Below are 72,089 nucleotides of genomic sequence, written 5' to 3'. Positions count from 1 at the left end.
AAGGAAAAGGAAGAATAATGAAGATTAACTTCGGCCTCCATCGATTTGGCCTCCAAAATTCGGCATATTTGACCTAGGGCTGAGGAGAGATATTAATAGGAATCCATCACAGCGTTGCAATGCTCACTCGCACTCGCCTCTTGCTCTTCTGTCAAATGTCGTAGCGTTGCAACACTGAGCGCTCTATCCACAAGCGTTGGGCTGAAGCGTTGCACAACGTTGTAATGCTTGCATTAATGAAAATCCAAAGTGTTACGACGTTGTGAGGAGTGTTGCAAGACTACGCCCACTACCAGAAACTCGCTACTCGATGCTCGACGACTTGATACTCGATCCTCGTTCACTTGGTAGCATTTTCGTGATTACTCGATGGTACTCGACGGTGCTTGATGGCTGCCTCAAACTTGGTGGAACTCGATGGTTTTTTATCTTTTCAATTTCTTTAAAGCCCAGATGTTCAAATTGATTCCAAATTGCTTCAAATTAACCCCGTTCTACACCCAGTGATTAATTGTATCTCTTGATTACTCGAAACCTACAAAATAGGAAATAAACACATAAAATTCACTAACAAGCCCAAATTAAGCTAGGAATATTAGCTCTTTTTTAGAGCTAACAGACAACTTTAATGAGTTCTTTAACTCACATGGAATAATACACAAAAAGACTACACCTTACTCTTCTGAAACTAATGAAAAAGCTGAAAGGAAAAATGGAACTTTAGCTGGGCTAGTAGTTGCTATTTTACTTAGTTCAGGAGTCGCGTCTTACTGGTGGGGTGAAATCATTCTTGTCATGTGTTATGTCCTAAATAGAATACCAAAGTCTAAAAACACAACTTCATCCTACGAAATCCTCAAGAATAAAAAACCAAACTTTTCATATTTTAGAACATGGGGTTGTCTGGCCTATGTAAGGATTCCAGACCCTAAAAGAAGAAAGATGGCCAGTAGAGCCTATAGGTGCGTCTTTATAGGTTATGTCATAAATAGTAAAGCCTATAGGTTCTATGATCTAGTAAACCAAGTTATCATTGAGTCAAACGATATCAACTTCTTTGAGGATAGATTTCCTTTTAAATCTAGAAATGGTGGGAGCTCAAGATCCAGTAGTCTAACCTCAGTTAAAAATCCTACCTTGATAGAGGAAAACGACCCAAAACCTAGAAGAAGCGAAAAGAACTAGGACCACCAAGCATTTCGGGGTTGACTTCCAGATCTATAATGTAAAAGAAGATCCCAAAGATCTAAAAGCTGCTTTGTCCTCTGTAGATGCCAACTTATGGCAAGAATCAATAAATGATGAGATGAACTCTCTTGAGTCAAATAGGACTTGACACTTGGTAGATCTACCACCAGGTTACAAGGCAATAGGGTGCAAATGGATTTTAAGGAAGAAACTTAGACCTGATGGAATACTCGACAAATTTAAAGCCAGGTTAGTGGAAAAGGGCTTTAGACAAAGAGAAAACGTAGACTTTTTTGACACATTCTTCATTGTAACTAGAATTACCTGAATCTATGTCTTCTTCTATCTCGTTACCCTTTATAACCTCGTAGTACATCAGATGGATGTAAAGACTGCCTTCCTAAATAGTGAACTTGAAGAAGAGATTTACATGGAACAACCTGAGGGTTTTATAGTCCATGGTCAAGAAAATAAGGTTTGTAAACTAGACAAATCTCTTTATGGTCTGAAACAAGCTCCTAAGAAATGGCATTAAAAGTTTGATAACCTAATCCTATCTAAAGGTTTCAAGGTTAATGAAAGTGACAAATGCATCTACCATAAGGTTGAAAATAATATTTGCACTATCCTATGTCTATATGTAGATGATTTGTTAATCTTTGGGTCGTACTTGCACGTCATAAATGATGTAAAATCTATATTGAATGCAAACTTCGACATGAAAGACTTAGGAGAAACTAGTAATCTTAGGCATAAAAGTGACTAGGTCTGAAAAGGGAATTTCTTTGGATCCATCTCATTATGTAGAAAATATTCTAAATAAATATAATTACTTTGAATGTAAAACCAGTCTGTACTTCTTATAATCCTAGTGTTAAGTTGTTCAAGAACACTGGTGACAATGTTAATCAATCTGAATATGCGAGCATCATAGCCAGTCTTAGATACGCTGCTGACTGCACTAGGCCTGGCATAGCTTATGCTGTAAGATTACTTTGCAAGTTTACAAGTAGACCTAGTAAAGAGCATTAGAATATTATAGAAATTTTATGAGGTACTTGAAGAAAACCCAAAACCTAGGATTACATTATCAGAAGTTTCTTACTGTCCTGGAAGAATTCAACGATGCTGACTGAAACTCCCTTTCGAATGATTCAAAGGCTATAAGTGGTTATATCTTTAATATAGTAGGCGGAGTTGTCTCTTGGAAGTCTAAGAAACAAACTATTTTAACCCAATCTACGATGGAGTCAGAAATGATAGCACTAGCGACAACTAGTGAAGAAGCAGGCTAGCTTAGAAGTCTGCTTTCAGAGAATCCCTTTTGGGAAAAGCCAGTACCAATCATATTGATCCATTGCGATAATACTACAGCAATCGCAGAAGTTCAGAGTCGTTACTACAACAGGAAGAGATGACAAATACATCGTAAGCATACTATCATTAGAGAGTTTCTCACTACTGGTGCAGTTAGAGTGGATCATATATGGACTGATGAAAATTTGGCAGATCATTTAATGAAAGAACTGACTAGAGAGAAGGTTTTCAGAACCTCAGAAAGGATGGGACTCATGCCTATAGAAAGATGAATCATTGTGAGGAAAACCCAACCTGTAGACTGGAGATCCCAAGAAACAGGTTCAACGGGTAATAACCGATCACAAGTGATATATAGTGAATCATGCTAAAACAAACACAGAGTTCCATTCCTATGACTTAGAGTTTGAGCATGATATCCTAACGCATAAGAGAGGTTGAACTCGACTCTTAATGAGATCTATACTTGATGACAAGTGGGGTACCTAGCTATAGGAGTACTCTTGATAGACTCACCTATGTGAATGTGAAAGTGAGGGCCATTCCTATGGAGTTTTTTAGGCTAACTCTCTAGAGTGTTCATGAAACCGAGATACACAGGTTAGGACTTAAGCATGGGCTTTCGAACTACACCCTAATCACACTATGTGTGAGATGTTATTAGAGATAGAGTTCAAAACCAAGGGTTACTCTAGTCTATTTTGAATCATCTGCACTACATAAAGGTTTAAGTCGTAAGACACTCTTGCTTATGCACAGTGTTGTATAGACTGAAATTGCTTGATGAAATTTTGTTTTTTCTTATGTTTAAATTTTCAAGTGGGGGATTGTTGGGTAAAATTTTAATTTTGTTTTTTAAAAAGAAAAACTAAAGGGAACCAACCTTTGGTTGAGAATCCCACATTGATAATTTTTTAAAGGGGAGTTTTTTTTTTTGTATTTCAATCTTAGGCTATGAGTTTGGTGTTAGGGTTGATGCCCTAAATCTCATAGGATCTTGTAGCTTGTAAACACATGTATGAACAAACATTTTGTGATTTATAGTAAGAGACGTTTTATTCACTTTAGTCTATGAAATATGAGATATTTTAGTTGCATTAATCATAAACCAATAAACCAAGATCCCTGGTTATTGTTGTAATTTAAGCATGTATGTTGAGACATACAAGTGGACCGTGCTTTATGTGATAACCTAAATGGTTTGTAGTATATGAATAAAGAAAGGATACCTTATCCTGGTGACACTACGAATATGGCCCGCTTTGTAGGTGTTACGTAAAGTACTACAAATGGTCTGATGCTGATCATTCGTGTATTAGACATGTGAGCGAGGATGCTCTATATAAAGAAGTTTGTATAAGACCGGACCATGAAATGTTTAGTCTCGTTATCTAATATCGTTCATAATTGAGACTTTCATTTCACTAGGATGACCATAGGTAACATGACCTTAATCCTGAGTGAGTTGTGAACTCCTGTCTATGAAGGCAGTCCTTTGATTTGCATGGGTGCGAGTGGCCAGATTGTCGACTCAAACCTACCACTTTGGGGATTCGTCTGATTGGGGAGCTGGGAACTCAGCTACATAAGACGAAATGCACTCCTTCCTCGAAGTAGAGGTAAGTATATAAATTGCTTCCTTAAGGGCTAATTTTGGCGCAAGAATGGTTTAGTCATAAGGTGACTATGATGTATTATTCATTAGAAAAATCAGTGATACTTAAAGAGTTAGATGTAACTACAGGGCAAGACGGCAAATTTACTCAGTTGTACTTACGAGCGATTTATGAAGGGTCATCGTACTGTTGATTGGTAATATCTAATGGACACAGAAATATATCTATAGTGCGAAAAGTGCAGCTTTCGGTCTTTAGTGGAGTGCCCGAAAGTTAACAGTGATTAAAGAGTTTAGTCAGCTATTCACGTATTGTTGGAACTTCAAGCTACAGGTTCATAAGGTCCCCTTGGTAGCTCAATGGATTCATGTTGAGAATCAGTTTTTGGGTTAGTTTGAAATGTTCAAATTAACAAGAGGGAATTTGATTATATATGATATAATTAAATTAGTTCAATTATATATTATATAATTTATTTGATGTATTTGATACATTATCATTTTAATGGAGGAATTAATATAAATATGATTTATATTAAATGTCATAAAAGAGAAAAAGAACTATGATTTCTATGTTACATATAATGCAATATTAAGACTATAGGTTATAAATATAATATGATAAGTTAGTTATTGTATTTATTTATAATATATTAATTATGAGATAATTATATTCGTTTTCTCCAATAACCACCTTAGTGGGTGGTTTTACACAGTTTATGGCTAACTGTTGGATAAAAAGTTGAAAAAATAGTTTTTCTTTTAGAATTCCATCCCACACGAAGCAAGTGATCAGACTACTTATTGAGAGAGTAAACGATAAGTCATTGAGTTTTCTATACGATAGTTACTTGCTTATTACACAATTGAGTATCAAATCTATACGATAGACTTCTTCCTTCTATCGTCTACTTGATCGTCTAGTTCCTTCATCCCTCTATCCAAATCCATACAGAATCCACAACTTTTGGATTCTCACACCGAGAATACCAAGATAATCGAGTGGTGGTGTCCAGTTCTGTTCGAAGGTTGAGGATTGAGTTGCACTCGTTGGTGATTGAGGTTTTTCCAAAGGCTCGTTGCATTCGTGCTGTTGGACGCTTTAGTGATCGATCGAGGAAATACGTGAAGAAAGGGTTTTTCAAAGGTATTATAGTTGATCCTTTGTATTTACTTTGAAGTATGCTGTAATTTATTCCTTAATGAATAACTATTCCTGTTTGATTGTATATGTATGTGTTATTTTACAATGGAGTTTGGAACAATCTACTTTCACTTACTAGTTCTCTAAATGTAGAATTCTTTTATTTGGGCCCTAAGGGGTACCCATGTTTTAGAGGGAGTGAGGAGATAGATCAATGTGGGTTCAGCGGACATCCTATATGCGTACCGCTGCTGTCCGGACGAACGGGCGTGCATGTGTGATTATTTTTCAATAAAAATATCATTTTTTTCATTATTTATTTATTTATTTATTAAAAAGGTTGGGCTTCCGCACATATCAGTCTTCTGCCTGCACGTTTAAAGGCTAAACATATTTCCCTCCTGCAATAGTACAGTGCTGAAGGCCTATAAAAGGCGCAACTCTCAACAGTTTTTTACACATAATGCTCATTCTCTATCCCTCTCCTCCGTTTTCTTTTCCCGTTTTTTGAGCATTCAGTCAGAAAGGTGTTTGTTTTGGTCGGTAATGATTCATTTTTTATCGAGTTTTTTTGGGTTGTTTTATCCTGGGAACGACGTGGCGTTATTCCTGATTTGCTTGCACATTTAGGTTGAGCCGCAAAACGTCTTAAAGAGAGCGAGCTCCATGACTCAGCCTATATTGAGCTTTTGTTTTGTAGGTTCCATTCCTGACTATTTGTTGTTGTCCTGTTCATCGTCTGAGGTTGTTTCTGTTTACAACATTAGTCACCAGTATAATCCCACCTTGATCTAAAGCATAGTACAATTTTCCAAAGCATAGTATTTACCTTACTCGAGCACATATTTTCACCTTATACCACCGCGTAAAAAAAATAGTAAAAAGGTATTTTGGGACCATTGACATCTTTAGTGGAATACAGAAAAAGACATGTTAGAGAAGCATAGTGGGATGTGAAAAAGTAGAAGGCACTTGGAAATTTCTCATTGGGAGCATAATAGTATAAAAGGGGATATTCGAGCTAGAAGGGTTGGATCACCATCTCTTTTTCATTCCACTTTTCCCTTTTTATCTACTGACGACGGGCACTATACTCCAATTTTTTTCCAAGTTAATTTTCTTTTGAACAATGTATTAATTTAAGCTTCATTTCTTATACTATTTATTTTATGTTTTTCATCACCATCATGAGCTAAGTTCTATTAGCAAGACTTTGCTTGACAAACCTCTATTTTGTGTTTTAGCATGATATAGAAGCATTTTGATTTCTTAATGGAATGAATCGTTGTTTTGAGAATGGTTGTTTAAATTACCTTCCATTTGATCAATCGATATAAAATAATAGCATGGTTTAGGCACTAAGAGGGTCGAGGTGTGTGAAAATTCTCAAAACGAGCCAGAGTGAGTCTTAAGCTCTAGGTTGCATTAGATATAATTCATCCACTTGCAAACATAGGAGGGTTGTGGCTAAATTTCATCAACAAGAATCAAGTAAACATTCATTGATCCATGTTGTGCACCATAATGTATCAAAGAGCATTCTATGAGAATACCCTCGTTTAGATTCATGAAGTTAAGGAGTCAAGGTATATGTGTTGGAGCATAGTGACCAACACAACATAAGCGTGAGTCATGAGTTGAGTCTTGCTTCCCACCATCATCCATATCTTTTACATTTACTATTCTACTTTCATTTTAACACCTAGTCTACCACATTTTTTATTCATTGAATAATTTAACAATACTTGATTTCATTTATTAAACTCTTTTAATAAAGTCAATCATTTATTGCATGCTTATAAAATATTTGTCCAATTCTCCTTCCAGGTTGGTTTCCAGGTGGAGGTGTTTCGTTTCTGTCAACTTAAGTACCCTCTCCTAGACAAAACCTTCCTTAGACAAAGGTTTCTTATAGGTAATTATTTTATAAATTTAATCTTTTAATTAATTCATTTTAATCCTATTAAAAAAAAATTATAAAGATTAACCTATTCCTAATCCCATTAGAAATAACACAAGTCTAGTTTGATATATTTTAAACTATTTAAAATTAATTTGGACTTATGTTTGCATGCAACTCTCTATTATAGATTTTTAATCAATCTTATTAAAACTATAACTCTTATGTTTTAATGCTTTATTAAAACCTATAAATTTGCATTTAAAGACATCGATTGAATACAAAAATTATATTTATCTAAGTAATGTCATGCTCAATGTGAATTCAGTTTTCATTTGATAAATATAACAATTGTATAAATCATTCATGAAAAACAAACATTTACATTCATCATTTCACTATTTATTATAACAATTTTAGTATATAGTATGATGCACGGACATGCTTAAGTTAAACATACATCACTAACATAATACTTATATCATGATGCATGAGCATGCTATTTTGATCATGCATCTATAAAATATAACCCTTATATTTAATTATAATGCATGTACATGTTTATCCTAAAATGGGTATTTTTTAATCTATATGACATACAATATGTAATATGAATTTAAAATTAATTTAAACATACATCCAATGCATAATTAAATTAAACAAAAAAATTGGATCGATTTTGGTACCCTAATGTAAAAAATAATTGATTAAATTAATATAACTAGTATATTAATTTAATTAATTAAAAAATAATTAAAAGTACATTTTGCTCGTGCCAAAAGAGAGATTATGTAGCCAAAGAAAAGCTCAATGAGTGAGGAAGAAGACCTAGGGTTGCAATGAAATTCCTGTGGATTGATGGCAAAATCTTGAAGAAATTAAAGGGTGTTCTAATCTCTAGTCCATTCGGAGAAAGTTGTGAAGATTAGTGACTTGAGCTCATAATGAGGAATTAAAGACTCAATTTTTGAGGTAAGATAGTTTAAAGAATGTGTAAGAATTTCATAGAAGGAAGTTTTGAGTTTTGATGAATAGATTTTGAGTTATAAGTATTGGAAGTTGAAACAAGGTTTTCGATGAATAAGCAGGCAGAAGCTGCACGGGTTGAACAAGCAAGAAGGTGGACTAGGCGGGGGAGGCAGGAAATCACCCCAGGCGAGTGCCAACGTGTGCCTTTCGCACGCCTACGCCATTAGGCGAGCAATTGGCACATCGCTTGGCAAAACAGCAGCCCGATACACAGTGTCTGTGTGTGCCCTTGACGCCCAGCCGCATGTGTTGCTACCAAGCATACCTTCTACTCGAGCGCCTTTGCACGTGATTTTTCACCCACAAGGGGGCATCTAGCAGCCTATGTGCGTGCCTAAAGCCAGTGTTCATGACATAGTGCCCACTCACAGTGTCAGCGTGCACCATCCAGCCTATTGGTGTGCCTATGGTGTTGTGAGCCTAGTCTTGACACAGTTTTGGATTCTTGGTGTTCGTAAGCTATTGTTAAGACCCTTGGACAATATTATGAACATTAACTCACCAAGACACATTAATAAGGACCTTAAAAAAGAATATAGGATCACTTGATTAAGGAAGGGAAAATTGACCTGTAAAGCTAAGATAGCTAAGTCATTTAAGCTCAAGAGAAGAAAGCATTGTTGACCCAAGTTTTCCTATTTATATGACAGGCCAAATGAAGATTAGGAAGGCCTGTAGACCTCTGAGAAGCTAGCTTAAGACAGTGAGTGACAATGTTTCCAAAAAAAAGTTTCTTAAAATATTTTCTATGCATACTTATGAATGATTTACTCCAAGTACTTGAATTCATAGTTTATGATTGAATGAATGCCTTATTAAACATGAGTTTACTTGAAAACTATGAGTTCCAATGTTTTAGAGCATAAGTTCTTATAAAAAGGAAAACTATATGCTGGATTTTACTGTGATGATTTAAACATGCTAATGTCGATGCAAGCATTCCTAATGTTTATGAGTTTCTCTGATGATATATGCTTGAGTGCTATCTTTTATGTTGAATTATTTTAAATGCAAGTATGTTTAATGTAAAGCATGATTTTAGTACCCTAGTTAGAAAACTCGATATTGAAGGTAGTGAAGGTATCCGAAACCTTGATACTGAAAGAGATGAAGGCATTTAGGGTTTTCTTCCTACCCTGATGCTGAAGGAGATGATGGTATCTAGGGAAGGTCTTTGGGACCCACTTTAGTACACATGAAGGCTTTGGGTCGTTTGTTAGGGTGCTATTAGCCTTTGGGACATCTCTACATGCACATATGATTATTATTGATGTTGTTGTTGAAGTAGAAATTCCACCTCAACTAAGGTTATTGACATTGGGAATGTGAGCATGAGAAACTCCACCCAACTAAGGTTTAAAGGGTATAAACTTTTTATGATTGTTTTACGAGAAATGCAAATAGCATGACACGTTTTCAGGGTTTTCCAAAAAGTATTATGATAGACTGGATGGTTTATAGCTATGGATTTTAAGTTGAGCATGTTTTAATCCTGAAACTAAGGAAGCATTCCCTGTTGTTAATTATTTTATGTATTCTTCAACATGGTTATGTTTATGAATGTTTGTTTTAAAATAGTCACTCACTGGGAATCCCAGCTCACTTTTTCAAATGTTTTTCCTCCCCAGGTAGCGATCGAAGTCCTAGAGACTAGCTTATAGCTACCAGTATGCCACAAGATAGTAGATCCTTGATAGGCTTGTAGATTTCTTTAGTCTTGGTCATGTCTTTGATGTTTTTGAAGTTCATGTATATACTAGTTGGGAAAAGGTAGAGTAACCCTGAGTCTGTAATTATGTCTTGTAGTTTGGGTTGCGCACTCTGGTTGTAAACACGTGTAAATATGTGATGATGTGTTAAGCCCACTTTAGAATGAGAAAGTTATGTGGTTACTCCACAAGTTTTAGTTGGGTTGCATGAGGTATATCTATGTATATACTTGTCTATCAAGTGATCCAGAAGCGAAGAAATAGGTAACAGGTTTTAGTTAGGCAGTAGGTGTCATAAGAGGGTTGACATCTGCTGTCTTCATATCCCTTTCCAGGTTAAAAAGGTAGCCTGGTAGGGGGTGTGGCAAGTTGGTATCAGAGTAAGGATTTTGGGGAAACTTAGGATCATGCATATAGAATAGGAGCATGTAAACTCTACAATATGCCTAATGTTATGCTATATTATAGGGACCATGCCTTGTAGAAGTGGCAAACTACATAAATGAATGATAGAAGAGGATCTAGACCCTACTAGAGACCCAGTAGCACATGAGATAGAGCCTGGGGAGGGGGGGAGGGGTCTAATAATCCTCAAGAGAGGGCTGACCCTAACATGTAAGACAAAGTTTTTGACAGAATAGTGTTTGCTTTATAATAGGTGTCGTTAATTCTATCTTACCCAAAATAAATGAAATTTATAATACTCTAATTACAACTAGAACTAACACGTAGTAATAGTGGAGTAAGAGATCGGTCCTAAGAGAACCTCTATTAATTGGCCTAAAATAGACTACTTGAATCCCAAAATACAAAAGATTAAACAAGGGGTTGTTTGCTTTCAAGAAACTAGAAACTAACTAAGTGAACAAGCAAGAATTAATATAGGAAATTTATTAATGAAAGAAGTAAGAAAGACTACGAGATAAGATTCAAGTGAAAATGAAATCTTGGAGATTTTATGTAAACTAGGCAATTCTATCATTGACTTAACAAAGAATCATGCAATTAGTTTATTCAATAATTCATTAAGAATAAATTCCTAATGCTCTAATTAGCTAATTTGACAATTAATCCTAATTAATCAAAAGACAGAAAATTTAAGATTGATTGCATGAATGTTCTGAATTAATAGATTCTTTAAAGAAAAGAAGAAAAGAAGTCCACATTTTCTATCAAGACTACTAATTCTTGCAACCCTAATTACAATTTTGTTATAGAACTATGTAATTTTTGCATACAAATATTGATTAATCTCAAGTCGTCAATTCAATCTTAATCAATTTTATTCTAAATTATCGCAAGAACATTCAAAAGAAAGTAATTACATAAAAGAAAATTCAAGAAAAAGTCTCAAGAAAGTGTCAATCTACATAATTCCCCAAGAAAAATGATTACCTACTTATGGATGATGAAATTCTTTAAGCAATCCATTGATAGTTGCATATTTGGTACAAGGATTGAATATAAATTGGTTGAATCTCTAAAAAAATTACAAGAATAGCTCTATAAATTCGAAGTCTCTCTCTAAAAGTTTGAGTTTTTTCTTCTCTTCTCTCCTTCTGAAAAACTGAAACAACAAAATTTATACCAGCAGCCATGGCATCGTGCCACCAAGGCCAACTTTGCAACGCTAAATCGTAGAAAAGCTAAGAAGTGTTGGGCTAACGTTGCAATGCTACGCTGATGCTTGGTCGCGTCAAAATCCGAAGTGTTGTAACACTGCCCTCTTTTGCAGCAGAAGTGAGTGTTCTATCTTCAAGCATTGCTCGACGCTTCTCCCAGGGTCGTGACGCTGAAATTTGATGTTGAAACTTAATACTCAATGCACGATAGACTTTACAAGATACTCGATGCTCAATGGCCTTTACTTGATACTCGATGCACGATGGCCTTTACTTGATAGCATTTACTTGATGAAAAAAGAATAAGAAGAAACTCGATGGTGAAACTCAATGGTACTCGATTACTCGATAGTATTTATTGCATTTACTCAATGTATTACTCTATTATACTCGATTACTCGATGGCATTGTGGTAATTTTCTGATTCTCTTCAATTTGTTGATTATTTTGATCATTTTTTTTTAATCTTTTTTGGCCCAATTTTCTCTTAATGACTCCTAAATGCATCGGGGACCATTTTACCTACAAAATTAGCATTTAAAGCAAATAATCAACATACTTTTAGGGAAATTAACATAGTAAATATATATCCTTTAAAAACCTAACAAAATACCCCAACTTAGTTCTTGGTCATCCTGAACAAGTCTAAACTAGAAATATGCATATATTCAAGCAAAAATGGATTGTTTATTGTTTATTTAAAGTTTCATACTTTTATTCAAAATTGACCTACTCAAGTTGCCACATTTTCATCTTCACATCCAAATGGTCTATACATTCAAATGTCTTACATAATGAATTGATTCTCATCTCTTTTCCCAACAATCGAGGAAGTAAGGATATAAGCAAGCATTTAAGAATTCAAAGTTTTGGTAACAAAAGGTTGAAGCTTATTTTGAAAAGAAAAGGTCTTTTTCTTGCAAAATCATAAAAGAAATGACTACCTAGTTTTAGTTTACTTAAAGGCCTAAACTAATAAAAAAGAGACATCCAACTTTCAATTCCTCTTCACCCTACACTGGTCCGGTTATCGGTCTATGATATACCTAACTTGCATTGGATAGAGGCAATTCTAATACAAGGGTGCCCTTTTTTAAACTCACACACAAACCGTAATTGGCATTTCTTTTACTTAGAGGGATAACTTTCACACTCGTACCGTCGGGAACCTATCACTCTTTTCCCACAGGCCCTAACAAAACACGATGAAGGTAGCTCTTTTCACCTCTACCTATGCACACATACACACGTTAGTGAATGTTATGTTAATTTTGTAAATTTGCTTTATTATTTTTTTATATATTCTAGGCCCTTTTTATTTCTCTATGTCTAGACTTGCCTCTTAAACAAGATGGTTGTTCTTAGACCAAAGTTTGTCTTATCGGGGTAACAAAGAAAATTAAGTAGATATGACATTTCTAAGAGTTTAAAGGTTCTAAATAAATCTAAAGACTAAGTATTCGATTTTTTATGAAGTTAAAAGGAAAAGAAAGTTTCTTTTGAAAAATGAGTTTCAAATTTTTGTTTGAAAAACTTTGATGGACTAAAATTTTGTTTGTATCCTTACTAGAAAGAGTGCGCCATCAAAATTTCATCAATAAGAATCAAGAGATTGTGTAAAAACAAATGATGCATAGAATCAAAGTGAATGAGACTCTTGAATGTGAAACATGAATTTATTGCATTCAAGGCAAAAATGGTGTTTTGAAGAATAAAGAATTCAATAGACATGTTTTTTAAAGAATCAAAATTACACCATCGAGATGAATCAGAGCCTCAAATTTATTCAAATATATCATAACAGAATCGCAAAATCTATATAATCAATCTAAGTAATCATCAATCTATTAACCCAAGCTCAAATGCTCAAGGGTTCCAGTCATGCAAAATTTTTTAGTGAGGCTCATTTTTATAAAGCTAATCAAATAATACTCAAAAGAATACCAAAAATTTGCAATATTTACCCACCCCCAATTTAAAGATGGAATATTGTCCTCAATGTTTAGAATAAGCAAATGAATTCAAGAAACACAAAAGAATAGATGTAGAAAGAAACTTCATTGGTTTTGTTGTTGATCATTTATTTGCTTGAGAGAGAATTTCCTTACTTTTGTTTTTTTTTTAATGCTTGAGAATTCATTTTTCTTTTATTGAGTAAATCATCTACAAAGAAAAAGAAAAGAATCGATTCTTTTGTCTATTTGAAATGCTAAAAATAAGAAAGAAAGAAAAAATGAGAAAAGAAAAAAAATGAAAATGAAAAGAAAAAAAGAGAAAAATTTTGTCCTGTTGCAAATTTTAGCATTGTTTGCTCGACGTTGGTGAAGAGGGGTGTCAAGTATATGAGGAATTATCTAAACACAAGCCCAATTCGACTTTGTTTACATGCCCTTCATTGTAGATTTTGAGTCTGTGCCCATTCACCTTGAAGATTTTCCCTGTTTTTCAAGGAACATCAAAAAATTTTGTTTTTCTAGGTTTTCTGCTTCTTGGAGTTTTTGAAACAACTTCCCAAGTTCTTGCTCTTCTTTGGAGAAGGGAAAGCTTTGGGCTCAATCCCTTTTACCTGCATTTTAAAAATGGAGCAAAGATTAGAAGCTTTGGTTTTTTTTTTTTTTTTTTTTTTTACAAACAAATTTTGAATTAATTATCAGTTGAAGGTTTTTCATTTATACAAATTTTGGTTTGAAAATTTGAATCTTCTTTTGAAGTATTTAAATTTTGACAAAATTTATTGTTGAAAGAATTATCATTATCATCTTTTGGAGAAGATTCATTCTTTTTAGAAAATTGAAGTGAAGAATTAGAAACATGTTTTTTATTTGAACTATCATAGTTACAAGAGTGAAGAGATGCATGAGAAGAATTATGAATAATCAAATCAAAACCATAATAAATGGAAGGGGCTACCAAACAATGAGAAGTTTTGTATAACATGGAATCATTAATGTCATCAATTTCATCATATGTGTCTATGGAGCAAAGAGAATAATATTCCTCTGGAAATCTCATGGCATCATAAATGTTGAAGGATTTTTTCTCTCCATTAAATTCTACTGACAAAGACCCTTTATCTACATCAATTATAGTTTTGTTTTCATGAAGAATCTACCAAGTAGAATGTTAGAGGAAGAAGTAGAGTAATGTTCATCCATTTTTAAAATGTAAAAATCAATAGGAAAGATTCATTCTCCAACTCTCAATAAAATGTCTTCTACAATGCCTAAGGGTTGAATATATGACTTATCCGCTAGTTGTATACAAACATTCATTTTTTGTAGGCCATTCTGTTTAACATCTTCATAGACATGAAAAGGCATGACATTTATTGATGCACCTAGGTCTAGCAGGGCATGAGTGATAATTCTATCTCCTTTCTTACAAGGTAGAGTAAACATTCCAGGGTCTCTACATTTCTGAGGCATGTCTTTTTTTAACAAAGTAGACACATTTTTGCTAACAATTACTCTCTCATCTTCTTTCCTTTTTCTTTTCTTAGTACATAAGTTTTTTAAGAATTTAGCATATGTAGGTATTTGTTGAATGACATTAAGCAAAGGAATATTAATTTGTACCTTTTAAAACATTTCAATTAGCTCATGGTCAATATCTTCTACCTTAGGTTTTGCTAGTCTACTAGGGAAGGGGACCTTAGGTACATATGACTCTACATTAAGGGGAGAGTAGTTACATACCTCAGGAAAGATGGAAGGTTAACATATTAATTTATCTTATTATCATGATCAATTACCTTTTCAGGCTTCTTGGAAGTTGGTTGGACTAGGCTAGCTACTTCAGAAGAAGAAGGAATTTCCTTACCGTTTTTTAGAGTGATTGCGCGTACATTTGCATGCTCTGGTTGAGTGGGGAGCTTTCCTGATGACTTACTCTCAAGCTTGCTTACCACAGCTGCTAGTTGCGTGATTTGTGTGCCCAAGTTTGAAAAGCCTTGTCGGGTTTCTGTTGAAAAGATTTTGTGTCTTGTTGAAGTTGTACATTGTCCTTTTGCAAATTGTGTAGTTCCTGTTGAAAATTTAACGAATGATCAGAAAGAGATTTAACTACATCCTCGAGAGAAAAACTTGAGGAACTTGAAGAAAATTAGTTTCGGTTCTCAAATTGCCCTTGGGATCCCCACTTGAAATTTGGGTGATCTCGCCACCCTTGGTTATAAGTTTGCCCATGGGGGTCGTACTTCCTTTGGAAACCTCCTATTGCATTAACTTGAGGTTGATCTTAAGGGCAAGTTTTTGAAGCATGTCTAACCACTCCACATGCTCCACATGTTTTAATTTGGGGAAGTCTTCCTTGAGAAACCTGGATGAAAAGGGAAATTAGATTAGATACTTGAGTTCTCAACTCACTAACCTCTTTAGCTTGAACAACATCATATTCTAGAGTCCTTGATCCAAAGTTCTGTGAATTCTCCACCATGGTTGATATTAGTTGACTAGCTTCAGTGGTCGTTTTGTCAGCTAAAGCTCCATCGACGGTTGCATCAATGTTGCTTCTGTCAGATGGAAACAATGCTGAATAGAAATACTGAATAAGATTTTGGTAAAAAATTTGACGATGGGAAAAAGAAACACAAAGTTGCTTATACCTTTCCCAATACTCATATAAGGACTCTCCTACCAATTGCTTTATACCATATATTTCTTTTCTAACATTATTAGCTTTAGATGTAGAGAGATTTTTTTCTAAAATATTTTTTTTAAGACCATTCCATGTGGTGATCAATCCGGCCAGCAAGTAGTACAACCAATCCTTAGCCACATTCTTCAAAAAGAAGGGGAATGCCTTAAGATTAAGTTGTTCTTGTGTTACCTCATATGGGCACATACCGTCACATACCAAATAGAATTCTTTCATGTGTTTGTGTGGGTCCTCACCTGGATTACCTCAAAAAGTGGATAAAAGAAGAACTAAACGGGGTTTCAGTTCAAATGGTATCGTAGTCTCTGGGTACACTATACATAACGGTTGTTGAGTGAATCCGGTTTGGCAAGCTCTCTTAGCGTTTTCTCCCTTACTTCACCCATAGTGTTTGTTTGTATTGGTTCCTCTTCTTGACTTGATTCTTCAAATTCTCCTTCTTCTCTTCTTATTCTTTCCTTTCGTAGCCTCCTCTCCTCACGGTTGATATCTACAACAAAATCACAAAGTACCCTTGGGGAGGAGCGAGTCATGCACTAAAAGATAGTTAAATCAAACTCACTATTTTTTGTTGTTTTGTTTTATTTTTTTTTCTATTTCTTTTTCTAAAAGAAAGGAATTCAAGGATTTTTAAAGGCCAATTGCACGGTTTCCCGACAATGGCACCAATTTGTTTGGTCTAAAATAGGTGTCGTTAATTCTATCTTATCCAAAACAAATGAAATTATAATATTCTAACTACAACTTAAACTAACACGTAGTAATAGTGGAGTAAGAGGTCGATCCCAAGTGAACCTTTATTAATTGGCCTAAAATAAACTACTTGAATTTTAAAATGCAAAAGATTAAATGAGGGTTGTTTGTTTTAAAAAAACTAGAAACTAAGTGAAAAAGCAAGAATTGATATAGGAAATTTATTAATGAGAGAAGTAAGAGAGATTACGAGACAAGATTCAATTGAAAATGAAATATTTGGGATTTTATGTAAACTAGGAAATTCTATCATTGACTTAATAAAGAATCATGCAATTAGATTATTCAATAGTTTATTAAGAATAAATTTCTAATGCCCTAATTAGCTAATTTGACAATTAACCCTAATCTAGATCTTAATTACTTCCTAAAGACATTTCACAATTAATCCCTAAATTGCATTAAACTCATGAGTTTTCTTAACTATTCCAATCTTGAAATCAAAAGACTGAAAATTTAAGATTGATTGCATGAATGTTCTGAATTAATAGATTCTTTAAAGAAAAGAAGAAAACTAGTCCACATTTTCTATCAAGACTACTAATTCTTACAACCCTAATTACAATTTTGTTATAGAACTATGTAATTTTTGTACACAAAAATTGATTAATCTCAAGTCGTCAATTCAATCTTAATCAATTTTATTCTAAATTACAGCAAGAACATTCAAAAGAAAGTAATTACATAAAAGAAAATTCAAGAAAAAGTTTCAAGAAAGTGTCAATCTACATAATTCCCCAAGAAAAATGATTACCTACTTATGGATGATGAAACAACAAAATTTATACCAGCAGGCATAACATCGTGATGCCAAGGCCAGTGTTGCAATGCTAAATTGTAGAAAAGCCAAGAAGCTTTGGGCTAACGTTGTAATGCTCCGCTGACGCTTGGTTGCGCAAGGTGCGTGAAATGAATCGCGTCAAAATCCGAAGCGTTGCAACGCTGCCCTGTTTTGTAGTAGAAGTGAGCGTTATGTCTTCAAGCATTGCTCGACGCTTCTCCTAGGGTCGTGACGCTGAAATTTGATGGTAAAACTCGATACTCGATGCACGATAGCCTTTACTCGATACTCGATGCTCGATGGCCGTTACTTGATACTCGATGCATGATGACCTTTACTTGATAGCATTTACTCGATGAAAAAAAGAATAAGAAGAAACTCAATGGTACTCGATTGATCGATTAATCGTTAGTATTTATTGGCATTTACTTGATGCATTACTCGATTATACTTGATTACTCGACGGCATTTTGGTAATTTTCTGATTCTCTTCAATTTGTTGATTTTCTTGGTCATTTTTTTTAATCTTTTTGGCCTAATTTTCTCTTAATGATTCCTAAACGCCTTGGGGACCATTTTACCTACAAAATTAGCATTTAAAACAAATAATCAACACAATTTTGTGGAAATTAACATAGAAAATTATATCCTTTAAAAACCTAACAAATAGCATAGAGGTTAGTAGCTAATGCAGGTTCAATTCAGGCAGACCTTGAGAAGAAATATGATATTGAGAGAATGAAGGCATTAGGTTCTACTATGTTCAAAGATACGACAGACCCAACAGACGCCTAACTCCCTCCTCTCTCTCAAAACAGTCATGTCAGGATTACAAAATTTCCTCACCAGTCCAAGGAGAATACTGCTGAAACCAAAACCATTTTAGTGGTGTTCACTTGATTTGTAGTAGAGGAATCAAGATCGTAGATCCAAAAAGTTGGTGAAGCCCTCTAGAGTTGTCAACGAAAGTAAGAGATTCTAAATTTTATTTCCTTTGTTAATTTATTATTAAAATCTGAAAATGGTGTGAAATTTGTAGTGAAAGCAAGAATTTCCCTAAGTGTGTAAGCTCGCAAAAAGAAAGGATATTTGTATTACATAGTAGAATAAGAGAAAAAATCTAAAAATATATTACATCTTTAAAATATTTGCAAATATGGATGAGTTGACTAGTCAATATTTGATTTTTTTTTTAATTTCCAATTTCGCCCTCCCTTGTCTTATCTTGTTGTATACCTTTTTTTAGTCTTTTTATTTTATTTCTCTTCTTTGATTTTTGTTTCTTCCCTCCCTATTTTCATTTTTTCATTTTATTTTCTTTCTCAATTTTTCTTTCTTCTTTTTTCTTCTTTTTTTTTTAATTTTATTTTTTCTTTTATCTGATTTTTGCTTCTTTCCTTTATTTTTTATTTTCTTTCATTTGACCAGTTTTTGCTTCCTTGTTTTCTATTTAATTTTCTTTTTATTTTTTTTTTCAGTTTTTGCTTCTTCTCTTTCTCTTATTTTTATTTTTAAAATTTTTCTTTCCTTTATTTGAATTTTTTCTTCTTCACCAAGAATTATGAGGCTGAGTTCCATACGTAGGACTTGAAAGTACTCAATTCATAAGTGACTTAATACCAACAAGCCAATCATCAAGTTTGATTATTATAACAAATAATAAATATAAATAGCAAATGAAAGTCTATCAGTGATAGCCACTAATATTTTCTATCATTGATAGCTTAATCTTTGATTATATTTTCGTAGTTAATAACCACTTATAGAAATCTATCATTGATAGCCAACTTAGTAAATTTAATTAATAAAGTTGAATCTTGAACTAAAATGAAAGTGGAATGCCTAGAAGTTATCACTAATAGCATGTTTATCAGTGATATAAGCTATCATCGAAAAGAAAATAGACTTATAAATGTTTGGGAAGGATAAGAAAGAGACAAAAAGGTGTTCAGTGTCTATAATTGATAGAAGCTACTACTGATAGCATGTTACCAATGATAGAAGGTAATATTAATAGCATGTTATCGATGATAGAAATTATCCGATAGCACGTTATCGGTGATAGAAACTACCACTGCTAGCATGTTATCGATGATAGAGAACTATCACTGATAGCATGATATCAGTGAGATCATTGATAGCATCTTATTAGTGATGTTATCAGTGAAAGAAACTATCACTGATAACCACAATATGAGTGATGTTAGTGATATCGGTTATAAAACTTAGGTGATATGTATATATCGAGTTTCTTTCAAAGGTGATAACCAATTATAGAAGTCTATCATTAATAGCCTTAAAGTGTTAATATTTCAAGGTTGATTGTAATTAATGAAAGTCTATCAGTGATAACGACTGATAGTTGCTATCAGTGATAACCATGATAAAAGATTATTAGTGATAATTACTATGGTAATCAAAGTTGTTGATCTTCTTTAAAAGTTGATCACTATTTATAAATCTATCATTGATAGCCGTTGATAGCCTTAAGTAGTAATATTTCAACTTTGATTCCAATTGATGAAAGTAAATCAATGATAGCTACTAATAATCGATAGTAAATTAAAAGCTAATATTTCAAGATTGTATTAATTTTTCTCAAATTGAAAGCTATCGCTGATAGCAACTATTATTGATAGCAATTGATAGAAGCTATCAGCGATAGTAGCTGATGGCAGCTATCAGTGATATCTTTTAATTTGAAAAAGCTGGGAAGAAGCGAACAAAATGGTGGCTAGACATGGATTTTTTAGTCTTTTACTATTTTTTGATCTATATATGCAATTATTTTATCCTTGTACTACATATTCTATTATTTTGGGTTTGAGTTCTATTTATGCAACTAGCCCAAAAAGAAAGGATCAAGTAGTAGTCGAAAAATATTCTAAGTATTGGAAAAGGAAGCTATTGGGTCTAAAGGAGTATTCCTAACACTAAACCAAATTTTGAGAAGCTTTGTGATTAAAGAAGGTAGGCATGGAGGCTTGGTGTCGGCAAGCTTAGGCGATGAGCTTGGTGGGCGAGGTCGATGTGAGGCTTGCCAAGGTGTAGCATGCAAGATGAAGCCAACTATGCAAGGTATTTAGATTGGAGACCCCTTTTGAAGTTGCTATCTTTGCATTTATCAAACTGAGCATGTATGTTTTGAATTATGGGAGTTGTTTTTGTTTTTTTTTTTTTTTAATGATGTTTTCTTAAGGACAAGAAAAGACTTAAGGTTAGGGTTGTGATATATGCCATGAAATGTGTGCTTTTGGGCCTTCACACTTTTACTTGAAAAAAATGGATTTTTGCATGTGTTTCCCCTTAGTTAAAAAATGAGCTTATGATGGTTTGATTGAGCTTAAAAGATGTTATTTACTGATTTGGAAGTGATTTTGTAGATTTTAGCCGATGATTTTGGCCCTATTGCAGATTTTTGTCTGATGCGACTGAATTACCAGATTCACTATGGTCACATCAGTGAGTCCAAATTTTCTAGAATTCTACTTGGTCAAAAGTGGTTGCGACTCTCACGTCTTAAGCAGCTGTCCAACCCTGATTTCTCCTGGTAAACACTCAAAGCATGAACTTCGACCCTCCTCAACTGATTTGGGGCCTATAAATGGAGGAGAAGCTCTCCATTTCGCCATCCAACTTTCCACGCCAAGATCATCATGACTCTTCCACTATTTTATCACTAAATTAGTCCCCCTTAGACGTTTACTCATCTTCTCCAAGCCAGTAGCCTAAAGAACAAAAGTCTTCTTGAGGCATAACAGCTTTAGGATTATCTCATCCCGCGAAAGCGTGTGGTGAGGGACGTTTCTTCTTTAAAGAATTATATTGTTATCTAGATCTCAACAACCAAAAGTGAAAGTTATTCTCGAAATTATACACATAATATTTTGATGTCAAATTAAATATAGTTCAATTTATTAGGTTAATATTAGTCCAGAAGTTAGAGTTTCAAATCAAAATTAAAAAAAAATGCAATAGTTATATAGTTAGGGGATGCCTCAAAATAGTTATGTAATTTGACCTTTATTATTATTATTATTATTATTTAATATGCTATTGTAAATTTGTAATCAGCCATGAGAGAGGAAAATGTAAACCGAAATAAATATGGAAATTGCAGTTGGCGCGGTTCGCTCGGCACTTGTCTTCAACCTCTTGACACCCTCAGCACAAGAAAGGTGGAGAAGGAGAAGTTACATTTGCAGGAATGAACACAGGTACCTTCTGAATTCGAGCTCCACATTTCTTCACCTTAACAAGATGCCTTATATTGCACTTGGATTGAAGCAACTAGCGAGATAGGAAGTGTAGGAAACTTGTCTTGGTTAATCGAGAAAATGGATTTTCAGGCTGTTTACTTGTCCTTCCGTCTCGAGTAGCCCTAAAATGAATTTTCAGGCCACGCTCGTAAACTGTAATGTTTTTTTCATCAATTTTCTTTTTTCAATTGTCAGTGTTACAAAGATGTTTTTGTCGAATTTCCAAGCTCCCTTTCCCGTTTCCCAGTCTTTGCTAACACTGATTCTTGAACGTGATGGTTGGGGAAATAGGAAGCGTAGGGCGTAGTACAGTCTTTATTTGAGGTAGGTTCTGAATCATTTGTGGTAGAGAGAATGAAAGGATTTTTAGAAACATATTTGCGTGTTAACTGTGTTTCGACCATTGTGTTCAGTGAGGAGGTAAATTACTCTAGAAATTGATCAGCATGCTTCAAATGGCCATCCGTTTCTTGAAATGTTTCGGAAAATAAAGAAAACATCTAGGAAAATTATTTATCTCTCTCTCAGGCTTGCGTTACTTTAATCTTCATATGCTGTGAATTATGTTCCCTTTTTTCACGTAGCACTCTAACAGATAAAAGAAACATAGATTCTTGATAGTGGATGTGAAACGGTTTTCCTAATTGGTTGTCTGTAAGCGTAACCAGAGATTTCTGTAATTATTCCCTCTCCTTAGCTGCACCCAGCTGGAGAGTTCTTCTTTTGTAATCTCATTTGGCTATCAGGAGGAATAGGGCATGACATCCTCACCCCATTTTGACATAGTATCAATATGCTTTGTTTCTTATCCAAAAGGAAGAAAAAAAAATGTCATGAAGCTAAGGGTTCAAACAATGGTGACCACCTATTTAAAATCTTAATTAATCATTTGAATTTCATGTAATCTTGTAGGGTTATTTGTAGACTAATAGATTTAGCCATAAAATGTGTGAACAAATACATACACAGATAGTTATTTAAAATCAAAAAAAGAAAAAGAAAGGTTATGAGCTGTTTATTACTTGTGAGCCAGTGCAATTTTTGATATGCGGATTTTGACCACTCCGTTAGTATTATGAATGCAAGTGATGAACTAGTTGAAAGTTATGCTTCTAATTGTTTGTTTGTTTTTGTTTTCGTTTTGGCTTGAATTATGCATTATCTAGTTTTTCAATTTGCAAATTCTTTTCTACAGGTGCATGCTATTTTGCGAAATGATATGGCAAGAAAGCTACCTTTTCAAATTGGACAACTGGTAGAATCATGTTGCTTTCTCATTGGTTATCGTGGTGCTTGGTTCAGATGTAAGGTAAGTATCGTATTCTTATAAAGGCAAATTGTTGAAGCAGTGTATGTTGACAATTAAAGAGCATGTATCTGATTTACCCTTAAGATCACATTTCATCCATATTTTCAAATATTTTTACCTTTAAAATCTCAATTTTCTTTGTATAGTTTATATCAGCCCATAGTGATATGTATGGATAAATATTTGATTGTTTTCTGGAAGTTTTCGACACTCTATTGTAGGAACAAATAACTTGGGTCTGGAGGACCTAGAATGTTAAATAATATCTATGCAACATAACATCATGTGCATGGGGTGTTTATTTAGTAAATCAAACACTGAAAATAGGGTTGTTGTATGGGTAAAGTTGTATTTAGTTATACATATTGATAAGTTGTTGGATTTTGTTTCTGCACACTCTGTAAGCTTAGGTTGGATTTCTTTCCTAAGGGATTAATGCCTGACAACAAGAGTGAGCATACCTCTAACCTATGCATACGAAGATGGTTCTGCTTTCAGTAGTTAATTGGTTTATAGGACTTCATTGTTTCTCTTTCTAATTTTGCCAATCAATGGAGTATAGTGTTCAGAAACTGATGAGGATGAGATAGATAGGTCAAAAAGCTGAAACCTACTTTGTAATTCCATCAACTCCAGTATTATTATTATCATTTTGTAAATAAACAACCGAAAATTTTGTGCTTTACCGTAATAAAAAATGAAATCTTATCACCAGAGGCTTCGACATTTTCATTAAAAATGCTGATTGGCGAACCTCTAGGTCATTTGTTTAAACCTCCTTGGATAACCGACTTGAGACTAGATTAATTCTTCAAATGTGTGTGTTATGCAAGAGCAATGGAGAGTCTTCCTCTCATTTCCTCCTCTGTAACTTCAGTAGTACAGTTTGGGATTCTTTTAAAAATTTGTATGGCCTTCAGTGGTGTAAACCTTGTTGCTTAGACGATTGGCTGGTGGAGTCCCTCAATGGTTGGGGGCTTAGAGATAAAGCAAAGGTGTTATGGTTAAACGTGCGTTAATTTGGAAGGAAAAGGAATGACAGTGTCATTAAAGATAAATTCAATTCTTTTGTTTATATAAAACTCATGAAGTGATTTCTCATTTCTTATTAAAAAAAAAAAAGAAGAAAAGAAAAAAGAAAGGTTTTCAATACTATATATATATATATATACATATATTTTAAATAACTACTTTCATTAAGAATAAAATGAAAGAATACATGGGCATTAAAAAAAAAAAAAACCCACAAAAAAGAGAGGCACCCACTACAGGAAGGGGCTCCAACTATAAGAGATCATTCCTATAGAATAGTTACAAAGTTAGAATGAGAGGTTGAAGAATATGGCTTGACTCACGCTGCGGACGACAACACTTAGGCAAGGTAAACGATAGCGTCAAAAATAGACGATAGCGTTTGTGGAGGTAGACGATAACGTCTGCGGGAGGTAGACGACAGCTTCAAGAAATAGGTGGTAAACGACAGTGGTAAGCCAAGTTTTCCTTTATGATTTCTTGTATTTGAAATGTATATAGGTGATGTATTTATACAATATGGAATCCCTAATTTGGGAATGCAAAAATAACTCAACAAATACAAATGGTTAGAGATTTGGTGGTAACCAACCTATTCCTTTGGTAAGTCCTATTCTTTTGGTAGATAGGCAAAACTTTATGTGTTGGCATCCTTAATAAGACATCTTCCCTCAAACGAGAGGGTAGTTCTACTACACCGAGTTTAGATCGAAGGTAGAAGAACTGTGAGTGTGTTAAGGGCTTGGTGAGGCAGTCAGCGATTTGGTCGGAGGATGGGACATAATGAACATCAAGCTGACCACGGAGGACTTGATCACGAACGAAGTGAATGTCGATCTCAATGTGCTTGGTCCGCACATGAAACACCGGATTGACGGCTAGAGCACCGGCGCTGAAGTTGTCACACCACAGGACTGGAGCCGACTTATGTTTGACACCAATCTCAGACAGTAATTGTTGCACCCAGATGATTTCTGCAGAGGCATGAGCGAGCGCTCTATATTCAGACTCTGTACTGGACCGGGCGACAACGGATTGTTTCTTGGAGGACCAGGAGACAAGATTACCTCCAAGGAAGATGCAATAAGCAGCAACTGATTTTCGATCGTCTATGTTGGCTGCCCAATCGGCATCGGAGAAGGCCGAAACAGAGAGGTCGGGCCCATGTTGAATATAGAGGCCAAAGTGTCGAGTGCTACTGACATATCTTAAAACTTTCTTCACCGCTTGCCAGTGAATGTCCGTAGGTTGCTTTAAGTACTGGCTTAGATGATTAACCGCATATGTAATGTCAGGTCTCGTGGTGGTTAAGTACTGTAGGGCGCTAATTGTGCTCCGATAGATATAGGGATTGTCAAGAGGAGTGCCATCGGAGATAGAGAGTTGCTTGTTTAGAACACTTGGAGAGGGTGCCGGTTTTAGATCTCTAAGGTCAAGGCAGTGAAGTAAGTCCTCAACATACTTTTCCTGATTCAATAGAACTCCATTGGGGATATTGTGCAGTTGGACTCCAAGGAAGTAATGGAGGTGGCCAAGATCTTTTAGAGCAAACTTGGAGTCCAAGGCTGTTACAAGCTTGTTGATTGCCTGCTGATCGGTGCTGGTGATAGTTACATCATCATATATACTAGTAAGAGTATCAAGGCAGTAGTGCTCCGATATATGAAGAGAGATGTATCAGACTTAGCATTCTGAAAGCCCCAGCTACATATGCTGTTTTCAGTGTGTTGTTCCAGGCCCTTGGCGCTTGTTTGAGGCCATATATGGTCTTGTGTAAGCGACAAACATGATTTGGTAGTTGAGGATCAACAAATCCCTGCAGTTGGCGCATGTAAACTTCTTCATCGAGGATGCCATTAAGGAAGGCGTTATTGAAGTCTAACTGTCTCAGCTGCCACCCTTTGAATACCGCAAGGCTAATGACGATCCGGATGGTGGATGCCTTGACCACTGGACTAAACGTCTCAAAGAAATCGATGCCCGAGTTTTGATGGAAGCCTTTTGCTACGAGGCGTGCCTTGTAGCGTAGAATGGAGCCATTAGGACTCTGTTTGATTCTGAATACCCATTTATTGCCAACAACGTTCATTGACGGTGACGGAGGAACCAAAGTCCAGGTCTGATTGTTCATTAGTGCTTGAAATTCATCACTCATTGCTTTGTTCCACCGTGTGGTTTTGAGCGCATCACTGACTCGGTTAGGTTCGGTTAGGGACCAGTCTTTTTGGGTTTGGGAGGACAGTATTCTGGGTTTGAAGATGCCTACCTTTCCTCGGGTAATCATGGGATGAGTAGACACGGGCACAGGGTGTGGGACAGTATTGGGTGAAGACTGGGCAGGGGATGATGAAGGTGAACCATCGGTGGGTTGGGCGGTAGGCGATGGTGAGTCAGGTGATAAACAATCGGAGGGTAAACGATCGGTGGGTATACGATCGATGGGTAAATGGGTGGTGGGTAAACGATCGCTGGGTAAATTATCGATAGGTGAATGATCGTTGGGTGAGCGATTGCTGGGTAAGCAACTGGTGGGTAGACGATCAGTGGGCTGGTCACTAGACGATGAGGGTAAACGATCGTCGGGTACACAATCGGTAGGTAGACGATCAGAGGAAGGAGGTGGGAAGGCTGGGCTGTTTGTAGAGGTATTAGCTGGTAATTGGGTATGGGTTGTTCTGACAGTTGGTGAGAGTGAGGTTGTGGACGTAGAGGACATGGAGTCACTGTGTGGTGTGACCTGACTGAGGGGCAGCCAGGAAATCGAGTGGACGGCAACTGCTTGCTTGGCTGGTCTGCAAGCTGAAGGAGACACCTGACAAGGAAAGTTCGTTTCATCAAACACTACATGCCGAGAGATGAATATCCTGCCACTGGGGTTGAGGTATTTGTAGCCTTTGTGATTCACAGTCGGACCGAGGTAGATGCACTTCTCTGTGCGATAGCTCAACTTATGTGAATTGTACGGTCTCAAGCAGGGGAAACATGCACACCCAAATATTCGAAGCTCCTCGAACTTAAGCTTCTTTTTGAACATCACTTCCATTGGAGATTGTCCATTTAGGACAGGGGTAGGAAGGCCATTAATCAGCAGATTTGAGTATAAGAATGCATCCCACCAATGATGTAAGGGAAGATGTACTTGGGCTAGTAGGGTTAGCCCTGTCTCAACTATGTGTCTGTGCTTCCTCTCAGCTCTTCCATTTTGTGCTGACGTATATGGACAAGTGTATCTGGAAGCAATGCCGAGCTGATGACAGACTTTATGTATCTTGACAAATTCTCCGCCATTATCCGACTGTAGGGACTTGATCAGTATATAGAACTGAGTTTGTACCATGGTGAGAAAGTGTTGAAAAGCTGCCAGTGTGTCACTTTTTAACCTCAGAGGATAGATCCATGTGTACCTGTTGTGATCATCAACAAAGATAACATAATATTTGTACCCATCTGTTGACAAGAGAGGAGCTGGACCCCACAAATCAGTGTGTATAAGTTCAAAGGTTGCAGATGCACTTGAGTTAGAGTTAGGGAAGGCTAAAGAAAGCAATTTTCCATAGCTACAAGAATCACAAAAGTTAAGCTCTTCATTAGATAACATAGGGAGATTACAACTTTTGATAATAAACTCTAGTTTTTTTGACGAAGGATGGCCAAGCCTTCTATGCCATGTAATCTTAGACACCCTATGCTTCGAAGATATGCTAAGAGTAGACAAATCTTTATTCTTGTGCACTGGTTGCGATGGTACTCTGTTTCCTACTGACTTCGAGTTGATTTATGCACTCTCTAACTGATACAATCCATCTTTAAGCATTCCCTTCATTACCGTTTGTCCCGTACCCTTGTCCTTAACAAGACAGTAATCCGTGTGAAATTCAATAAACACGTTATTGTCTTTTGTTAGCTTAGATATACTGACCAAATTTTTTGCTATGGCAGGCACACATAACATATCATTTAGTTTCAAATTGCAGGCATCACTAGACAGACATACAGTTCCAACATGAGATATTTCTAGAGTATTACCATTAGCTATAGTGACTACTTCAATACCTGAGTATTTAGTCAGATTGCCAAGATTGTTGAAGTCTGAGGTAACATGATTGGAGGCACCACTGTCAGCATACCAATTTGCATCAGTCATGTTTTCTTGTCTTGTCAGAAAGGGGTTACTCCCATAAGTAGGGGCTAGGGTTGTTGGGTGAGGTTGTGTGTTTTTGGTCTGATTGTTGGGGAAAGGTTGTCCCTTGTTTTGAGGAGAATTGTGAACAAAATCTCTGTTATACTTGTTGAAGCAGTAGAACGCTATGTGTCCCACCTTCCCACAGACTTGACACACAGGTTTGTTGTTGTTTCTTCCCCTGCCTCGACCTCTGCCATGGCCACCACCACCTTGTTGTCCTCCCCCAGTAGACTGATTGCTGCTATTGGACTTGTTGTTTTGGTTGACATGTCTAATGTTTGTCATATTCACTGATGCATTACTGACTTGGTTGAAGCCTACTGTCGTCTTTTGATTTGACTAATGTTCTAATCTCCTTTCATACAGGAGAAGTTCTGACTGCATATCAAGCCACGACATGTCCGCTCTCCCTTGGATCGTGGCCACGATGGCATTGTATTCTTTATCAAGTCTTAGTAGTACCTGTGAAACAAGAGCTCTTGGTGGCACAAGACTACCAACTTGCTTGAGATTGTCAGCATTCATTTTCATAGTTCGAAGGCACTCCTCCATTTTCAAATTACCTTTTCTGGTTGTTTGAAATACATGTCTCAAATAATCTTCTTTAGCCCTGGGCTGAACACCAAAGAGTTGTTGAATGCTGGTCTATAGATCCTTTGCACATTCACATCCCATCACTTGAATGGCAACCTCTGGTGTCATGGAGTTATACAGCCAGCCGAGGAGAAGTTGATCTACAGCCATGCACGCTTCATATTGAGGATTTACCTCAAGTGCTGTCGACGAGTTGGAAGCACCACTGCTGGAACTTCCTTCTGTGCTGTGCGGAGCAACTCCTGCTCCAATCGATCCAGTCGGTATGCTCTCATCGACTGCAGGTTGTAGAAACATTGAGGGACAAGCTTTTTGTCCGGTCAGGTGTCTTTCGAGTCGATAACTCCGAAGGATTGGAAGCGGTAGGTTTTTCCATAGGAGGAAATTGCTACGATCAAGTTTAATGGCGGTTATCTGATTGAGGAGTTGGTTCAAGGGTGGGCTGTTGAAGTTGGCTGTGCCGAGGGTGGCTCCCAGGTTTCCTTGATTGACGTTGGTCATTATTTGCTCTAATACCAAGTTAGAAATGAGAGGTTGAAGGATATGGCTTGACTCACGCTGCGGACGACAACACTTAGGCAAGGTAAACCATAGCGTCAAAGATAGACGATAGCGTTTGTGGAAGTAGACAATAACGTCTGCGGGAGGTAGATGACAGCTTCAAGAGATAAGCGGTAAACGACAGTGGTAAGCCAAGTTTTCCTTTATGATTTCTTGTATTTGAAATGTATATAGGTGATGTATTTATACAACATGGAATCCCTAATTTGGGAATGCAAAAATAACTCAACAAATACAAATGGTTAGAGATTTGGTGGTAACCAACCTATTCCTTTGGTAAGTCCTATTCTTTTGGTAGATAGGCAAGACTTTATGTGTTGGCATCCTTAGTATCCTTAACATACAAAAGGTCTTTGAAATCGAAGCCCACAAAGAGACATGGGAGTGGACAAGCCCTATCTACCCCTCTAAACACCCTATTGTTCCACTCACCCTACAAGACCCATAAAGTTGCACACACCCCCTGCCACCCATAAAAAGTGACCCTTCTCCCCAAAAGGTGGATTGAAGAGGAACTCCTCAATCATAGTGTTAAAAATAAAAGAGTAGGGAAGAGAATGACAATATAGTTACGTGGAAACCCTAGTACAGGGAGAAAAACCACGATAGACACTGATTTTTATCATTAATTTTGATACACAAAGTACAAGAGAATAGGCCAAATAAATAGATAGTGGGAAGCCCTAGGGTACATACAATTACTGAAATACCCTTAGGGGTAGAAGCTGTTTTTTGACACTCCCCCTCAAGTTGGGGAGTAAATATCAATAAGGCCCAACTTGCTGACACAGTAATCAAAGCTTTGTCTCAGTAACCCTTTTGTGAGCACATCTGCAATTTGCTGATTTGAGAGAATATAAGGAATGCATATACTTTCGTTGTCAAGTCTTTCCTTGATGAAGTGCCAGTCGATCTCAACGTGTTTTGTTCTGTCATGCTGAACAGGATTATTTGCAATACTTATTGCTGCCTTATTGTCGCAAAACAGTTTCATTGGGAGCTCATTGTCTTGATGAAGATCTGACAACACTTTCATCAACCAGATTTCTTCACATATCCCTAAACTCATGGCCTGATACTCAGCTTCTGCACTACTTCTGGCCACAACTCCCTGTTTCTTGCTCCTACAGGTCACAAGATTACCCCAAACAAATGTGCAATATCCTGATGTTGATTTTCTATCAACAACCGACCCTGCCCAATCAGAATCAGTGTAGGCTTCAATGCAGCGTTTATCAGACTTCTTGAACATTAACCCCTTACCTGGTGTACCTTTCAGATATCGTAGGATGTGTTTAACTGTTGTCATGTGTTCTTCACAAGGAGCCTGCATAAACTGACTGACAACACTTACTGCATATGAAATATCAGGTCTCGTATGAGATAAGTATATCAATTTCCCAACTAACCGTTGATACCTCTCTTTATTGACCGGAACATTGTTACTAGTATTGCTGAGCTTTGAATTATATTCAACTGGGGTGTCAGCAGGTTTGCACTCAGTCATTCTTGTTTCCGTTAGAAGATCAATCGTGTATTTCCGTTGGGATACTGAGATTCCGTCCCTAGACCGAGCTACTTCCATTCCGAGAAAGTATCTTAACTTCCCAAGGTCTTTAATTTCAATCTCTTTGGCTATCTTTGCTTTGAGTTTCACAATTTCATCATCATCATTACCGGAGAGCACAATATCGTCAACGTACACAATGAGAACTGCTACCTTTCCTGAAGTTGACTTCTTTGTAAAATGTGTGTGATCTCAGTGCCCTTGGGTATACCCTTGTCCTTTGACAAAGGTGGCAAATCTGTCAAACCAGGCTCTCGGAGACTGTTTTAACCCATATAGTGACTTTCTCAACCGGCAGACTCGCTGTTTGAACTGATCTTCAAATCCGGGAGAAGGATTCATGTACACTTCCTCCTCAAGTTCTCCATTGAGAAAGACATTCTTTACATCCAGTTGATTCAGAGGCCAATCTCTATTAACTGCAACTGATAGCAATACTCGGATAGTATTGAGTTTAGCAACGGGAGAGAATGTCTCAGAGTAATCTACCCCAAAGGTTTGAGTAAATCCTTTGGCAACTAACCTGGCCTTGTACCGATCAACAGTCCCATCTGACTTGTACTTTATTGTGAAAACCCATTTGCACCCAACTGTCTTGTGCCCTTTAGGTAGGATCACCTGGTCCCACGTTCCATTTTTCTCCATAGCTCTCATCTCCTCCATAACAGCAGCCTTCTAAACTCCAGTTCCCGTTGCTTCCTGTATGTTACTCGGTATCACCCCTGCATCTAAACTAGTGGTAAAGGCCCTAAATTCAGATGACAGGTTACTGTATGTCATGTAACTATGCATAGGGTACCTTGTACATGACCGAATACCTTTCCTCAAGACTATTGGAAGATTAAGAGAAGCATCATACTCCTTCAGACTGTCAGTATTTTCACTGTGATCACTAGTCTTCTCTTCCTGTTTCTCATCTTCAGAAATCACCACCTTTTCACCATTATCTTTAGTATCACTCACATTTTCTAGAGCTGTGTTTGAATCGTCATTCACTGTCGTCTTCCCATCTGCTATAGTGGTTCTGTCATCACCTTTTCCTCCTTTTTCTCTCTGCACTCGTTAGTCTTAGTAGAAGTATCAATCTCATTAATTTCAGGAATACACGTACCTAATGTCGGGTTTGACTCATGGACCGGAGCCGGAGATGCAACAGGTGACGTTGCTTTCTTCCTGGGATTCTTCCTATAGTATGTTATCCATGGGACTTGATTGGTAGGGAGGATAGGACCGACATGTTCGGGAATAGGAGATGACTCCAAGGGAACTGTATATGTGGACCAGTTAGTCTCTTCACTAGAGGTCTCCCCCTGAAGATGGCTAACAGGGAAGAAGGGCTGGTCCACAAGGAAGGTGATATCCATGGAAACAAAATATTTGCGAGAGGATGGGTGGTAACATTTATACCCACGCTGATGGAGTGGATACCCAACAAAGATGCATTTTTAAACACGGGGGGTAAATTTCGTGTGGTTTGGACCATGGGAGTGAACAAAGGCAACACAGCCAAAAACTCGAAGTGGTATATCGGAGATTAAACGAGTCGTAGGGTAGGACTCTTTCAAACAGTCTAATGGGTTTTGAAAATTGAGGACTCGGGAAGGCATTCGGTTGATTAGGTGAGTAGCAGTAAAGATGGCATCACCCCATAGGTAAGACGGGAGTGATATGGATAGCATTAAGAACCTGGCAACTTCCACCAAATGACGATTTTTCCTCTCGGCTACCCCATTTTGTTGGGGAATATAGGCACACGAACTCTGGTGGATAATCCCTTTGGATGCAAGAAACTCCTGGAAGGAAGCGTTAAAGAATTCCCGCCCATTGTCACTTCTCAAAATACCAATCCTGGCATTAAACTGGGTTTCCACAGTGGCATAAAATTGTTGGAATATAGATAACACCTCGGACTTATCAGTGAGAAGAAAGACCCAAGTAAGCCAAGTGTGGTCGTCTATAAAAGTGACAAACCAGCGTTTCTCTGTGGAGGTTGTGATTGGTGAGGGATCCCAAACATCACTATGGACTAAGGTGAAGGGTTCGGATGGTTTATAGGGTTGGGAGTGGAAGGAGACACGACTCTGTTTGGCACGAATACACACTTCACACTTTAAAGAAGACACATTAATATTGTGAAATAAATGCGGAAATAAGTATTTCATGTACTGAAAGTTTGGATGTCCTAAGCGATAATGTCATAACAGAAAATCATTCTCAGAGTTTGAAAAATTTAAGGAGACAAAGCTAGTCCTATAATCATTCCTAGAGGAAGCATCATCAGTTAGGAAGTAGAGTCTCCCATCATGTCGGGCAGTGCCAATCGTCGTCCCCGAGCTTAAATCCTGAAATAAAACAGAGTCGGGTAAAAAAACTGCCTGACAATTCAGATCTCTTGCAATCTTACTAATGGATAACAAATTATATGAAATTTTAGGAACATGCAAAACGTCCCGCAAAACCAAACCCTCAAACGGAGATAAATTCCCTTTTCCTGCAACAGGAGTGAACGACCCATCTGTAATCCTAATTCGTTCGTTACCAACACTTGGATAATATGAGAGAAACTGATTAGAGGTACCAGTAAGATGATCCGTCGCCCCTGAGTCAACAATCCAAGGTTTTTTACCATTCACACTAATAAGATCAACAGACTGTATATTGCCTGACTGGGCGATGGTACTGATTCCAACCATACTCAGGCTGGTCGTACTGTCAGCTGAGGGAAACCCAGGCAGGATATTTATAGTGTGTAAAATAGGGAAAGAATTTACCGGGTTTTTATTTGGGTATTGGTCGAATCACACGCGGCTGGAAACGGGGCAGCTACTGTCGGCTGAAAAGACGTCGTCGGCTGGAGGACAGTCATCGGCATTTGTGAAGGACCCAGCCGACCGGATGGTTCGAGAAGGCAGTCGACTGGCGCGGAAAAACTGGTTCATGAAGGAGGTCATTGGTCGAACACATTTGGTGCGGAAAACCCAGTTGCATTTGCATTCGGCGTTGCCCTTTGTAGATCGATCTGACTTGATGTGGAATGGTAGACCGGCGCGATCCCGACTGGCACGGAAGACTTTGATGGTCCGAAGGGCTGCGATAGCGCGGAAACAACCAGATCTGTCTGTCCTTCGAGAGTTCGTCTGGGTTCAGCGAGGAAGAGCCCGACTGCGATCGGATCTGTCTGTCCTTCGAGGGCTCAGCTGGGTTCAGCGCGGAGGAGCCCGATCGGCACTTTTGTCTGGTGCGGCGGCTCCCACTGACGGCGGCTCTCCGTCGACTGTAGTTGGACGGCAGAAAGTAACTCCGGTAGGGCTGCTTGAAAACACTCCTTCTCGGCTGCTCGAATAGCAATCTTCATGTCAAAACTCGAATCAGCAGAAGATGACTGTGGTTGGTTCTCTTCCATAACGGCTAGGGTTTCGTCCCCGAGCTCTGATACCATGTTAAAAATAAAAGAGTAAGGAAGAGAATGACAACACAGTTACGTGGAAACCCTAGTACAAGGAGAAAAACCACGATAGACACTGATTTTTATAATTAATTCTGATACACAAAGTACAAGAGAATAGGCCAAATAAATAGACAGTAGGAAGCCCTAGGGTACACACAATTACTAAAATACCCCTAGGGTTACAAGCTGTTTTTCGACACATAGCACTAGTATCTTTGTGACGAACATACGATATACCAAACATATGAAGGAATAAATCCCAAATAGTACTTGCAAAATCACAACGTTAGAGAATATGGACCAGGTCTTCCTTCGCCTTCCGACAAGAAGTACAACAAAACAGCCCAAAAAGCGAAGGCAACTTCCTCGCTAACCTATCCAACGTGTTAGCACGAACATGAAGGACTTGCCAGGTAAAGAACCTTACCTTCCTAGGAATCTCAATCCTCCAGAGAACCAAAAAAACTGACCGATCTAAGAGAGAAGGATCAATTAGACACTGAAAAAAGACTTGCAAGAGAACCCATCCGAAGGATTGGGACTCCAAACACGAACATCCCTTCTCCTTAATCTAAAGGAGTGACCCTCAAGTAAAGAAAGAAGAGCGGCCACCTTTATCGCATCTCGATGGGAAAGATCGCGACGGATCCCAAAAAATAAAGAACAACAGCTCCCTGATCAAATGAGAAAATCACTAACAAAGTGATTTTTGAGGGATGAAACAAACGAGGGAATAGAGCATGGTTCCTTGTTTTGAATATCAAGCAAGCATATAAATGTTAATAGAAGATTTCTGATAGACCCTAAAACAATAAATACGACAACAATGCACATGCTGGCAGTGAATTATGCTAAAAAAGGGGATACAAGCCAGGAATTTTGAGGGCTTAGTCCCTCAGGCATTAGCACCATATATAAATTCACCTTGGCTCTGTTTGATAATGATTTTACTTTTGGTATTCCATTTTTGAAAATTATGCCCTGATTCCTCACCATTTCTGTTCTATGATCTTCACTCCCTTAAAGAAACATTTAAATTCTTAGTTAAATTCCAAAAACAAAAATAAGTTTTAAAATGTAGTTTATTATTTATTATTATTATTTTTATAAAACTTGGCTAGTTTTTTTAAAACATTTTTAGAAAATAAATTCTTGACCAAACAAAGAAACTCATAAGTGGAAGTTATTTGTAAGCATAATTTTAAAAAACTAAAAACCAAATAATTATCAAATGATCTCTCAAAATTATCAAATGATCTTTTAAAATTTACATCCTTCTTTCATACCCTTCCCCAAGTATTAATTCTCCATATAGCAACAGCAAACTCTCCAGCAACCCCTGATATTCTTGGCCAACAACTATCCAATACCCTCAATCCATCTAAATTTTGCCTTACAGAGTGCATCACAACCTGTATATTGTAGTTCTAGAAGATTTCAATCAAACCTGTTACTAAAGTTTCTGCTTGTGGCTATGAGATATAAATAAAAGAATGACATTACTTCATTGATGGATAAATTAATCTCATTTGTAAACTATTTTGTTGCCTAAGGGGTCATATAAGAAGCAGACTTGGGGTGTGACTCAAGGCGGAGTATGTACCAGTTGCATTATCTTGTACTGAATGGTCAATGTCCTTTAGAAACAAACCAAGTTTTAGTTGCTAGCCAAGTTATACTTCTGTTATAAGGTACTGAATGCGCTATTTTTATTAATTTTTTGTACATTTTAAACCAGATAAAGGACATTGGCTGGAGAATGGGGAGTCTATCTTATGAATTGGAATTTATTGACTTTCCTGATGAAGGTATAACTTATCTTTATTATTTGTCCTAGGTCTTCCCTTTCTTAATCAAGGTCCTCTAGAATTTTTATGGAGCATGACTATTATTATGCATTGATTTTACTGCTTTGAGATCAAGTGAATGATAATGCGATGAAAAATCCCTTTACTTTGACTATTGTTGCCAGAATAAAAGATACCGTATTGATTGATCACAAATGTATGATTAAAAGTCTAAAACTTTCATTTGTACCATAGCTATCCTTTGATCTCCAAAGGTGAGATCACTAATAGCCGATGAGACTACGTAATTTTGGAAATTAGAAGCATGAGATATATTCTTGGTGTATTGAGAACCATTATAAAGCATTATAAAGCTGTTTTAAGATGAGTCTGCGCTTTCTTAGACTAACAGTTTGAGTTAATTGGGAACTGCTTTGAGTATTCCATATGTATTTTATTCGTATGGTTTTACTGTGGTGGGTTTCTCTTTAGTACTAGGTAGTCGAACACTTGTGGAATATTTACCAGCGGTAGATCAAAATTGATTTTGATCCCACTTTCTTTTAGTCGAGTCTGAAGGCTTTTGTTAATCAGTGCTTGCAGAATTTTTTGTTACAATAAATATCGAGTCTGTAGTCATTTAATTTATTGGATTTCAGTTTTTAGGACATTACTATTCACTGTTAGACTTGGCTCTGATTTCAGAAGTAAAATGGACAAAGCCATTTCAAAAACCACCTGCAGCCTTTGGTATCTCATCAACTGGGCCAAAAGGGCAGTTGATGGTGCGTCCTCAGTTTCCACAAGTTTATCGTGAAAATCAATTATCTGATGTTAGCACCAATTCTGAGCTAGAGGTGACTGTTGTTGTGAATGATGTCTGGAAGGTTGGGGATTTAGTTGATTGGTGGAAGGATAACTGTTATTGGTCTGGCAAAATAATTGCCATATTGGGGGATGAGGAGGTCAAGGTACTTTTATTTACCTACTCCCTTAGACTTAGACTTTCAACTCTGTTCATTGCTGACTTATTTCTTATTAACTTAATCATGGTTGATATGGTGCAATTTCTAACCAAACGCTCAGCTTGATTGTGACTAAAGACGCCTTGTTTTCCCAAAAATATTTATTGCACAATAGTTGAAGATATATATGTTAGCTGCCTTTTCTATGTAGTTGGTTTTGAATTATATTTACAGTTTATTATTAAATGTTCAGAGATAACAAGTCAGACCGACTATTTGATTTGTTTCACCGTCTTACTATCTTGTCTCAATTTTTCATTAGTTTTAACACCATGTGGTACTTTTCAAGGATGACTGAATATTTTTCTTTTTGTGTTATCCTGTTCTATAGATTGAGCTGCTCCCCCCACCATTCGGTGAAGGATTGGCTTATCGTGCCTCCTCCAAGGATTTGCGGCCATCCTTAGACTGGTCTCCCGAATCTGGCTGGATGGTCCCTAATATGAAGGTGCCATTCTTTCAACTGTTCTATTCAATATTGATCCTATTGGTACCTTGGGGCTGTTGTGGGTGGGAATTGGGATTTTTATTTATTTATCACTATTAGCTTACTTTCGAACCTTTGGGTTGAAAACTTAATAAAAGAGAGCTTGTTTTGTCTCTGGAATCTAGCGATGACGCATGCTAAGTCTCTGGTAGGTTAGTTGGAACTTGGACCTCCAGTCCTATGATCCGAATACAGTAAAAAGGCTAATTTTGGCCCGTATGCCAATTGTGTTGTATTTCCCACATGATACTAAAAATGCTCTAAGATATTAAAATCCTACTGAACTGGAATTAGGAACCTTCGGGTATGTCAACCTCTAATGCATAAAGACTAAACCCTCCAAATTGATTCGATTTCAACCTTAAGGTAGATATTGTCTTAAGACAAAAGCTTTTGAAAACTAAACAAAGTAATTTTTTAAAAAATAATTTGTGTTTTGAGTCTGTCCATGAATTCAAATGTTTCTTAAAAAAATACCCACAATTAAAAAAAAAAGAGAGAGAGAGAGAGCAAGAGTAAATTTCAAAAACAGAAAATTAAAAATAAAATCGTTAACAAACGGGCCTAAATGTTTCAATTTGAATACCACTTAAAACTTTCCTCACACTTTAGAAACCTCCTTACGAAATCCTGAATGCCATATCACCAATCATGATAAAAAGACTAAAATACTCTATTTAACATGTTCTTAAAAGCAATAAAATTACATAAAAAATATTAGTAAAAAATATGAATAAAAATCCAATGACATTTGTTGTTCATATCAATTTTAATATCTTTACATTTCCCTCTCAGACATCATTCAGATATGTTGGACTTTTTTCGTTCTCTCAGTCCAGTACTAAGGTACTTGTTATTCCTCTGTGGTTATAGGTGAATGGAAGTACTCAATGTGCTCGGGTGCTTAACAATGGAAGTGTAGGTAAGAGCCGCATTAACAATACTTATCACTTCTAAGAATGCATGAATTATTATAATTTAAAGTTACTGGCCAATTGTTTGTAAATGTAGAAATTGCTCCTTACGAGAATAATAAGCTATGTTGATATATATATATATATATATATATATATATGTTGGGATATATCAGTATGTTTTCTTGGTGGTGATTTACAGATTTGAGAACTCAGAACGTTAGTGAAGGAAATGGAAGTGAACCCCCAGCTGGAAAATCAAATGCATCATTAGCTTTACAGACTAGTTCAATGCAGCGTACTCATGAGCCAGCAAGAAAGTTGAAGCGGCTTCTCAGCAACACGACATCAAAGGAGAAACACAAACACACAACAGAAGTAAATTCCGATTCAAACTGTGTAGACAATATAGCCAAGAAAACTAGTACGTTGGAGAATGACTCAAGTTCCCCTGCTGAAAAACTAGATGCGTCAACTGAAGTTCAAGGTACAAGAAGTGATGCAGATGGATGTAATGACGGTCAGTTTGTAAAGACTACGGTGCCTGATGTTAGTTTGAATTCCACACACCATGGTTCTTTAGAAGATGCTATTTTGGACTTGGAAGAGCTGATAAACAGGATTAAATGGGCCAAACAAATTTTGGATGGTGGAATGGGTTTGCCAAATGCTTCTGGATCTTCATGGAAATTTGCGGAGCACCGACCCTCATCTACACCAAAATGAAGGCATCCCTAGGCAGGTATTTTTTTTTTATTTTTTATTCTATTACATGAACTCTCTGTTGATTGAATGGTTTTGAACACTTAGGTTTAACTCGGTATGGCAACAATCTTTGGTATATGGTGGATTTTATCTTTTTTTGCTTTGTTTCCAAGTTTCAGCCATTATGAAAACATAAATTGAAATAGCTGCCCATAGGATGTTCACTGTTTGGCTCAGTTCAGTTGGAAGCCCAATCGAAATCGAAAAAAAGGACAAAAATGGAACTGAATCGAACCAAACCAAATCATAAAATTGGTTTTATGTGGTTTGATTTTCAGTTTTGCACGAAATGGCTGGCACTTTTTTTCTTTTTATTTTGGGTGGAGTATATAGGGGTGGCCAGCTAGCTATGCTCGCAATGGCCGGCACATCTAACCCACCTGCTTTGTGAAGCATTTTCGCTTAGGTTCGGGTTTTTTAGTTTTATTAATATTTTAAAAAATATATATTTAAATTGAACCAAACTGGATTAACCACATAAAAATATATTTAAATTGAACCAAACTGCATTTTTAAATGGTTCAGACTGAACCATTTAAAAAATATATTTTTTAGTTTTTCAAAAAATCGAAAATTCAGTTTGGTTCAAATTTTCTGGTTTCGGGTTTGGATGTGCTGTCCTAGCTGCTCACATGCCTTTTCTTTGGAAAATCATTGCAAACACGTGACTTGATGTGATATTATTAATCTTATTAATGACAAAACTGAAAATATTTTCAAATATAACAAAATGTTACCGTCTATAGAATCTATCAGTGATAGATGATAAAAATCTATCAATATTTATCATTAATAAACAGTAATATTTTATTATATGTGTAAATATTTTTTTGTTTATTTTCTATATTCGAAAACAATCCTATTTTATTTTTGATGTGATTATTATTATTATTATTTGCGGTTATATTACAAATCTAAAACGATAAATATAATACATCTAAACAAATCCATTCTTTTTTAGAAAAAAATTAGTTAATAATTATAAGCAAATTAATTTAAGTTATCTATTATAATTTTATTTTAAATTGATAATATATAACTTTTACATCTTTTTTACATAAAATGATTAATGTAAATAACAGGGAGATAGAATATAAAAATATATTCTATTGCAGAAGGTATGAATCATATAGATACTAACATTTCATTAAAATTGATCAAGTTTGATCTTCACATATATGTGTGATATGTGATACTTTTTTTTTTGTTACTTAGGTAGGATTTTAGGAGGAAAAATGATTTAGTTGGTTGATTTTGAGCTGGTTGGAGTTCAATAAAAAATAGTTATCAATTACTAATAATTAGTCTCATTTAATTCACTTATGAGAGCTAACTTTATTTAAATCAACTCCCCAAAGTTTGTAGTATTATAAATTGATTTAATAACATTGCATATAATTAAATTTTCCAACATTTATAAACTTAAGCTTTTATTTTGATTGGTGATTTAACACAAACCCTCACATATAATAAAATATTTTAAAAAATTTTCCACCTAATTGTATGAATTTTACATATTCCCATTTCTATTTGAATAAGTTGGAGTTTATGCAATGAAGTTTTGATAACAAAAAGTTACTTTTTCGAGGAGTACTTGAATGCTCGAATATTTAGAATGCTTATTATTAGCACGTTTAAAATGTGCGCAGCAAAACAACATCAGAGTATCTCAATTGCCCCTGCCAGATGCTACTACTCCTCACTCGAATAAAAGAAATATTAGGCTAAATTACAAATTGCCCTTTAAACTTTTGACTTCTTTCAATTATAAACTTTCAATTTGAATTCTTGAACTAAAAAGGTGCATTTCCTATTTTATAAATAAAATCGCAAATGAGGTGAACTATATTTTTGTGTTAAAATAAATAGTAAGATGGTTTTCAATTTTGGTCGACATGGCAATATTTTCATTAAAATTTGTATATATCCACAACTTCACCATATAATTAATCTACATTTCTATTATATAGTGCAAAACAAATGATGAAAAATAAGATTAAAAAGAATAAAATGTCATTGATGTGATTTTTTTAATTTTAATTTTTATTATTTTTTCATAAATATCTATAGACATTAACATATTTTTTATACTTCTATTCATTTGTAAAATTGAGACTCAGACATCGATGTTTAAAACCTTTTACAATAATATTAATGTTGTACGTCTTCCAACTTTTACCGTTAACTAATTATTGTATTAATTTTTTTCTTTCATTTTTATAGAAAAGCTCTATAGGTGTGTTTTCCTTTTTTTTTTTTTTTTTTTTTCTGGTAAACAATTTTGAAGTCTAATGATTAAAAATAAAATAAAAACTAAGTATTTTTGTATAATTTAACCTAAATATTATACTCATCATCTCTTATCAAATAATAATGAATTAAAAGACCAAAGTTGGATGAAGCGTGAAATCCTGTTAGTTAGTCGGGGGTCATTGGATGAGTGCTCGGGACCATTTGGACATGCTCGTTTGGCTGGGTTTAAGTTCATTCTAAAAAAAAGTGTGGTAAATGTTCTTGAGGTTATAGCTATTTACGAGGGTTTGAATTGCGTTTGCTCTTCCAATGTACATAATATTTGAGTGGAGTCTCACCGTCTTGAAGTGGTCCATCTTTTCAAAGATGTTTTAGTGGATCTTTCAAAAGTATCTTTCTTCATTGAGGAAGCTATGTCAAAGGTAGAGTTGACAATGGGGTTGGGATAGGATGGAGGGGGGACTCCCCGTCCCCGTCCACGCAGGGGTATTTTCCCCCATCCCAGGCTTTTTACACACACGTATATATAAAATAAAAATTTAATGGAGGACGGGGTGGGGTTACCCTCCCTGTATCAGACCGGGGACCCGATTATGATTCCCAGTTTGACCTCCATCTCCGGTCAAACCGGGGATTTTCCGCCCCAGTTCCGATCCCACGGGAATTTTTGTCAACCCTAGTCAAAGGTGATCGAGTTAGGGTCTATTGTCTTTTTCTGTGTAGATGGTCAACAATTCCTCGGCAAACTTACTTGCATTCAAGGTGTTGTTCGAGTTAGATTAGTCTCTCTTGTTTTTCTCCTTATCCAGAGTGGTTTAACATGCTTGTGTCTAAGAATGTTATTTTGTAGTTATTATTTCTTGCTAAAATAAAATAATTAAGAGCAAAATGGATCGATTGAGGTTTGTTCTAGTTTTTTTCAATCGATCAAGATAAGTGAAAATAATTATCTCTATTAGTACGAGATTTTTTGTGTAGTTCCAAAAGCTCCGTTATGGTGACATTACCACAGTATTAATTATTGTGGAGACAGATGTAGTTTCTGCTGCATAAATTGTGTATAAAAAACAGAATTCAGAGCATGAATTTTCCGATACAGAAAATGACGTTTTTCTCCCTCCATACACTCACACTCCACCGCTGCACCATGGCTATCAACCGACTTCACATCCACCTCCACTTCACGGCAGTTCTCCTCCTTCTCTACTACCGGACCACCGCCCTCCACCGCCGCAACCACCACCTCCTCTGGTCTCTCCTCACCCTCGCTGAACTCTTGTTCGCCTTCGTCTGGCTCCTAGCCCAGTCCTTCCGATGGCGGCCGGTGTCCCGCTCGGTCTCGCCAGAGAATCTTCCCGGCGAGGCGGAGCTTCCGGGGGTGGACGTGTTCATCTGCACGGCGGATCCGGCGAAAGAGCCGACGGTGGAGGTGATGAACACAGTGTTGTCGTGTCTAGCTCTGGATTACCCGGCGGAGAAGCTGGCGGTGTATCTATCGGACGACGGTGGGTCTCCGGCGACGTATTTCGGAGTAAAAGAAGCGGGATGGTTCGCAAAGACATGGGTTCCGTTCTGTAGTGAATACGGAATTAATTCAATATGTCCAGAAGTTTATTTCTCTTCGTTGGCGGACGAAGACAGGATTTTTCGAGATCCGAAATTCGTAGCTCAGGAAAAAGAAATTAAGGTCACAATTTTTGCATGCCTGCTTTTTCATTTTTCATCATCTCACACGTTTGTTGAATCAACCTGTGTGATCAATTTTTTAAATTCTCAACGATAAATATTTCAAGTTGTTTTATATGAGATTAGAGTGCAATCCAAAAAGATGGACAAGTATTGGATTATCTCTCTAATGACAATCATTTGGTTTTTCAAAATTAAACTTTCTAATTCGACGATGGCTTATCCTTAACATAAGTACAGTCAATTTTTAAGGCTTTGAAAATCTTTTTCGTGAAAAAAGTAACATCCTAATGGTAGGTACATGACATCAGGTTATGGATAACTTACCGTCGGACTAGCTAGGTAGTTCATCCCTAGCGGATGTCACTTAAAACGATAATAGTACACTCTAACATAAGCATCATCATAAAGGCGGTCATGAAAGGATTGTCCGTATAAAAAACTCTAGAAAATAAGGTAAGTTTTGAATTTTAAAAAGAGAAATGATTATGCATCTTTTTTTTACCCATAAAAGAGAAATTAAAACAATTATTTTTTTAAAAAAAATATTTACCATCTAACAAATTTTATTGGACAACTATTTGAGTTGCGGCTAGGTAATATACAAATTTTCTCTCTTTAAGAAAATGTAGTTTTTAAACCTGTTGCATTTGTCTTTAGAATTTGGCTAATAATTTACGTATCTTTTGAGATGAAAGCTATTGTGAAGAAATTATAGGAAACTAAGGGTAAATCTTAAAAAAGAGAAGCCAAGGAATTCTCGAAAGGGTTAATTCATTGGATTGTAATAATTGTTTTGGTTGGTATTGTTAATAGAAAACATATGAAGCAATGAAGAAGGATTTGGAAAGATATGGAATGGAGAAAGATAAGAGTGACGTCGTTAAGGATCGTTCTGCTAGTGTGAAGGTACCTTCTATTGTGATTTATACATTTTGCATGAGACTACAAAAATTTACTTGCAACGACTTGTAATACAAAAATTAACATAGTTCAATTCACATATAACTGGTAATATTTTGGACTATAATAAATTCAAAATATTAATATAGTCCAAAATAATTGTCAATTATTTGGATTAAATGAAAAGAGATTTGTTTTTAAGAGAGAAATTGTTTGTGGATTATAACTAAATTATAGAGATCAAATATAAATTTGTAAATTTATAAGAATTAGATTAAAATTAAATTCAAAATATTAACGTAGTTCAATTTGCATACAACTTGTAATATCGACCTCAAAGTTAGATGTTTGAATTTCTTCGTCCAAATATTATAAGAAATTAAATTCGAAAGGTAAGAACATCACATTGAAACTTTTTAAGACTATAGATAGATATCAAATTATGACAAATAATGGTTGTAGAGGACAAAATTGGTGCATTGTGATTTGTTTATATTTTGGTTTTATTTTTGGAAATTTCATATTTTGGTTTTATTTAATTATATTGATTCGGAAGAAAAAGTAGCATTCATTTGTATCACTTAGTATTTTAGAATTTCACGAGAAAATTCAATTTAGATTCTCTATTAAGAATTTATTTTATAAATGTCTCTGAATAATTTTTATATGCATAGCACTCCTTTAATGGCAGGAATTATATTAATATATATTAGAGAGAAGCAATAGAAACAAATGCATATGTAGTAATAATTTTGAATTAATATGAATAGTTTTTTCCCCACATCTCTCTTGATCATTTTTCTTTCAACTTTGACAAGATTTTGAAAAAAAATAGCTATATTTAAGTGATTTCAGGTTGATTTTAAAGGAAATCAAGTAAAAATAGTTATAAATTATGAGAGAGTTAAAATTAATTTAATTATGAAATTTTAAAGTTTAAATTAGTATAACTATATGTTTAAGGGTATTTATGACTTGATTTTTTTCTCAATGTTTTTTTGAATAATCTAACAAAATAATAATAATAATAGTGCTAAAGTTTTGAGTATAGAAATAAGCTTTAGCACAACTCAAGCTGATGAGCTGAATTTAACTTTTTATCATTCCTTACATTATTTTTTAAAAGAAAAATCTCATATTTAATATGATTATCTAAAGATTAAAAATAAGTATAAGAATAACAAAATGAATTATGAATTAAAAAATGATCAATTCTTCAATAATACATGTGTATATATATAAATTGAGTATCTATTTTTTATATAGGAAAGTTGTGCAATAATTATTTCTCATTCGTATAGTTTTTTAATGTATAAGAACCCTAAACTAAAACCAAAATCAAAGCTTTTAATTACAAAATTTTAATACAATTTTGTAAGTTTTCCCCAAAAAAGGTAGTTAAACCAATTTTTTTCCTTTTTGTAAGAGTAAAAAATTAGAACATTTTAACTCGAGATTGATAATATAATTAACTAAGTTGATGTTGTTGCATAAACAAGTTTTTTTCTTAAATTTATTATTATTACTTTTATATTAAGAGTTCAAACTAATAAAAATACCACCAAAAAAAAAAAAAGAAAAAGTCAAACTTTTACCAAAATAAGTTAAATCACTTTTCACTCAATAACCTTAACAAAAACAAGCATAAACTTATTTCAATCATACAATTCATACCAAACTTCTCACAATCAATCACAAATTAACGAATAATTATGTCAAAACCCACAATTGTTTAACGAAAATTTTGTTCTAATGGGCAGTTTTTTTTTTTCTTTCTCCACTGAAATTTTGTCTTCTTTTCCCCAAACGAATTTTGCATTAACCATTGTAGATCATTCTCGACGGAAAAAACGACGGAAAAGGAGGATGCCGGCTGCCGTTGCGCGTCTATGTCTCTCGAGAGCGAAGACCGTCGGTTCCTCACCGGTACAAAGCCGGCAACATCAACAGCCTCGTGAGTTCCTTTTCCGGCCACTGTTCTGTAAAATTTAACTTTTAATCTTAACCTTCAATTTCTTCCCTGAAATTCCATCCATGTCGCGATTATTTCAGGTTCGGGTCTCCGGATTGATCAGCAATAACCCTTATCTTTTGGTCTTAGACTGTGATATGCACTGCAATGACCCAACATCAGTTAAGCAAGCAATGTGCTTCTATCTCGATTCTCCCTTTTCCAAATCTCTGGGATATGTCCAGTTCCCCCAAATTTTCTACAATCTCAGTAAGAATGATATCTATGACAACCAAGCTAGACCTGCTTTCAAGGTAAATGAACTCAACAACCCATTTGCTTTTATATGGAGTTTTTTGCAGATTAGATGTTTGTCATAATGCCATGTTTGTGAATTTTGGTTTTTAGACTAAGTGGATTGGAATGAATGGGCTAAGAGGGCCAGTGATGTCTGGAACTGGATATTTCTTGAGGAGGAAAGCGTTATTTGGGAGTCCTAATCAGGAAGGTAGATGAAAATTGTCTCTGTTTTGATTGACAACTTGCTGTTTCTGTTTCCTAATGCAGCTTTTGCTATGTTTCTTATGAATGCCAGAGAGGTTCTATGTGGAGCCACATAAAGTTTTTGGTCAATCTCAGAAGTTTATTGACTCAATGAAGATGGACAAGGAATATCCAATGGATGCGATGTTGAATGAAGCTGTAACTTTGGCCTCATGTTCTTATGAGGAAAACACTGAATGGGGCAAAAAGGTAAGTTTTCTTTTCTAACTTGTTATAACAGTTGGTTTAAGACATTTCAATATACTTTCAGCTTGAAAGTTGTGATGAATTAGAGGGAACGGAGATACAAACGTACTGAGGAAGATTGGATGCCCATTGAGGCTAAACATTACATATATATATAGCTAGGTTAAAGTCTACATGTACAATACCAATGGGTTTTAAGAGTGTTGTGAATAAAGACTAAAGAAAAAAAATAATATCCTAAATACATATCATTAAAGCAATAAATAACCATAAGAGCTTAATTGATAAATTAGTCTAACAAAAGTCCACTTAGTTGATAAATTAGTCTAACAAAAGTCCAGTTGTTAGTTTAACTGTGTATTAGGAGGAAATATGTTGGAATTTTTAATAATCACTTGTTAGGTCTAAACTTACGAGTAGTGAGGATAGTGTAACTTTTAGATCTAGCAGTAGTTTGAATATACAATTTGATCTATTTCTGAATGGTGAAAGTTGAAACTTGAAGTACATTCTTTGGATGGTTCAGATTGGGTTCTCATATGACTGTTTGCTGGAGAGCACCTTCACTGGGTATCTGCTGCAATGTAAAGGATGGACTTCTGCTTATCTATACCCGAAGCGACCGTGCTTCCTTGGTTCCAGCCCTGTCGACATGAAAGATGCCATAATTCAAATGCTAAAATGGAGCTCTGAGTTATTCCAAGTTGGTTTCTCTAAGTATAGTCCTCTCATATACGGCATCTCGAGAATGTCCATTCTCCAAAGCATGTCCTACGCCTATTTTGCATTCTCTTCTTTGCTTTCAGTTGCTTTTGTCTTGTATGGGGTAATTCCTCAGTGGGGCTTCTTGAAAGGCATCCCCTTGTACCCAAAGGTTAAAAACAAATCTCTCAATACTGGAAGCAAAAAATTAAACTACTTAATTAGAATCTTCCTGCTTAATTTTTACATCAGACTGTTTCGAATTTGCAGCTTTCAGATCCATGGTTTGCTGTGTTTGTTGCCATATTCATTTCTTCCATTGTCCAACACCTGATTGAGGTGTTCTCAAGCGGTGGAAACTTGAAGACATGGTGGAACGAGCTGAGAATCTGGATGGTGAAGTCAGTTTCTGCTTGCTTGTTCGGGGTAGTAGATGCCATAATGAAGATAACAGGACTGAAGAAGATGGAGTTGAACCTAACAAACAAGGCAATAGACAAAGAGAAGCTCAAAAAATACGAGAAGGGTATGTTTGATTTGCAAGGAGCTACAATACTAATGGCTCCTCTGTTTGTCATAGCTCTATGGAATATGATTTGCTTTGTTGGTGGGATGAGGAAGGTGGTGAAGAACAGGAATTTTGAGGAGATGTTTGGGCAGATGTTTCTGCTATCCTTTGCTTTGGTTCTGCATTACCCTGTTCTTGTAGGGGTAATGAAAAGGAAAGGAAAATCTCACCACTGAGCACTCTTGCACCATCTCTTCAAGTCTTTCTATGAGACTGTGCTAATAGAGAGAGATATTATATATTGGTAATATTAGTAATGGTATGGTGTAGTTAGCTAGGGAGTCTTTTATAAATAGAGACTTAGGGTGTAGGAAATGGAGTGATATTTTGAGTGAGTCAGCCCCATAGCTAGGGAGCTGGGGAATGAAATAGCAAATGTTTCGAATTTCAATATATTTAGTGATATATAATCTCTGTTGGTGTGTTAATCTATTATTCTTGACATTATTCTTGGCTGCTATAGTTTCTAATATGGGCATCAATGTCTATGAATACGCATCTTGTATTATTATAAATGTAAAAGAAGTTCTAAGTCACTAGTTGACATTGCCATCTGCTATAGTTTTTAATAAGGTTGTATTTCCGTAATTATTGCATTGAAACATGGTTATATGTATCTATGGAAACCTTATTTTGAAGGGATTTCGATCCCTAAATATTGGATCTAGTTTTCATTTGTTCCTTAAAATTTAAAATATTACACTTTTAGTTCTTTAAGTTTTTAGTAATTTTAATTAAGTTAATAAATTTTAAAATATTACAATTTTATCCTTAAAGTTTGAGTCTTGTTTTATTTTGGTTCTTAAGTTTTAAGATTTACGATTCTAACTTTGATTTTTGACTAAATATTTACTTTCAATCTATAGTGTTATGTCTATTAATTAATTTAAAATAATTATAAAATGAAATTTTAACTAATAGTGATGAAAAATAATGTAAAAGAATTATAATTCTTTTAACACACTACAACACATAATCATTTAATATAGTTTTATCAAAAGAGAAAAAAAGAGAAGAAAAATGGAGGGGAATAGATGTTTTGAGGATTTCTTTTATTTTGATTGGCAATTCTAACTAGCTAGTTTCTCCATTCTCTACCTACACTTTGTTTTGCATATAAGGGATTTTGTTACATTTATTATTTGTCGTCTAATTTATATACCCATTTTTACATGTCAGCAAATCAATTGTTGGATTGTCTGGAAAATTTTCTATCCTATAGTTCTACGCCACATCTACTTATTGTGTGTCATGCTTTTATAAATACAGTTTGGACTCACTTACATTAATATGGGGTATATAAGAATTTATGAAGACAATTTTATAGCGTGAACAAAAGGAGTATAGTAATACCGTAATACTAGAAAAATTCCCTTGATAGTTACTGGGGTAATAGGGAACTCCAAAATTTTGGGTACGATGATTGTCTCATAGTACCATGATTAACCCTATTTACCATATGTACCTCTCCGAAAATTTAACTTTCTTCGTACTAGAAGTCAAAGTCCCCACTACATTGATTATTTTGTCATGCTTGATTTCGTACTCGATTCTTTCCCCGATTGTCATTATATCAGGAAAGTTATTTGATGTGCTTCCAATCATTCTATCATAGCAGGGAGTCTTTAAGTATTAATAAACATAGCAACCAACTCCTTATCCGTTAGAGGAGGTTGTACTTCTGCAACAGTGTCTCTTCATCTCTGTGCATACTCTTTGAAGCTTTCTGTACTCTTTTTCTCCATCCTCTGCAAATCTAGACGGTTCGAAGCCATGTCTATATTGTGCTTGTATTGTATTAGGAAGGAATCTGCAAAGTTCTTCCATGTGCTAATATGAGCTCTATCCAATTGCATATACCACTGAGAAGTTGGCCCTATCAAGCTATCTTGGAAGTAGTGTATGAGTAACTTATCATCATGGACATATGCTGCCATCTTCCTACAATACATAATAATATGACTTTTTGGGCATGAGATTTTCTATCCCATTGGCTGACTCATTACTGGCTTAGAGGTTCGTCAAACTTTTCAAACTCTGGAACTTTAAATTTCGCTAGAAGAACACCTGGCACTAGGCAAAAATGAGTAGTATCTATGTTGCTGAATTTTTTTGTTCCTTCTATAGCTCTCAATCTTTTCTAGATTTTCATACTTTCCACTAGAAGAAGTTTTAGACTCTTCCTTTGTCAAACTTCTTCTCACTCTGGGATCATCTAGGTTAGGAATTATGATCGTAACTTTTAATGGATCTTCATTGACGAGTCGGAAGCCTTGTTCGCTAGCCAAAGGAATTGGCTCACTTTTGGTTGAGAAGGGAAAAGGAAACTGCTCAACAAGAATATTATAAAGAGGACTATAGGCAATGTACTTTGGGATAAATCCTTCAATTGGTGGATGTGATGGTAGATTTGTCGCAGTCGTAGTACTGAGTTGAGCTATTCTCCAATATATGAAGAATAGTTTCCATCTTTTTTTTTAATTCCTCGATATCTTTCCTGGTTTTTTTCCATTTTTGCATTTCGTTTCTCCATTTTCCTTAATTAATACCAAGTAACGTGAGTGCGGTTGATTCCTGGTGATCGAGTTATCTTATCTTTCTATTTCTTTATTAAGAAAAGAAAAAGAAAAGCAAAGAAAAAATAATTTAATGACATGACAAATTTTGAAAGCAATGTAGGAAAATATTCGATTAAGTGAATAAATAAAATGAATTACAAAAAAAAAAAAAGTTAATTAAAGAAGAAGTTCAATAAAATTGCCCCCAATATTCTAATCTAGTATGCAGCTTTCCCAAGAACTTGAACATTTCTTTGCCATTTGGTTGTGTGGTTGTGATGATCGATGTTATAACATGTGCTTCTTCTACTAGGTCGTCTGATTTCTTTGTAACTTTCCTGATTTCTATAAGCATATATTTTGTCTTGTTACATAAAGTCGCATTATCAAGTCTCAAAAGCTCGTAATCTTCTCTTAATCCATCATATTGTCCTTTTAAATACGTATGATCTCGCACTAACCCTTCAGCAACATCCTGATATTTGGTAAATCGAATGTTGAGGGACTGGATGGATTCCCTCAAGGTCATATTTTCCTTGTTAATTTCACATAGTTGTCATTCTCTTATATCAACTATTTGATGTAATGCATTGTTCTTTTCTTATAAATCTAGAATTTCTTTGTTTCTGAGATCAATTCTTTTTTCCAATTCTCTTACTAATTTATGGAGCAAGGATATATCAGATTGTAATTGTGAGATTCGATTATCCTGAGACTTTAGAGTTGTTTGTGTGACTTCCTTATCCTTTCTTAACTGACTTATTTTTCTATTCAAATCACAGGTTTTTGTATCCAATGCCGACAATTTTCTTTCTAAATTCCTCTGCTTTTCGACATTATCCTCTAACTCGCGTAGTTCTTTTTCAACTGTAGTGTCACACAACAAGCACTGATTCACTTTAGCCTATCGTTCATTTTCTTGAACTAATGATGCGTTCATCCTCTTTAATTCTTCCTCGCGCAATTCATATTTTATCGCTTGATTAGGAATGATTACTTCCTCTTGGGGACATATTTTAATGTTGGTAAATGGAGATGAATCCATAATCTTCACTTTATTCAAGTGCCATGTCTTATAATCTCCTATGGTGTCATCATGGAATTTACCGCTTTTAATTTTACTGATTTTCTTCCAAGTCTTTACAATTTGCTAAATCTTGCCTTCATAAAATTCTTTATTGTAAGAAAATTCCGCATTATTGAGCTCATGTGTTGCAGGGATGAAGTGGCTTATCCACATTTGACGTAACACTATCAAAGGAGTGTAGGATATATATCTTCATGGGCCTAAGAGAGGTAAATTTTGAAACTCACCGCATTTGTACATCATTGACCTGATGGACATCCATGGTGCCTTCCATACCACAACCTCTATTTTCAACTCAACAAAGAAAGCTTTCCAAACATTTTCTTCCAGAAATGTTGAACTCCAACCTGATTGTACAAACTCTAAGATAGGGTTTTGGAGTTTGTTCCATGATTTTGAAAATTTGACTTGAGGACGCTTAAATTATGGTGGGTACTTCACATGATTTAGAATCCAAACATATAGCAACGGAGCATAACTGATAAAATTTTTAGCCTTTTCTGTGCTGTAGTGGTTTAATGTTCAGAATGTCTCAGCCAATATCGGTATGATAGGATCCACTCATTCCTTTAACTTCAAAAACAATTTGACCACCCGTTCTTCGATTATCCTTTTATCTTCGGGAATAAGATTGTGTTGAAGACACCTAAGGCCAATAATGATAATCCCTTGTCCTCATATGCAAATCTCTGTTGAAGGGAAAGTATGTATTCCATAGGCAAGCACACACTCATCTCTTTCTTCTTCACATTTTTTTTTTCAATTTCATTTGTCTAGACTTTGCCTAAGAATGCTAACAATGCCCTTTTCATAGTAAGTAACTCAATGTAGGAATATACTTCTACTTTCTTCTGTGATGGTATTCTTAAAATGGATTGGCTCTTCAATAGTTGGAGTCATGTTTGAAGCATTGATAGGTTGGATCCCAATGTTGTATTAAAGTTTTTAACACAGAAATGTTAACTTCCACATAGAGAAGTTGGGCTATCTGACCATATTTGTTGATCAATCTTTCCTTTTTGGCTACGGTTAAACCTTCGCATGCTAGCTTCAAAGCATTCAACTGATTTTCAGGGAAACTAATGTCTTTAACCTTTGTGGTCTCACTAGATGCTAGACAGTCCCCATGAGTTCTTTGTGTGTGATAACGGGCAGAAATGCACGTTATTACAGTGCTAAGTTATTAAAAAATGCAGGATTACGATGATAAAAATATACAAGATTGCATCCAAAAGCATTAAGTTCACAATATTGCGGTCGTATGCGTCCATCGCATTAAAACAACTAACTTGTGTATTTTTGTGCAGAATATGAGTTGACACAAGGCAGAAAATGCCATCCAAAGAAATAAACGGCCGAGCGCATTAAGAGATTGCGTTAACGCAAGGCTATGCGATCATTTGCGCTCGCAATTATCTGCTTAAGAAGGTTGCCGTATAGAGACGACCCATCATGGTGGGTGCATCTGGGTGAAAAGCGTAATAAATCACGATGGGACAGAAAGCTGATGATGATCGATTCCAAATTAAGTTGACAAACCATTAACGAACTACTATAGCAAGTACATTCAACTTTTTGGTGACAAATATTCGGTGCATCAGATAGAGAATTAATGCCATCTCATTAGTGCAATCATAAAAGAGAAGAAGCCTTTCACTTCGAAGCTTTATAAATACTAGAGGCCACCTTCAGTGAAGGAGTTCACTCTGTTAGATAATTTTCCCTAGATAGAAGTAGCCTGGTTCATAGTTTTCTTTTACTTAGAAGGCGGAAGCGAGGGAAGTGAGATTGTACCGAGAGATCGTTCCGGTGAACTTGGAAGAGTGCCAGAAGCATCGAGACAAGAGAGAGGGTCAACCCCTGCGGAAGCAGGAACATCTTTTGAGCAGAATATAGTTAACAGTGTAAAAGCCTTGGGAAGCAAGGCATTGCTACTAGGCTCTCTATCCTTATCTTCCATTGTCATTTTGTACTCTTAACTGATTTATAGAAATGGAATTTACATCTTTATATCTGTTCACTCTCTGTATATTACGTATGAGTAGTTAAATCTGTCGAATGGGTTGAGAAGCACTTAGCTAGCATAACTGGGGATCTTCATTCTATGCAATTATCTTGTATTATGTATGCGTCATTCATCCATTAGAGATACTCGGGAGGGTAGTCTAAGGATAGAATCTTGGCTTGGAAAAGTCAGGTTAGAATCTAGGCTCGGGAGAGTCAGATTAGAAACATATAATCAAGAGATAGGAGCTTAGGACTAAGCATTGTTTGCTATTAACGCATTGCATGCATCCTAGAGATAGGTTATGATTGTATGTGGTCACCTTGTCCTTGTGTGCATCTTGCATCATTGCATAGGCAAGAAATAGAGACTTCAGAATAAGCTCTATAGACATTATCACATTCATCGCATGCGTCCTAGAATTAGGAACTACCGCATTTGCATTGGAAAATGATTTACTGTCGCATGAGTGTAGCATGATCGCATAGTTTGAATGCATTCTCAGGAAACGCTAGCTAAAGACTTTCTCAACTCGTTCCTCCGTATACTCAATGTATCTGTCGTATAATCAATCTTTTCTCAAATCCACCACATACTTTCCATACTTCAAACAACAAACCAACCAAACCATTAATTTATTTGTTACCGCAAAGTGATCTTAAAAATTACTACCGCATATTATTTTCCTTAATCCCCGAGTTCGACCCTGGACTCACCAGGAAACTCAGTAGGATTTATACTTGGGTTCTGCTGAGAAAACTTGTTGCACAACGCATTTTCTACCACCGCAATTCCTTTCATTATTTTGCCGCATGAAATAACGCATCAAGTCTTTGGCGCTATTGCTGGGGACTTCGGCAATATAGTATGCTAACGGTAATTTTTCTGATTTCTTTGCAGCTTTCAATATCTGGCGAATTATGACCCAGAGATTGAAAGGACGTTCCGACGAGACTGAGAGACAACCGCCAACAATAACCACAAGAGAAAGATAATATGGCGGAACAACCTGGAAATGGAGCACCAAATGAAAATAACATTATGGCGAATCCCATCCTACTGGCGAATGATCGCAATAGGCCCATTCGGGACTATGCGTCATCCAACCTCTACGATTTCTCCTCAGAATCATGAGGCTCGCTCTTGATGGATTGAGATTTGAAATGAAACTGCTAATGCTGTAGATGATCCAGACTACTGGACAATTTGGAGGGTGGCGTGGCGAGGACCCGCACGCCCACTTCCGGAGCTTCATAGAGATCTAAAACACTTTTGTGTTCCCAAATATCTCCATCGAAGAAGTTCGACTAACTTTGTTTCCATTTTTGTTGTGTGACCAGGCACAAAAATGGGCGTACTCTCTCGAACCAAGGGAGATTACTTCATGGGAATAAGTAGTAGAGAAGTTTATGAAGAAATATTTCCCACCAATGGAGAATGCCAGGAGAAGAAAGTTAATAACGAATTTTGAACAGAGCATAGACGAATCGCTCAACGATGCTTGGGCGAGGTTTAAGAGGCTGGTAAGAGACTGCACGCACAACGGATTACTAGACTGCTTATAGATGGAGATATTTTATCACGGATTAAACCCTGCTTCGTAGACTGCTGCCAATGCGGCAGCCGCTGAAGGTTTGTTAGATAAAACGTATGATAAGGCCAAGAACATCCTTGATCGCATTTCTAAAAATCACGAGGATTGGAGAGAAAACGATCAAAGATCGAGAATAAAGGATAGTGACGCAAACAATGGTGCTATCGCATCCTTTCAGAGTCAGATGATTGCGATGATGAGCTTGATACAGAGAATCGTAATCAACAGCCCAACAATGCATAGTGGGCAAGTGAACGCAATCAACCAGACGACCACAAGGTGTGCTACTTGCGGTGAAGGATATGCAATGGAGGAATGCCTGCAAAACCCACAGTCAATTTATTTTGTGAAGAACAACCCGTTTTCCAACACATACAACCTTGGGTGGTGAAACCACCCCAATTTTGCATGAAAAAATCAACAGCAAAATTTTCAGTCAGTGGCACAAAAAGAAGGGCCACTCGGATTTTTCTCGCGAATCAACGGTCAAATAAATAATCAAGCCAGCAGTTCGCAGGGGCCGCAATCTTCCTCTTTGGAAAGTTTGTTGAAGCAATATATTGAAAAGAACGAAACTATGCTTCAAAACCAAGCGATGTCTATCCGCAACTTGAAAATACAGATAGGCCAGATTGCGGGCGAACTCAAGAACAGACCGCAAGGGGCCCTGCCGAGTTCAATAGAACTCCCACGCAACCCAAGGGGTACGAGTAAAGAGCAATGTCAAGTCGTAACGTTGCGGAGTGGAAAGACTGTGGTAGGGGAGAAGAAGAAGCATAGCCGGACTGCTCCAATTTCGTTGGAACCAGAGATTGTGGTGACTCGAGAAGAAACAGAAGAAAAAGAAGCAATAAAACCTGAGACTGCATCCATCTTAGAGCTAAAAGAACAGGGGACCGTAAGAATACAGCTGCCAGCTTTCCCACAGAGACTCAGAAAGAAGAAAAACAATGAGGTACAGTACCAACGCTTCATGAATATGGTAAAACAATTGCATATTAATATTCCGTTCACTAAAGCAATTGAGGAAATGCCCACATATTTGAAGTTTCTAAAGGATATGGTGACAAAGAAGAGAGGAACTGGTAAACTTGCCTCCGTGGCTTTGATGCAGAGCTCAAAATCTATAATCCCACAAAAAATGCACGACCTTTGGAGTTTCACTATACCTTGCTCCATTGGAGGATTGTACATCGGGCAAGCGCTATACGATCTTGGAGCCAGTATTAACCTGATGCCTTTGTCAATTTTCAAGCAGCTGAATGTGGGGCAACTTGCGCCCACGACAGTGACTCTCCAATTAGCAGATAGATCTCTGGTGCATCCAAAGGGGAAGGTGAAGTACGTGCTGGTTACAATCGACAAATTATATTGCCAGCAGACTTCATCATCTTGGACTACGAAGCAGACAAAGATGTGCCCATCATTCAGGGGCGGCCATTTTTATCAACCGATCGTGCCCAAATTGATGTTCACAAAGGAAAGATCACCTTGAGCATGAATGGATAGAAGCTCTAGTTTGGCATTATCCAAGCCATGAAATATCTTGATGAAGAAGACCTTAATGAATTCGACGATGGATAGAGTTTGAATGAAGAAGAGAAGCCTGAAGATGAAAATGAAGATGAGGATGTGATCGCATCCATTGTTGCATGCAATGCAATCACAGAAAAAACAAACAAGGAAGATGAGATGATCGTAACCCAAGAAGATAAGCCGACAGTGAATGAAGAAAGAAAAACAACACAACCATCCTTAAAACAACCACCAATAATAGAGCTTAAGACCCTTTCTAACCACTTGAAGTATGCGTTTCTGGGGCAGAATGAAAAGTTACCGGTAATCATTTCCTCTACACTTAATGAAAACCAAGAAAATACGCTGCTGAGCATTATGAGAAAATATGTAAAAGAAATTGGCTGGACGCTCGCAGACATTCGAGGAATTAGCCTCGCATACTGTATGCATAGAATTCGTCTCGAAGAGAATCACAAAGGATCGATCGAACATTAGCGCAGACTCAACCCTGTGATGAAGGAGGTCGTAAAGAAGGAGATAATCAAAAGGTTAGACACGAGCATCATCTATCCGATAGCAGACAACACGTGGGTCAGCCTTGTGCAGTGCGTGCCGAAGAAAGGAGGCATGACAGTAGTCCCTAACGTAAACAACGAGCTGATACCGCAAAGGACCGTCACCGGATGGTGAATTTGCATGGACTACCACAACTAAGAAAGATCATTTTCCTTTACCTTTTATTGACCAAATGCTGGATCGTCTAGTTGAAAATGACTTCTACTGCTTCTTGGATGGGTATGCCGGTTATAACCAGATCATGATCGCTCCTGAAGATCAAGAAAAGACCACATTCACGTGCCCGTATGGAACATTTGCTTTTCGCCGCATGTCGTTCGGCCTCTGTAATGCGCCGAGCATTTTCCAAAGGTGTATGATGGCCATCTTTTTGGAATATCTCAAAGACTCTATAGAAATATTCATGGACGACTTCTCTGTATATGGGCACACATACGAAGTCTGTCTTGACAACTTGGAGAAGATATTGAAAATATGTGAGGAGACGAACCTCGTGCTTAATTGGGAGAAATGCCATCTCATGGTGAAGGAGGGCATTGTATTGGGGCACAAGGTCTTGAGGGACGGGTTGGAGGTGGACAAGGCAAAAATTGAAGCGATTGAAAAGCTCCCACCTCCAACTAATGTAAAGGTTGTCAGGAGCTTCTTGGGACATGCCGGATTTTATAGACGTTTTGTCAAGGACTTTTCAAAGATAGCACGACCGCTGAGTGCATTGATGGAGGCTGATAGAAAATTTGACTTTGATAACAATTGTCTCAACGCATTCATGATTTTGAAGAACGCATTAACGACCACGCCCGTGTTGATCGTACCAGATTGGACACTGCCCTTTGAATTAATGTGCGACGCAAGCGGTATGGAATGGGAGCAGTGCTGGTGCAGAAGAGAAAAACAATACTACAACCCATCGCATATGCAAGTAAGACTTTGAATCCTGCTTAAACGGACTACACCACCACAGAAAAAGAGTTGCTTGCGGTAATATTTACGTTGGAGAAATTTAGATCATATTTGCTGGGAACAAAAGTACTCATCCACACTGACCACTCGGCGATAAAATATTTGATGACAAAGAAAGACGCTATAGATTAAATGGGTTCTCCTCCTCCAGGAATTCAATATGTAAATAATTGATCGCAAGGGGACGGAGAACTAAGTTGCAGATCATTTATCCATATTAGCAAATCCAAAGATTGACCGCAATTAGTCAGAAGTGAGTGCAACGTTCCCAGACGAGTAGCTATTTCAAATTGAAGAACTGCCATGGTATGCAGACGTGGTAAATTATCTGGTTTGCATGCAATTCCCCGAAGATTATATCGATAACCAAAAGAGGCGACTCAGGCATGAATGCAGATCATATTTTTGGGATGAGCCAAATCTGTATAAAAGGGGGCCAGACCAAATTTTACGACTGTGTGTATCGGATGCTACTCACCAATGCATATTATTGCAATGTCATGATTCACCATATGACGGGCACTTCGGAGGCCAACGCACAACAACATAAGTATTACAAAGTGGGCATTATTGGCCAACACTATTCAAGGATGCAAGAGACTACGCGATGAAGTGTGACCGGTGCCAACACACGGGTAATATTTCATAGAAACATGCGATGCCCATAAACATCATTTTAGAACTGGAGTTATTCGACGTTTGGGGCATTTATTTCATGGGACCATTTCCACCTTCGAATAGTCATAAGTATATTCTGTTAGCCGTCAACTACGTTTCCAAGTGGGTAGAAGCGATAGCATGTGCTGCAAGCGATGCGACAGTAATCTCCAAATTTCTGAAGAAAAATATTTTCACTCGTTTTGGCACCCCTTGTGCCATAATAAGTGATGAAGGCTCCCACTTTGTCAATTACATCGTAAAAAATCTGCTGCTCAAATATAATATCCTCCACAAAGTGGCCACCGCATACCATCCACAGATGAATGGTTAGGCTGAAGTATCCAACCGGGAAATCAAGCTGATACTGGAGAAGGTGGTAAAGCCTTCATGAAAAGATTGGGTTACAAAGTTGGATGATGCGTTGTGAGCATATCGGACTGCCTACAAAACACCGATAGACATGTCTCCATATGCGTTGGTGTTTGGTAAATCATGTAATTTACTATTGGAGCTGGAGCACAAACTGTGGGCGGTGAAGAAGCTTAACTTCGACTTGAAAGCAGCAAGAGAAGCAAGAAAACTCCAATTGGTCGAGCTTGATGAGTGGAGAACGCAAGCTTATAAAAATTCCAAAATTTACAAAGAACGAGCAAAGCGTTGGCATGACAACCGACTATGCGAAAAAAATCTCCACGTCGGACAAAAGGTCTTACTTTTCAATTCACGGTTACGGCTCTTTCCTGACAAATTAAAGTTGCGCTGGTCTGGACCCTTTATAATTAAAGAAATATTCCCGCATGGTGCGGTTGAGCTGATTAATGAGAAAGAGACCTGTACATCCAAGGTTAACGGGCAAAGAGTCAAGGAATATTGCGGGGGTGATTTTCATTGAGAAAAGACCTCTGTAGACCTGAGACATCCAGAATGAAGAAAAAATCGAGTGGCCCCTGCGCTGGCATGTGACAGAAATTCATCTAAGGGCAAGTCTTTTGGAATATCCTTTTCTTACTTATGATTCATGAACTCTCACTACTATGATGTTATTTCAAGTAACGTTTATCTGTCTTCATTTTACATCCTTAAAAAAAAAAAATAATGCGATCGTGTTGAACAATCGTGGTAAACGATTTTGTTAACTTTGTTTTTGTATTTGACCCTCTCAATGTTTTTCTTGCAACGATCGAGGTGAATGATTGCGAAGGCGCTACACGAAGACATAACTACTTTATTTCGTCACCGCAATCAAAAGAAAGTGGATTGTCGCAAAGAAGGATGCGTCAACATCTAATACGGGCGACAACGCAAATTTGGGGGTTGTATCTTTCCTTGACTTTATTCCAAATTTTGCACTATTGCATCGCATTTTAATTTTGAAAATTTTATCACCGCATCCTCTTTGGTTGGCACAATCATTTAACATCGATTAATTTAGTAAGTCACCGCATTCTTTCTCTTAGCTAATTATGATTTCAATGATGAAAAGCATGCTTATATTTCTTTCGTATACACTAGAGTCAACTTAATTTTAGGACAGTCATTTCATGAAATATTTCTAGAAGTTAGTGGTCTGCTAGTTTTCTTTCAAACTGACCCTTTACGAAACTTCTTAAGAGCATCGCATGACTTCTTTCAATCTTTTAGTAATGAGGACATTGCCGCATTTTAAATCTGGGGGTGCAGTATTCATTCTTCGACCTTGCTATTTTTAGCCTGAAAAAAAATCATAACGTTGCGATCGGATTCTACTCGTAGTTGGATGTCCGCATGACACCCATGGGGGCAAGCCAAAACGAAGGTAGGAATCATGATTAAATCATAAATAAATGACCGCAACTCCGCTGCCAAATGGGCATGAGTTTAGTTTGAGAAAGAGTGCCTTTCTCGTAGTTGGATGTCCGCATGACACATGTGGGGGCAAGCCAAAACGAAGGCTAGGCACTTAGATCAGCACAAGGTCATAGGAAAAAAAAATATATGTCTAGAATACACAAGGATAAAAATGATTTGAAAACACCCCAGCGAAAGTTTTTTTGAAATAAATCATTCGATGGCTTGAAATCTAGTAAATTATTTTTGAAGGTTAAGCTTGCTGACCCTAAATTTTAGAAATATTTAAAGAAGAGACCTGGATAAGAATTAAGGAAATTTTGGCGTATAGAATTTGAATAAGGCATCCTCGAGAAATCTAGGAAAGAGAAGGCGGTTGACTTTCTAAAGGAAATCTTTAGCTTATGCTTGAGGACAAGTATTGTTTAAATTTGGGGGTGTGATAACGGGAAGAAATGCACGTTATTACCGTGCTAAATTATTAAACAATGTAGGATTGCGATGATAAAAATATACAAGATTGTGTCTAAAAGCATTAAGTTCACAATATTGCGGTCACATGCGTCCATCGCATTAAAACAGCTAACTTGTGTATTTTTGTGCAGAATATGCGTTGACGCAAGGTGGAAAATGCGATCCAAAGAAATCAACGGTCAAACGCATTAAGAGATTGCGTTAACGCAAGGCTATGCGATCATTTGTGCTCGCAATTATATACTCAAGAAGGTTGCCACATAGAGCCAACACATCATGGTGGGCGCATCTGAGTGAAAAGCGTAAAAAATCACGATGGGACAGAAAGCTGATGACGATCGATTCCAAATTAAGTTGACAAATTGTTAACGAACTACTATAGCAAGTACACTCAAATTTTTGGTGAAAAATATTCGGTGCATTAGATAGAGAATTAATGCCATCTCATCAGTGCAATCATAAGAGAAAAGAAACCTTTCACCCCGAAGCTCTATAAATACCAGAGGCCACCTTCAGTGAAGGAGTTCGCTCAATGAGATAATTTTCCCTTAGATAGAAGTAGCCTGGTTCATAGTTTTCTTTTACTTAGAAGGCGGAAGCAAGGGAAGTGATATTGTACCGAGAGATCATTTCGGTGAACTTGGAAGAGTGCCGGAAGCATCGAGACCAGAGAGAGGGCCAACCCTTGCGGAAGCAGGAACATCTTTTGAGCAGAATAAAGTTAACAATATAAAAGCCTTGGAAAGCAAGAAATTGCTACCAGGCTCTCTATTCTTATCTTCCATTGTCATTTTGTACTCTGAACTGATTTATAGAAATGGTATTTACATCTTTATATCTGTTCACTCTCTATATATTATGCATGAGTAGTTAAATCTGTCGAATGGGTTGAGAAGCACTTAGCTAGCATAACTGGGGATCTTCATTCTATGCGATTATCTTGTATTATTTATGCGTCATTCGTCCATTAGAGATACTCGGGAGGGTAGTCTAAGGATAGAATCTTGGCTTGGAAAAGTCAAGTTAGAATCTAGGCTCGGGAGAGTCAGATTAGAAACATATAATCAAGAGATAGGAGCTTAGGAATAAGTTCTGTTTGCTATTAACGCATCGCATGCATCCTAGAGATAGGTTATGATTATATGCGGTCATCTTGTCCTTGTGTGCATCTTGCATCATTGCATAGGAAAGAAATAGAGACTTAGGAACAAGCTCTATAGACATTATCGCATTCATCACATGCGTCCTAGAATTAGGAGCTACCGTATTTACATTGGAAAATGATTTACTGTCGCATGAGTGTAGCATGATTGCATAGTTTGAACGCATTCTCAGGAAATGCTAGCTAAAGACCTTCTCAACCCATTCCTCTGCATACTCAGTGTATCTGTCGCATAATCAATCTTTTCTCAAATTTGTCGCATACTTTCCATATTTCAAACAACAAACTAACCAAACCATTAATTTATTTATTACCGCAAAGTGATCTTAGAAATTACTACCGCATATTGTTTTCCTTAGTCCTTGAGTTTGACCCTGGACTTACAAGGAAACTCAGTAGGATTTATACTTGGGTTCTGCTGAGAAAACTTGTTGCACAACCCATTTTCTACCATTGCAATTCCTTTCATTATTTCGCCGCATAAAATAACGCATCAGTGTTCTTTTTGACCACTGATGTACTATAGACTGATCTTCTATGCTCAATCCTGGTAGGGTTGGTACTAAAGATGGTGACTTTATTGAACTCATTCTTTAATCTATGACCACGATTAAGGGTTGTCAAGTAACTTATTTTGAAAATAAAGACCCAACTTTTAAGATCTAACTCCAAACAAGTGCGAGGTTGACTTCTAACAAACCATAAGGAGATTTGGTTCCCAAATCTTCCAACTGTTTTTACAGCATGGTCGACTTGAGTGGAGACTTTTATGTGCCTACACGAGAACCAGGTTCCACGAAGGTCACACTACTCAGTCTCCAAATATAATCTCAAAAGGTATAACTGAGGTAGGAGGCTTGTGAATGTGTGTGTGGCATGCATGACAATACTAGAGAGGAAAAATGCATTTTAATTAACAAGACCACGAATATAAGCAAAGTATAAACAAAATATAAAGGCAACTCGAACCTAAATAAAATAACCGAATTAACATCTCGATTAAATTCATGAACAAACCAAATTCTTAAATGTAAGCATAAATGTGAGGTTAAGTTCTAGCATACCTAAGGAAAATACGATTCCCAAACCTTCCAACTGCTTTCGAAACATAGTTGGATTAAGTAGAGATTTTCATGCACCTGCATGGGAACCAGGTTCTACGAAGGTCACACTACTCAACCTCCAAATCTGATCTTAAAAGGTATAGCTTGGGTAGGAGGCTTGTGAAAGTGTGTGTGAAATGCATGACAATATGTAAGATGATTACATAAACCATGCAGTTATGGAACGTAAATAAGTAAAAGTTATCAATAAGTAGCAAAGAATGAACAAATAATATGAATCAAAACACAAACAAAATAATGGTACTCAATTAAATTTAGTTAGCCAGGAAAATATTTTGGAAAGAAACCAAATAAATAAATAAAATAAAATAAAAGATAATAAAAATAAAACGTAATGGCTTTAAACCTCTTTAGTCCTTAGTGGAGTCGCCAAGCTGTCGCAACGTCATCGTGATATGGAGTGGCCGACGTCCTTCCCTTAGAGTCTCTTTCGAGGTGAAAGGTTTGGAGTTGCCACCAATCATTTTAAGATGTGATTGGTCACCCATTAAAAAAATGAAAAATGAAAATTGTCTATTTTTTGAAAGCTAGGTTTAGAGGTCATTGAGTGTAGGGAAGATATGAGCACCCTACATCACCCATTTTCAGAAGACTTTTTACTCAAAATTGTAATGAAAATTAACAAAATGAAAACTTATATGAATTGACTAGTTAAACAATTTCAAGGGAGAGTGTTCCCTTACGGTCAACTTAAGTACCTCAACCTAGACATAATTACTACCTTAGCCAATTATGTTTAAAATATAAAAATTGGTAAGTTTAAATAAAAGGAAATGTCTCACCCAGTTTCACTATAACTTTAATGATAAAGTGTAATGGAATTTTATGAGCGACAATGTATTTCAATTTATATTTGGATTCTCTTATGAAATATTTTTCTCTAGAGCAATATCAACTTCATCGTAAGATTTATGGAAAATCTCAGAAAATATTTGAAATTTAAATTAAGATAGAATTTTAATTCGAAAACCATATAGTTAATTTGGATTTTACTTAGAAATTCAGCACAAAAAAATTGAAATTTGAAGAAATGAGACGAGTCCCTTATGCATCTGTCATTCGCAGTTTGATGTGTGTACTAGACCTGACATTTGCTATGCTGTGGGGATAGTTAGTACATATCAGTCTAATCCAGGATAGGGTCACTGGATAGCCGTCAAGAACATCCTCAAGTATCTTCGGAGAACAAAGAACTATATACTTGTGTATGGTTCTAAGGATTTGATCCTTATAGGATACATGGACTCTGATTTTCAAACTGATAAGGATTCTCGAAAATCCACTTCAGGATCAGTATTCACTCTTAACGAAGTGGTTGTAGTGTGGTGAAGGGATTTATAATATGAGATATTTTATTCACATCAGTCTATGAAATATGAGATATTTTAGTTGCATTAACCACAAACCAATAAACTAATATCACTGGTTATCGTTGTAACTTAAGCATGTATGTAGAGACATACAAGTAGATCATGCTTTAAGTGATAACCTAAATGGTCTATAGTATATGAAGGAAGGAAACCTTATCCTAGTGATGCTACGAGTGTGGCCAGCCTTGTAGATGTTACAAGTGTTGTAAAGTGCTACAAATGGTCTAATCCTAACCATTCATGTATTAGACATACGAGCGGGGATGCTCTATTTAAAGGAGTTTGTATAAGACCAGACCATGAAATGTTTAGTCTCGTTATATAACGCCATTCATGATAGTGACTTTCATTTCACTAGGATGACTATAGATAACATGACCTTAATCCTGAGTGAGTTGTGAACTCCTGCCTATGAGGGCGGTCATTTGATTTGCATCGCTGACTCAAACCTACCACTTTAAGGATTCGTTGATTGGGGAGCTGGAAACTCAGTTACACAATATATAATTCACTCATTCCCCGAAGTAGGGGTAAGTAGATAAATTGCTCTCTTAAGGGTTGATTCCGGGTCTTGAGCATAGTGGCGCCACACCTTCTCTTGACCCAAAAAAGGGTTTACTCATAGTGGGACTATGATGTATTGTTCATTAGAGGAATCAGTGGTACTTAAAGAGTTAGATGTAACTATAAGGGCAAAATGGTAAATTGGTCTAGCTGTACTTACGAGCGATTTGTGAAGGGTCATCACACTATTGATTGGTTATATCCAATGGACACAGAAATATATCTATAGTGCGAAGAGTGCAACTGTCGGTCTTCAGTGGAGTGTCCGGTAGTTAACGAATGGTGGATATCATGATTAAAGAGTTTAGTCAGTTATTCACGTAACCGTAGGAGTTTCAAGTTACAAGTCCATAAGGTTCTCTTGGTAGCTCAATAGATTCATGTTGAGAATCAGTTTTTGAGTTAGTTTGAAGTGTTCAAATTAACAAGAGGGAATTTGATTATATATGATATAATTAAATTAATTCAATTATATGTGATATAATTGATTGGATGTATTTGATACATTAATTAATTGGAGGAATTAATATAAATATGATTTATATTAAAAACTATAAAGGAGAAAAAGAACTATGGTTTATATATTACATATGATGTGATATTAAAACTATAAGTTATAAATATAATATGATAAATTAGTTATTATATTTATCTAGAACCAATTATTAAATAATTGATTATCTTTTCTCCAATAACGGACTTAGTGGAAAGTTTTAATTAGTTTTTAATAATTGATGGATAAAATGAAAATCGTTTTCATTTTTTCATAATCCAACGCGCAAGAAGCAAAAGATATACGATAGCTTTGAGAGAGTAAATGATCAAGGAATAAGTATCCTATACGATAGCTACTCACTACTAAACGATCAAGTACCCAAGTCTATAAGATAGGCTTCTTCATTCTCCCACTTACTTGATCGTTGACCCGATCGTTAAGTTCCTCCTTCCCTTTACCAAATCCATACAGGTTACACCTCTTGGATTCTCACATTGAGAATACAAAGATAGCCTTGTGGTTGTGTCAAGTTTCTGTTCGAGGGTCGAGGATTGAGTTTCACTCGTTGCTGATCGAGGATTTTCTAGAGTCGTGTTGCATTCGTGCTATTGGGCACTTTGTAGAGTACGATCGAGGAAACACTAGAAGAAAAGTTCTTCAAAGGTATGTTTACTTGATCCCTTGTGTTTATTCTTTTGAAGCATGCTGTAATTTAGATTTGTTGCATAATTGTTCTGTTAGACTGTAAATGTTCATGTTATTTCACAATGGGATTTGGAATGATTTTCTTCTGCTCATTGGTTCTCTATGTTTAGAGTTCCTTCACTTACAACATTACGAGACAAAAATGAGATAGCCTGTCATTTGTCTCGTAAAGTTATAAGTTTTTCTTGTGAAGTTACTTCACGAGACAAACTTACAATATTATGAGACAAACGACAAAAAGCTTTCAAGCTAATTTACAAACTTTCCACTGTTACATCTCATGAAGTTTGTCATGTAATGTTGTAAGTTTGTCTTGTGAAGTTACTTCACGAGACACTTCACGAGACAAAAATCTTACTTATGAACTCAACTTTATGAGACAAACGACTACTTTTCAACATAAAATAAATAAATAAATAAAAGACTAATTTTCAACATACTTGCCTCTTTTGGAACTCTAAAAAATGAAAGAAATTGTTCCTTTGAACTTGGGACCCTCTAAAAAAGGATTATTCCTCTGAAGTTGGGACCCTCACGTAAAACATTTCTATCTTGAAAACAAAATATGAAACTAGAGATTGGGACTCATCTTCTTTTATTTCTTCACCTCAGATGTCAATGGAGCTTCCTCAGGATGGTGCGTAGCATCGGAAGTCACTTCGTTCGTGGGTCTGTTGAAAGTTTTTTTTTCTCTCTTTCTCTTTGATTTCCACTCTACTCTTTGCTCTCCCAATGACCAAACCTCAATTTTTTCTTAATCTCTGTTTTTTCTTCCTTTTTGTTATTCTTTTACTTTTTTCCTCTCTCTATTTCTTATCATTATCTCAATATATTTTCCTCTTTTTTAATCACTCAATCTATACTTTCCCAATCTCCAATTCTTTTTCATGCCTATCTCCCCCCGCTATGATCAATTTATAGGAGAAGCAAGGATGGGAAATGAGATTTTTCTGCAAATTCAAAAGGAGAGAAGAGGGGAAAAAAAGGAAGGTTGGAATTTGAAGAACTAATAATCAGGATAGGTTGAAGAATACGTTGGATTAAAGGAGGGGAGAGAATGATAACAATAAACAAATAAAATAAAATAATAATAATAATAAAATGAGTTAAAAAGAAAAAGTAGTAAAAATAACAGAAAAAACTTATATTAATAAATGAAATGACATTGAATAAATAATAATAATAATAATAATAATAATAAAAACAAACAACTAACTAAAAAATCTTAAAACTAAAATTAAATTTAAAAAAATAGCTTAAAATGAAATAAACACGTAATAAAGGAGAGAGAAAATAAATAAATAAATAACAACAACAATAAAAAATAAATATGGAACAAAAATAGTGTCTACAAATAGTTCCTATGAAAGAAAAAAAAAGATGAGAATATAGTTTTCTTAAAAAGAAAAAATCACACGTAAGTTTTTTTTCCTTCTTTATATATTTTTTTTTCAAAAACCTGATTCAAAATGGGTTTTTCAAACCCTATATTAGTGCTTTTGCATTACCACACTTCATTATTTTTCTGAGACTTTTCACAATGAAGCACAAACGAGTTCAAGAACCCACCGCCATCACCCCTGATTTCGAATTTCCGACCTGATTTCAAGTTTCCGACGACCTTTGATGGCTAAAAAATCATCCATCATATCGGCATTAGACCCCACGTCATTGTGTACATGGCCAATTGAAACTCTGAAGACATGCGGACAACAATGATCACAGTAACCCTGAAAGTCATTGATATCAATATCAATTTCAACCTCGATTCCCTAAAAACTTCACTATCACTCATGGGGAGGTAATGATAATGAAAGGAAAATTTGAGCTTTCTTGCACCATTTCTTCAAGTCTTTCTATGGTGCTAATAGAGAAAGATATATAGGTTAGTGCATCACATTCTCATTACTCATATAAAAAAATAATTAAAATATTTTTAAAAAAGAACTTTCCTAGAAAATGTTAATGGGTCGATTGTAAACAGAAAAGAAGATGTTGCAGCTGTATTCTAATTATTTTTCTGTTTATCTAAACTGATTGAGACAGAGATGAATTAGGGCAACTTGAGTTTTTTTGTTGTAGTAATTTTATAGCTCGATTTGTTTACAACAAATTATGATTGCACAATTTGGTGGGATGCACAAAGATAAGTATTATCTAGGATACACCCAAGTATTTTTCTATTGGTAATATTAATAATGATGTGTTAAATCTTGTATAAATAGAGAGAATTAAGATCATTCCTATCATAAATAACATGGTGTGATGTGATACTTTTCAAGATGAGACCCTAAAATATGATCAGGTCGGTCCCAAATAATATGAGCTATGAGATACTTTTCAAGATGAGACCCTAAATTATTTTAACATAAAATTGTAGAATACCAAAATTCATCGTATAATAATTCACTACAAGAATTTTGGTTATTCCCGACGTTATTTCTCCCAACGATCAAAAAAGCGTCAGCGGTTGTAACCTCGCCCAATGGTGAAAATAAGGGGGTCAGGATAAATGTTTCTCCCGACGGTCTATGAAAAACCGTTGGAATTCTAAATACTCTCGATGGTCACCTAAGGAACCGTCAAGCTTATTTTACTTTTGCCTGACAGTTATATTCAATCGTTTGACTTTTTAATTTCTCCCGACGGTGTGCAATAACCGTCGAGAGTTATTATTTAAGCCCGACGGTAGTCTATTTGTCGGACAAGGTATGCAGTATACAAAACCCATGTACTGGAATTTTTATGTTATCCTAACGGTACTCAACAACCGTCGAGAGCTTCTAATCAAGCCCGACGGTAGGGGTGTTCAACAAACCCGATAACCCAAAAAAACCGATCAACCCAACCCAACCCGTATGGTTTGGGTTGAGTTATCAATTCATTTGGGTTGGGTTGGGTTCAAATAAGTGAAAATTTTATGGGTTGGGTTGGTTCATGGATTCACCTAATATAACCCAAACCAACCCGAATTTATTATTAACTTTAAAATATATATTTTTTGTTATTATAACACAATTATTTATACATATATTGGTTTTAGTTTTATTTAATTCCAATATTTTTTGAATAATTTATTATTCAACAACTCTTAAAAGTAGTTTCTTTGCACTTTAGAAAGAAAATTTTTACTATATAAATTGAAATTGAGTAGTTAATCTTAATTCAATATATGAAAATAATTAAATTAAATTTTTACATATTTACGTTTTGCTTCGTTTTAGAATAAAATTTTAAATAAATGACTCGATTAACCCGAACCAACCGAACCCAAATATTTCATGGTTGGGTTGGGTTGGGTTCATTTTTTAATAAGGGTTATTTGGGTTGAAGAAATTTACAACCCGAACAATTGGGTTGGGTCTAAAAAGTCTTTCAACCCAACCCAACCCATGAACACCCCTACTCGACGGTTTCGTGTAACCGTCGAATATTCTAAGAGTCTTTTGGAATTTGCTTAATGCCGATCGACGGTTGTGTGGTTGACCGTCGGCAATTATGAACTATATCCCGACGATGTTCAATCAATCGTCGGGCATTTGAAGAGTCTTTTGGAATTTGGTGAACTTTGGCTGACGGTTGTGTCAGAACACTGTCAGGATTGCTAGTCTTTATTTGGTGAACTTCGATCGACGATTATGTCATACTACTGTCAGGAGTTCCAACTATATCCTAATGGTGGTTAGTCAACCATCGGGGACTCAAAGAGTCTTTTTGGAATTTGGTGAACTTTGACCGACGGTTGTATCAGACAACTGTCAGGATTGCGAGTCTTTTTAGAATTTGGTGAACTTCGACCGACGGTTGTGTTAGACTACTGTCGGGAGTTCCAATTATATCCCGATGGTGGTTAGTCAACCGTCGGGGACTCGAAGAGTCTTTTTGGAATTTGGTGAACTTTGGCCGACGGTTGTATCAGACCATCATCGGGATTGCGAGTCGTTTTAGAATTTGGTGAACTTCGGTTGACGATTGTGTCAGACTACCGTCAGGAGTTCGATGTTTTGCTGACGGTGAGTGGGTGACCGTCGACACTTATCAACTATATCCCAACGGTCTGGCAGACAAATTTTGGGAAAAAGTTCAGTATAAATAGCCTTCTCCCCGATTCTTCTTCTTCCCCCTCTCGATTTCGTTTGTCCGTCTTTTTCTCCGCCGATTTCGTTCGTCCGTCCCTCTCTAGTGTCGTCCGTCCCCCTTGAGTGTCGTCCATCCCCCTCGAGTGCCAGACTCCATTCCCCCTGAGTGTCAAATTCCGTTCTTCTCGATTTCGTTCGTTCGTCTCCCTTGAGTGTCGTTCAGTCGCCGTCTCCGATTCCTGCTCGCCAGACAGGTAACTATGATTTCCCCCTCGCCGGACTCATCTTTTTTTTTTTTTTTTTTAATTCCGATTCTGTTAGCTCTATTATACATAAATAGTTTGAATATGTATGTTAGCTCTATTATGCATAAATAGTTTAAATAAAGGAATATGTATGTTATGTTTGTTTTAATATGTATGGGAAGAAGAAGAAGGTTGATTGATGAACATGTTTGAAAATTATGTATGTATGTTTGAACATGTTTGAAGAAGGTTGATTGTTATGCTCTATTATGCATGAATATGTATGTATTTGAGAATTACATGGGACCCACAACTTTTAATTATGGTTTGGTTAACGTGGCTTGATAAGTTTTTGGTTACGATTTTGACATGTTATTAACACCATAAAAAATCTCACTTTTTTATTCAATTATAATGAATTTTCATTGTAATTGGATCAGTGCATAAATAAAACTAATATGAAAGATTCAACACATAACAAAACCCTTTTCTTGAGATAAGTTAACTATAATATTAATATCAATACACACTAAATTTGATTAATCAATTGTTAATCTATAGCAAATTAGACACTAAGATTTAGTAGATTCTCATCTTAAATTCTATCATTTTGATCCATAAAAA

At 36.2% G+C, this 72,089-nt stretch overlaps 1 protein-coding gene and 1 pseudogene across 2 annotated transcripts; both read left to right on the top strand.

Annotated features, from left to right (window-relative positions):
• Nucleotides 1–23,175: 23,175 nt before the first annotated feature.
• Nucleotides 23,176–39,721, top strand: LOC120068068 (uncharacterized; annotated as a pseudogene). The gene is made up of 6 exons (XR_016525375.1): nucleotides 23,176–23,282; nucleotides 36,406–36,475; nucleotides 37,160–37,425; nucleotides 37,811–37,927; nucleotides 38,840–38,888; nucleotides 39,083–39,721. The product of XR_016525375.1 is annotated as an uncharacterized LOC120068068 (transcript).
• Nucleotides 39,722–42,964: 3,243 nt separating this feature from the next.
• LOC120068467 (quillaic acid 3-O-glycosyltransferase CSL1-like) lies at nucleotides 42,965–48,886 on the top strand. The gene is made up of 8 exons (XM_039020254.2): nucleotides 42,965–43,585; nucleotides 44,401–44,493; nucleotides 46,319–46,441; nucleotides 46,540–46,752; nucleotides 46,847–46,946; nucleotides 47,034–47,191; nucleotides 47,715–48,062; nucleotides 48,161–48,886. The coding sequence occupies exons 1-8, from the start codon at nucleotides 42,980–42,982 to the stop codon at nucleotides 48,632–48,634; spliced, it is 2,115 nt and encodes a 704-aa protein (XP_038876182.1). The 5' UTR covers nucleotides 42,965–42,979; the 3' UTR covers nucleotides 48,635–48,886.
• The last annotated feature ends 23,203 nt before the right edge of the window (nucleotides 48,887–72,089 follow it).

The sequence above is a fragment of the Benincasa hispida genome, chromosome 12 (assembly GCF_027475165.1).
Source record: "Benincasa hispida cultivar pf3 chromosome 12, pf3_genome.v1.1, whole genome shotgun sequence".
Taxonomy (NCBI): domain Eukaryota; kingdom Viridiplantae; phylum Streptophyta; class Magnoliopsida; order Cucurbitales; family Cucurbitaceae; genus Benincasa; species Benincasa hispida.
Note: the sequence above shows the minus strand (reverse complement) of the source record. Positions and strands in the feature narration are given on the sequence as shown.

Bases quoted from the DNA above. Each gene is read 5' to 3' on its own strand.
- LOC120068467 (XM_039020254.2), top strand. From the start codon at position 42,980: ATGAATTTTCCGATACAGAAAATGACGTTTTTCTCCCTCCATACACTC. The intron at 43,586-44,400 runs GTCACAATTTTT...TATTGTTAATAG, and splicing joins CTCAGGAAAAAGAAATTAAG to AAAACATATGAAGCAATGAA. The intron at 46,947-47,033 runs GTAGATGAAAAT...TATGAATGCCAG, and splicing joins TGGGAGTCCTAATCAGGAAG to AGAGGTTCTATGTGGAGCCA.